The 71,236-nt window shown below is 39.2% G+C and overlaps 3 protein-coding genes across 6 annotated transcripts; 2 read left to right on the top strand and 1 right to left on the bottom strand.

Annotated features, from left to right (window-relative positions):
* The first annotated feature begins 38,822 nt into the window (after positions 1 to 38,822).
* On the top strand, positions 38,823 to 54,157 carry BNIP2 (BCL2 interacting protein 2). 3 transcript variants are annotated; one of them, XM_058033138.1, is made up of 12 exons: positions 38,823 to 38,883; positions 43,073 to 43,207; positions 43,704 to 43,834; positions 44,523 to 44,590; positions 45,459 to 45,632; positions 47,451 to 47,627; positions 48,265 to 48,367; positions 48,485 to 48,616; positions 49,245 to 49,331; positions 49,463 to 49,561; positions 50,941 to 50,976; positions 52,893 to 54,157. In XM_058033138.1, the coding sequence occupies exons 3-12, from the start codon at positions 43,785 to 43,787 to the stop codon at positions 52,939 to 52,941; spliced, it is 975 nt and encodes a 324-aa protein (XP_057889121.1). In that variant the 5' UTR covers positions 38,823 to 38,883; positions 43,073 to 43,207; positions 43,704 to 43,784; the 3' UTR covers positions 52,942 to 54,157. The 3 variants fall into 3 exon arrangements, with proteins under 3 accessions (XP_057889121.1, XP_057889122.1, XP_057889123.1); XM_058033139.1 differs by lacking the exon at positions 50,941 to 50,976; XM_058033140.1 differs by lacking the exons at positions 49,463 to 49,561; positions 50,941 to 50,976.
* Positions 54,158 to 57,700: 3,543 nt separating this feature from the next.
* On the top strand, positions 57,701 to 62,113 carry GTF2A2 (general transcription factor IIA subunit 2). 2 transcript variants are annotated; one of them, XM_058033142.1, is made up of 5 exons: positions 57,701 to 57,736; positions 58,009 to 58,144; positions 58,625 to 58,729; positions 60,033 to 60,159; positions 61,807 to 62,113. In XM_058033142.1, exons 2-5 carry the CDS (start codon positions 58,073 to 58,075, stop codon positions 61,830 to 61,832), a joined length of 330 nt encoding a protein of 109 aa, XP_057889125.1. In that variant the 5' UTR covers positions 57,701 to 57,736; positions 58,009 to 58,072; the 3' UTR covers positions 61,833 to 62,113. The 2 variants fall into 2 exon arrangements, with proteins under 2 accessions (XP_057889125.1, XP_057889124.1); XM_058033141.1 differs by lacking the exon at positions 57,701 to 57,736 and having other exon boundaries at positions 57,895 to 58,144.
* Positions 62,114 to 68,041: 5,928 nt separating this feature from the next.
* On the bottom strand, positions 68,042 to 69,319 carry GCNT3 (glucosaminyl (N-acetyl) transferase 3, mucin type). The gene has a single exon (XM_058033537.1). The coding sequence runs from the start codon at positions 69,317 to 69,319 to the stop codon at positions 68,042 to 68,044; it is 1,278 nt and encodes a 425-aa protein (XP_057889520.1).
* Between the last annotated feature and the right edge of the window lie 1,917 nt (positions 69,320 to 71,236).

The following is a 71,236-nucleotide window of genomic DNA, read 5'->3' as shown; positions in this document are numbered from 1 at the left end:
TTAGCTATACACAGAGACACTTAGATATAGATTTAATTATGGATAAATAGCTATAAATTAATATATGTAATTATTTTTAATTTTTCATTTATTCATTAGAAAGAGGCGTTCTCATTGTCAAAACTTAAAAATAGAACATTTTTGAATAGTGTTCTAGCTGATAGTTGAATACAAATTAGGCAAATAAAAAATATTGATTGGAATTTAATTTAGAAAATGTGGTTCTGAGGATGAGGTTCTGTAGATTATCTGAGTTTTAGAAAATCACTAACAAACATAGACAAGTTATGACAGTATTTACAGTGTAGATGTATATACATCATAATGTAAACAGATATCTTCACTACTTTGCTATCATATGTGCTGAACTGATAATTTTCATTGCTGTTTTAAAAAACCCTCCTAAGTTTGAATAAGGCACTGGAGAAGGTTTTCTTCTTCCTGATGAGCGATTACTAACTCAAAACCTTTTACATCGCTTTAGTATAGCAGGTTAGCAGCAAAAAAATTTTAAAAATAAAAAAAGAAGGAAAGAATCTCACAGAAGCAGGTTCAATATTCTCCTTCCTTCCTTGAGCTACCTATTTGATAATATTTGGATCCCAGTATAAAAACTGCCTGAATCGCAATCAATGTACAGCCAGTAAGGTTTTGTAACATTCAGGGTGGATGTTCTGTGACAGAAAATCAGGCTCAAAAGAAGAGTTAAGAAACCCTAACAGCTTGTTCTAATGGTTTCCTAAAAGGACACATCAGTATTTTTCCTCTCCTAGAGTGCACAGGCCCCCAATGATGGGACTGCCAGGAGTGCCAGGCCCTAATACCCAGGCCTGCTCTCTGTAACTGTTTCCATACCTGTTTGCCCATGGTTTACAACCATTTCATACAAAGCCTTAGTTTGTGCAAGTAGACCTGTTAACCGATGCTGGCTGAAGCTGAGCTTGTCTGATGCTGCCTTACAGCACTGAGTCCTCTTGGAGTGGTATTTTAACAGGCAATTATTGTATTTGATTATGATCAATCAGGATGAAAATTGACTTGACTCCTAAAAGTCTAAATCTCTTTTTATCACTATTAATCTGGCATTTTCTTCCTTGTGCCTCTGTCTCATTGAGCCTCCTCCACACGCATTTGCTGAATAAAGATGGCCCTTTGCAGAAATTAAGGAAAATGTCATATTGTGAACAGTCCTAGATTTCATTTAATATAGAAGATAAAAAAATACTCTTTTTAACTTGTCATTTTTCAGTATGTTTGGAGTTGGTAATATTTCAAAAACTTTTTTAAAGAAGGAGACGTTTGCAGTTATGCTAACTCTCATGGAAGGACCTAAGTCACTGCAGTTGCAATTAATGGTAATCACTGGCAAATCTGTCTTAAATGTCTAATTAATCCTAAGCATGTAAGTAGTGTGACTGTTGTAAATGGAACTGCTCAGACACTCGTGTACTGACATGCACAAAATTAGTCAGGCACTTGGCTCCTCCAGTAGGTCCGGATGGAAATGCAAAACTCTTGTGCTAAATCACTTGGGCTCCAGAGAATGGTGCAGTTTAATCATCTCCAGCCAGGGTTAAAGAGGGCTGGAAGTATCCTTTTGTGCCAGAGAAAACCACCCAGATGTCATTTGCAAGGGCAGAAAGGACCAGCTCCAGGGAGCCAGCACAGGAGAGGTTTTGCTGCGTGGCTGTTACTTGTGAAGGGAAACCACTTTGGGATATTAATGCAAGCCCAGTAATCAGCCTGAGATGAGCCTGAGATGCTTCATTCAAGTTTAGAGATTTCTTTCTGTTGGAAAGTGTTGATGGGAAAATTATCTAGGTCATGTAAATGAGAGTAGGGATCATTTGGGGAGACTTCAAGTACTGCAGTACTAATGGGCAATATTGAAGCAGACTTTTCATTTTTCATGTGTACCGATCACCTGAAGTATCAACTGGCTGCACATTCCTAAAATTAAAGGATGTTGTAAGGGGAAAAGATGGGGGAAAATCCTAGAGCTGTATTAACTAGAACAAATTTAGAACTGTGAAAAATTCAGCATAATTGGTGAACAGGAGGATGAAGAAGTATGGCTGTGAGTTTTGCAGCACTGAGTATCAAAGTTACTTTATCCCACACCTGCTAAAGCTGCACTGTCCCAGACAGAGGCCAACACTCTTCAGTCACTGTAAGTGACAAAAAGGCTTCCAGGAAGAATAGGATCATTAAGATCTTGGGAGGTGTGAGCAGAGTAGAATGTTTGTCAGAATTAAAAATTATTAAGAAAATTGGAATTTGGTGTGGATTTGATATGTGACAACCCAACAGAAATTTGTCCCCAGTTTTAACAGCACTTACATGGCTAAGTAAAACATAAATTTATTGTTTGGTTGTTGTGTTGGACAGTTAAACCTTGAGAATATTTTTGTTTTTAGTACAGACAGTAATATTTCTATATAAATCTATTCCATATAATTTATGATGTAAAAATATAAGTGCATGGCAATCTGCAGTTAAATCAGTGGTTACTGCTTCATAAAGCATCTAATTCTGGTTCAACAGACAGTAGTTCTGGCAAAGGACTGAACCACTGTCATGTGCTGTGCATTTACAAAATAAACAAAAATTGCTGTGATACTGAGCCAAAGATTATTTACAGATTAGTTTTCTTTGAAGGGAAGCTCCATGAAGCTTTGCTGTGCAGAACACCCTTCTCCAAAACATAGTGATTCAGTGATTTACTGTATATACAGCATTTTTTTACTTAATTTCTTTCATATGTGTATTTGCAGATGATGAGTTTGTGTAACCTCCACAAAAGACATTTCAGGACATTTAGATTTTATAGAATTCCAAAGTTCATTGCAGATGTTTTGGATAGTTTTATTTTGTCCTGTTTTGTGTTAACCTTAGGTCCTGGGCCATAAGGATTTTTTGATTCTTTGGAACTTAAAGAAAGGAAATTTTGCAAACCTTGCTAGATTTTAGTGTTCCACTCACAACATCCAGCAGATGACAAACAGCTCCTGGGAGTGCTTGGGTAACCAGTATCTTGTGCATAACCAACACTTGTGCACTTCAGTCCAAATCCAGAAGCGTGTGTACACATGTAAGGAAAACACCCGGCTTTCACAGTCCTCCTGACAATGACCCAGACAATGACCCAAACCAGTTTTGTTTTTAAGTGGCTTTTTTATCCAGTCAGTGCAAGTCTGGTGTTCTGAGGTGCCTCAAGAGCACTGTCTTTCTGACACAATTGCTCTGGGCTGGCTGTTTCTGAGCTGCAGCACAAGGTCTGTGTGCCCAGAAAGAAAAATGGAGACGTGAGCTCAGCTTGGCTCCAGCCTGGTGATGCTTTGTCAATATTGGATTGGCAATCCTGTTATTATAAGAAACAAGGACATCATGTAGCTGTTAGGAGCTAGAAAATAGATTGTTTACTATGCTCCATGCCATCAATCAGTTTTGTGAGAAAACTTGAGCTCTGGCTGACTGGCATAACTTCTTTTAAAAGCCCCAAGTGTCTCTGTTGCTTAATATTTATTGAGATTCAATTAACAGCAAATTAAAACTATTCAATTTTTTATGGAAAAGAGTTTAGAATATTAAAACAGTTTTGTAAATCAAATTATTTTAATTCTAATCACAGTAATAAAATTGACATGTTGTTTAAAAAAACCAGCATAGTTGCTGCAGGAAAGTCATACCAATCAATGTGTATAGATTGCTAATTTACTTCAAACTGGACATTTGGGGAGACTTCAATTATATTGGTAATATAATTAGAGATTACTTCTTTAGTAAGATATTTGTCACTAAAATAATGCAAAAGGCCAAATTTAAGTGATAAAGGTTAGTTTCCTTGAAATATTCCTCTTTTGTATGCAGTGTATCTGCAGACTAAAAGTATTTTGTGTTTTATGTCACTCAGTATTAGACCAAGTCTTCTGCATTCTTAATGTTTGTTTTACTATGCAAATTCAAAGTCTGGAAAGCTGTTGCCTTCCAAGCCTTCCCTATGTAATTATATACATAAGCATATATATAAGAAGGATATAAGGAGTTCCACTTTCCAACAAGAGTCCCTTCTGGTCAGCCACATAGCATAAATTGAAGCCAAAAGATTTAAATTTCACGCTAGAAAGAAAACTTCTTAGAACCTACAAAATACCATTTTAAAAGCTCACTGTGTGGAATGACCTTAGTAATTAAGTGACATCCTCCATTTTAACAACAGAATAATTGCATCATGTATCAAATGTTTGCATTGAAAACCAGAGTATTTTAAGATGGGACCAAGGATCAGCTTGACACATCTCAGTAAGAAAGAAAAATGAGGTGTACAGTAGAGAGGAACAAGTGTGAAGCTGGGCCTTCCTTCCTGCCCACCTCATGCAATCACTCATGTTACTGTTTCAGAGCCTTTGATACTGGCCATGGTCTAATTCAAGCTCTAGTGAAGTTTATCAAGTGCCTCACCTGGAAAATGAAATTTAAAAAAAGGGAGGGGGGGGAGAACCTGAAAACTGGTCAGATTTAGAAGACAATGTGTTATGGATCATCAAACAAAAACAAGGCTAGGAGCTGAGTACTTTACCCTCAGTGAAGTCAGAGTATTTTATCCCTAAGTTGCTCAGTTCTCTGCACATTCACATTCCTGTCCTTCCAAAGAGACACAAGCACAGGTACCTGAGGCAATCTCCAGATATTAAGGACAACCTTTCCTTTCCAAGGTGAGTACATTGTGGAACTTGAAGGTGCCATTTGGTATCTTGGTGTTGGACTGGTGACACTGCACACACCTGTTAGGCAACTTAATGTATCAGATGCAAGCAAACCTCTCCAAGTTAGAGCTGTACAGTGCAATCTTCCTCTTAATTTTAATTCTAATGTGGTAAGTCATGGGCTCTTCTTCAAAGTCTACCCGGCCTAATCCCTTCCTGGGATCTGACAGCACGCAGCCATGCAGGTATTTTTCAGGTGGGTGCACAGGCACAACTGCCTGCTGTTCAGTGTCTGTTCAGAAGTGTTCTTCAAACTACTTGACCTGGAAGTGGATATGAAAACTACCTTCTGAGGGCAGAGTCAAATGTTCCCATGCTCTAAAGCTCTACACACTTCTCTAAACACATCCCTAATTGGTATTCAACCTTAAAAAATGTCTTTCATTAAAAATATAATTGACAAAGTAATTGACTTGCATTTGATTAAGTCAATCTATTGGATGAACATGATTAATAGATAAAATTATAACCAAACAGAGCAGTACAAAAGGTGAATTAAGTCATGGGTCACAATAAAATACTAAATTTAAGAAAGATTGATATAGCAAGAGTATTCATTTCACAGTAGGTACCAGGCTGTTCCCTTACAGACAGTGATGTAATTCAGATGGAATTGGGGTAGTCAGAATCAAGGCTGCTTCTATGGGCTTTGAAGCTGGTGAGAGTTATGCCAGAGATCTGTTTACAGTACATAACACCCACAGTGTAAATATTCACTGCTCCCATATTAATAGCAAAATGTGGGATTACTATTAGAACAATTAGTTCTGAACTGCAGAGGGGAAAAAACAGCTTAATGATCTTAGAATCAAAAAACCACTTAGCCAAAGAACTGCCATAAGACTTTCTGTTCCACAGCACTGGAATACAGTGTAGCATTTCATTGTACATATCTATTAGGAAGAGAACTTAAAATTTGCTATAAATTTTGACCCACCAATACATATGACACTGCAATGACTGAAAAAAGGTTATTCAGAATAAAAATTCTAGTATTAGAACTATTGTTTTTATTTTAAGTGAACAAGTAACAACATAGCAACCACAGCAACCATAGCAAGACAGCAACCACATCGTAAGGTAACTGTAAAACTGCAGGCAAACCATTAAAGCTGCATGCTCCCCACCTGGATGAACTGTCAGCACTAATGTGTTGATCTGGCTTGTACTTTACTTTGAAAAGGCAAATTGAATTAATTTATTTTTGTCTAGCAACTAGAGTACTCCTTTTCTGAAGCTGAATGTTTTCCTTTTGTGCCCACCATGACATGTAATTTTAGTGCTCCCCTTTTAGGAGTGCCAAGCTAACAGAATGGTGTGTGGTGCATTAAAGTAAGTCATGGCTTGAAATTCATGAAATGCCACTGGGTGGGGTGGGCAGCTAGCAGCACCCTGATATTGGAATTATCTAAAGATAATGTTTTCTCTCAACTTCTGTTTTATTTCAAAAGGATAGAGCTACTGGAAATAACTATACCTACAGTCACCTAACCTTCCTAGACTGACAGCTTGTCAGTAATTAGATTAGATTAGTTAGTAATTAGATCAGCACTTGGTCTCCTACTGAAGTTAGTGTGTGTGTGGGATCTGCTAAGTTCTTTGAAACAAAAAATTCATGGCTAAATTGAAAATACTGGTAAAACATAAGCAGAAAATTCCCACTGTTGAATGACAGACTGACTGTTTCAAATTTAATTTGCAATAGTTGTGTTCATTGAGGCACCTGTAAGATAAGGAGAAATAGGTAAATTACAGACTTTATTATAAGCATCTGAGTTCAGGAAGCTATAAAATCATTAAGGTATCTTCAGCATTGTCTCAAGATTCATTAAAACAGAATCTAAGTCCAGTAAATATACTGAGCATCTCAACAAGTTCAAAGTACCCAGGGAGTTGTGGGATCTAGCTGCCTATGGAGCCCATCCAGGGAGTGACTTTGTGTTTAAAATCTTGATTGTTTTAGCCTAGACAAGTGGGGGATGATGATGCCAAAGCAATGTGGAAAAGCTGTCACTGCAAGTAGCTTCTACTGGTTGGCTCCCAGTATCCCAAATACAGAGACAAATGAGAATGTTGTTGCCTAAAGGAGAATTTCTTGTAGTCTAAGTTCACATGCTGTAATAAAAGGGAGTGCAAAAAGACTGCCAGATATTTTCCTGACTGTTCCAGCAGATGCCAAATTATTTAGTAGTGAGACATAGCTGTATTTAACATCCTTTAAATCATTCCGCTAGTAAAAAAGTGCTATTGTACCAGTGACACCACACACCAGAAAACCTGCAGTAGGTTGGAAGTGCTCATTATACCTCCAGAGAGACTCCCTGCTCAGATGGCACAGGTCCCACTGCATTTGTGCCTTTTTTTTTTTTATTTTGCATTTCTTTCTTCTTCTTTTAGTTAGAGTCAACTCAAATGCTGTTATGAGAAGAAATGGGCTTGCTTATTTTTCTTAACTGAGGATTCTGTAATTGCAGCCATTTAGTGGCTGCTGCCTCTGATAGACTGGATTTCTAAAATCAGGAAACTGGAATTACAGAAATGGCACAAATAATGCTCCATTTCTCCACAACAGCTTCTGCTGCCTCAAGAGCCTACTTCCAGCATACTGAAATTTAGGCTTTAAAAGAGCCACCAAAAGCAGAATAGTTACTATTGTTTGGTCATTCTTGTTCAGCATTAGAAAGCATGGCTCAGCCACATGTATATTTGCCTATTAAAAGACAAAAAAAATCTCGTTTCACTTCCAAGTTTACCTGAAATCTCTTGGCACATGATATCACTGTTTTAGTGCCAAAGGTAATACATTTTGTGGGCCTTATGACGCATTTGGGAATAGTTTTAGTATTGGAAATGGAAGGGCTAAGCTGGACTCTTCTCTCTATACTAGGTTGGTCAGTTAACAAAAATTAAGAAATCAATAGAATAATTTAGCAGATTTTTTTTCAGTAATTCACGATTGTTTTCTGGATACCCTGAATTTCAGAATGTATTACCTCTGACCTCACTCATTAAGCATAGTACTTGCCAAGGTAAACTCTAAATTAAAATAAAAATTAAGTTAAAAATCAAAATGAAATTAAATTTAAAGCTACACTTTTGTACAATGCAAAATGGAAGAAAACAAAATAAAGAGGAAGACTGTGCTGTTTCCAATGTCATTAAACTTAGGCAGGACACTGTACATAACTTTAAACTGTTGTTTTGAAACCACTTGGTTTGTTTACTGCAGAAACAGTGTTTTGTTATGGGTGAACTTAGCAATGACCGACTAGGGATCCCTGTATATTGATTTTTTTGTTTTGTTTTATTTAAGAATAAATTTAGATGGATGGATGAATTTGCAGCGCTGTTGCTTCATCTTTATCCCTAATTGAGATACTACCATGGATTGTAAGGCTCTGGAGTATAATGATTTGTCAGCACAGGACACAGAGTGGACCAATTTAATAGTTGCTAGAGGGGTTAGGATTCCTACCGCCTTTGATGAAATCTTTTTTAGGTCAGTAACATTTAGAGATATAGAAAAAAAAATGAAGTAATTGGAGAGAAACCAGATGGTTTGTGGCTAATTTGGAAAAGTACAGATTATTGTTGTGCAGCATCTTATTCATTAAATGAAAAGGCCTTAACATTTTATAAGGGATAGATTAATATTGATATCACGTTATGATTCACACTGTTTAGTGTGCAAACATCAGCCATCCCTTATGTTTTTCTGCCCATGCTCAGTGCTATCACTGAAGCCACTGTATGAGGAATTACCATGGTGAGTCTGTAGGTGACAGCCTTACATATACATTTTTCATTTATGTTTTCCTGCTACAGGAAAAACATTTGCACACTGTAAAACACAAATCCAAGTATTACAGAAGCAGCCAAATATGTGCTTATCATGGAAATAAAATACCATGGGTGAGTGAAGTGTCACAAGCATAAGCTGATATCTGCATTCCCTGCCATTTTTTTCAGAGCATCTTGCTTTACAATTTGCACGGGCTTCTCTTCATTACAATTGCATCATTAAATATATGTTAATTTTAAAGTTTCTTTATGGTTCCATTCTTAAGTAATACAGACACACCAGCTAGGAATTGAGGTGTGCTTATTTTAGGATGGTAAAGGTAAAATGTTTACCCATCTCTAACCAGGTAAATATTATTTTACTCAGATTTATTACAATAATGCCCAGGGACTCTGAATGAAATTGCTGAGCAGTTCATAGGTACTGCAAGGGGCAATTTTTGCCTCACACATTTTGCACCAAAAATAAGCAAGACAGAAAAAAGATGAGTATGCACTCACAGCCTGGGAAGTGACTCTTTTAGAGAGGCTTTATAAGAGAGAGGTGGAATGCTTAGGAACAGTGTCTGCTGACTGAGCTGAGAGATGCTGATCACACACACGAACGGCCCACATGTCCCAACAGATATGCAAGTGAAGTATTTTTAATTGAGGAGCATGTATCATATAATATATATTTAAGACATTAATATATTTTATATTTGTGTGTTGATATATATCTAAGTCTAATTTTGTCATATTTCAAGATGTCATTACAAATTGTTCACAGTATATTACAACTGGTATAGGGGATTTTTTGGTTCCCATTAGCTAACATAGTGTTCTTAAGGCCTTAACCTTCTGTTGAGGGATGAAGAGATTTAAACTTCACAGCCTCTTGCTGTCACTTGCTGGCATAATTAAGAATATTGCCTCAGATTTTTGGAGAATCCTTTCCATTTGGCAGAGATGTGTGGACACGCTTGTTAGGAACTGAACATTACAAAATAGATGGTCAGCTCTGGAGGGGATTCTTCAACAAGGGAATAGCTGTAAGAAAACAGTGCCAAACAAGCAGCATTTTGCTGAGAGGTTTTCAGAATAACATTCTTGACTTAGAGCCCATTATCTAACAGATGTGTATTGATTTAATAAGCCTCCCTACTGTTTCACTGTAAGCACTTAGTTCTCTCATCTTCAGTGGAGGATGAGAAAAAGGAATCTATTAATAAAAAGTCTCTTATTCCAGCAAAACATGTTGGTGCCCATATTTGGCAAGGACAGTTAAGTATTTCAAAGCCAATTAAAACTTCATTTTTTTGATTGGGACACTGTGGGCAAGGCCCTCAGCTGGATATAGCGCCTGATGTATATACACTGATGTCCTTTTGCTTGACCAAAGAATAACATTGCAAACGATTTAATCTACACTATTTTTTTTTACCTCAAAATGATCTTACAAAAAATATGATTTTCTGTATCTACAGAAGAAAGTAGTTCACAACTTGCCACTGTCAAGTTGTTAAATCATTCTCATTTCTTTTTCTAGATGCATTTTAAATTTTTTTCTAGATGATTTTTACTGGCCAAGAGCAAATAAACAGGAAAGATTAAAGTAGGTGTGATTTGGCACAAAATCTGTTGAAAGAATGCATTGGTGTGGGAGGGAAGAGGGAGGGCCAGCTCTACAGCAGATGCAGAGTTCTGTCAGGCTGAGCAACAGATTTGGTTTGTGGGCAAGGCTTTGGTGGTGGGAGGCTCCAGGATGGTGTCTGAGAGGAGGTGCCAGAAGCTTGGCCTGTGTCTGACAGAGCCAATGCCAGCCAGCTCCAGGACAGACCCACTACTGGCCAGGGCTGAGCCCATCAGCAACAGGGGATGGGATACAATTTATTCCAGAAGCAGGGAAAACCTGCACAACAGCCATTGCAGTTGGGGAGATGAGTGAGAATACAGGAGAGAAATTCTGCTGACACCAAGCTCAGTGGAAACGGGGAGTGTGGAGGTGCTCAAGCCACTAGAGCAGATTTTCCTGCAGCCCATGGAAGTCCATGGTGGAGCAGAAATCCACCTGCAGCCCCTGGAGGGAGACCACATCAGAGCAGGGTGCCTGAAGGAGGCCATGACTCCGTGGGAAATCAGGACCAAGCCTGTCAGGACCTATGGAGAACAGCCCACGCTGGAGTAGGTTTGGTGGCAGAACTTGGGACTCTGTGGGGACTCTGAGCAGGATGTGAAGAATTGCAGCCTTGGGGTTGGACTCATGTTAGAGAATTTTGTGCAAGACTGTGTTCTAGTGGAGTGACCCTGTGCTGAAGCAAGGGAGAAGAGTGTGAATGAGGAGTGGTCCCCCTGAGGAGAAGGAGCAGCAGAGACAGATGTCTCTATCTCCTCAGCCTCTTGAAGAGTACTCTTAATGTTTCCCTATGCACATCCCAAAGTAACAAGTCACTTTTGAAAATCTTGTTCAAATGTTATATCCTTTCTTATAGATGCCTCAGTGAAAAACGTTGTATTTCATATTTCTGTCATGCATACAATGGAAAGCACCCTGCATCCAACATAGGAAGCGTTCTATACAACACAGCTTTTTGGAGGTAAGGAAAGCTTTTGTGAGTAGTTCAACAGCTGTTTTGAACATTGGATCTTTCTTTAATAATCTGTTACTACTTTCTATAAAGTTTCAAGTAAAATTGCTTCTCTGAACCAGGCTATAAAGCTTTTAAGTGTAAAACTGATCTCCTCATAAGGTACAAATGTTCTGATGCTGTAATTACCTGAGGCCTGATCTTCCAACCCTTGACAGCCTAAGTTATCTGTACTCATGTGTCTAATCTTTGTGATTGGATACAGGGAGAGTCAAGTGATTCCAGAATATCTACTAGGTCTCTACTAAACTTTCCTAAATCACATTTTGTTTTCACATAGTTAAGTGATCTAAGTGAAGGGTTAACAGTGTTCTGTCTCTCTTAATTTGAGATTTGGAAGACAATTATAATTCAAAATGTTTCTTCTAGTTGAGACTCCTTAGGAAAGACACATACATAGCCTAGAGCTAGAAGTCCAACTTTGCTTTTAAATGCAAATATTTTAACAAGTATAACACACAGAAGCATGAACTATCAATTATTACTACTAGGCATATGTAAAACATCTTGTTTATCACAAAGAGCCCAAATTAGGCTAAAAATAAAATAGAAATTTGTAATTGAAATGTTGCCTGTTCTCCTTTAAAACTGCCCATTGTTGTTATCAGAAGTAGCCTTCAGGTTGTCTTGATGCATCTAAATAGATCTTTCAATAAGAAAAGATGGGAACTGCCAGTGTTGGCAGACTGACTGTCATGCAATGAGACTTCCTGGGAATGTGTTATAACAGTGCATTATTTACAGCACCAGCCTGTCACTTAAGAGTTAAGGCTTTGTTTCCCCTTACTTTCATTCTCTAGAGGTCTCACTGGTACTTACAGAGTGACAGGAGGAAGTTGCAAGTCGGGGAGAGGGCATTTCCCAGCTGACCTACCAACACAGGAATGTAGACAAAAGCCCGTGGAAATTTTGGAAGTGTTAACTTCAGCAGATATTTTGAATCCAAATTAAAGGCATTCAAATGAAGATGAAACAAGTGCAAGTTTCAACACATGTTGGATTTTTCAGTATAGTACTGTTTCAGCCTCAGTCAAGTAAAATTCTACTGTCTATCTCCATCCCCCAGAAGACCTTGTTCCGAGACAGTAATACCTTGGAGGTTTAGTTGATTTGTTTGTTTGTTTTTCTAGGCTACTACTACTTATCTTTTAGGCTTATGGCTGGATTGAGTCCTAAAGGTGATTTAGTTGCATCACTTTGTATACCTGACAGTTTTACCAATACTTTCCCTTTCTGCAGGGTAGTTGGTCAGCTTTGACCAGAAGATAACCGTCTTAATCACCCTCAGTGCACCTTCAGGATGTCCCCTTGAACAGGAATCCCAGGACAGCACCGTGCTGTGACTCTGTGCTCAGGGAACAGGGCCTGAGGAGTTATCCCTGGAACCCTTCTGGGAAGCCAAAGCTGCAGGGCAGCAGGCTCTTATTTCCCCTGTCCCCATGGCTGTGGAGCTCCTCTGGGACCGGAACTCTCTAATCGCTCTTGGTTATTGGACTGCCTTGTTTTGTCCTTTTTAGGTTTTGATACAAATTTTTGTACCAAAAATTGGCCTCACTATGGAGCAAATTCAGAGCTCCCTGTCGCTACTGGGGCTCTGTATATCACACCAGGCCCCCTGATCTGCTTGAGGTATTTATAGAAGTGATTTCTATTATATCAGATACAGTTTCACCTTGGAATTTACAGTGGTCATAATTGAATCTATTTAATATTGACAGGATTGATATTGTTGTTTAATACCTATTTTACAAAACAGTATGTCTAAGTACTATTATTTAAACATGTACTGTCTGCATTGTTTCATAGTGTCTTGTCTGTTACTGATGACTTCTATGCTTTTTCAGGTTCTGAGGGTTCAGATATCAGAACACAAACTTTTTTCCATCCTAGACTTGTTGGAATTAGAGGAAGGCTACCTCTAAACAAGGCTGTCTCAAAAAGTTACATTATTTTTGTTTAGTGTATGACCCTCCCCATAATCAGCTGCTTCTAGTTTCTTTAAGAGCATACAATCATGGAGATTTGAATGAGTTCCAGAGATTTTCAGTTCAACTCATTAACTTGAATGCCCCAATAATATTTACCTCTGTCAAAATAATAGGTCCTCTACTAGGTGGTGTTGCATGTTTCTGGTGGTTTTATATATAAACACAGCTACTTCTGTATTTACCAGACACCTTGTACATGTATATACAGCATCTGATTTTGCATTTTAATACAGTCCAAGAGTAGAAGTCAGGCCATACCCCTTGTGTCACTCCAACTTCAAAAGGACATAAAATAGCCCTTGCATCTCCATATCACTACCCAAAGTCTCTTCTTTTTTGTTTGGTTTCTTGCACCAGAGAGAAAGGAGTGTACCTGAGGCAGTCAGTTGTTTCTTGTCTCTGTATTGTTTGATGTGTGATGAGCTATCAGATCTCAGTGTGCAACCAAATATGGCTTGCTACATAAAGTGCTTATCTACACAAGGAGACAAATATGCCCTCTACTGACTTCGTCTGTGGCTAGAGTTTAAAAGCTGCTGTCAGAGAGTACACAATGGAACTGTTTGCAAATAAAGCAAATTAAAATAAACATCTTTTATCATAAGAAAGCAATTAGTGTTGACTCGCAGCTTCACTTGGTTTTTCTTTCCTGACCTTGACTACATTGTGATGGTTTTGTGCTTCCTCGGACAGTTTCTACTTGCATCTGCATTGATTAAACCTTGATCTCATTTATTATCTCAGGAAATGGTCTCAAGGTCACAGGGCTGGAAATTTAATTATGGTGGCAGTATATTAAGTGGCACATTTAAAGATGCTGAATCGTAGTAATTAATTTTTTGGATGGTGGTCTCTAGGGAACAGGTTTTCTCTACACTGGGTGTTTAGACATCCATCATAGCCATTCAGCTTGGCAGCTGTCTTTTAGCTTTAAACTGCATCATTATTCATCTTTTATGACTGACTTTAAAAACACTAGACAACTATATCCTTTTTTATTGTAATATATGTCAGATGCTTGTATTAAGCTATACTTCACCTTTGCTATAAAACATTAACAGAGGTTGCTAGCAGCTACCTAGGCTGGCCTCTAAATTGAGACAACAATTACCCTTCGCTGACATCTAGTGTCAAGACATGAGATATAGCTGGAGTGCCGAATCCATTGGCCTGGAAATCCTGCACTTCCCCACTGATTCAGGCTCACCCAAGAAGCTGCAGCACTGGACATAATTAGTGGACACGAGGGATTAACTTGGCACACAATGTTGACTTTGTAGCAGCACTAGGTTATAGGATGAAATGCAGCACTGTCAAGGTCTTAAAAAGCTTGTAATGTTTAATGAAGGAATGGTCATTAAACTTGCTGGATCAAATATTAGGCAAGATGGAACTGGGAGGTATTTAATAAAGAGGCCTGAAAATATGAACTAAATCACATATATTCATTTAAACTGCTGGCTAAAGCCCAACATATTTCAAAATAATTCACTGCTGGTTTAAGCTAGATGATATGAACTGGGAAGGAGAAGAGTAAGCAGGTTTTAGCTTTCTGCATAACTTTACAGATTTTTTCTTCTACTGTAGATTTATTTTTGTTAAATGAAATAATTTAAAGTTCACATATTCTGTTGGGACTGCAAAAAAACAAGTTCTCCAGGGAATGGGTGTTAAAGTTCTCAAAGTGAACGAGATTTTCAAGTGAGGCCTTTCATAGCATTTGTCAAGCTGAATCTTATAGGATTGATACCAAAATATTAAGCAGTGGATTTTTAAAATATTGTTACAAGAGTTGGTCCTCATACCAGTACATTAATAACACTATTTTTTACAGGCTGAGGTGAAGATGATCTCTTAAAGCAGTTGGGACAGTCAGAGAACGGAATGAAATTCTAGGTAGAGAATATTGGGTGTAGCATTCCTCCTGCACCTTGTCACCTCCTGAATCTCACTAGACATAGTTCTTCAGCTGTAAAAGCCTTTGAGCTTGCAGTATTTGACCTTCTCTTTAAATTTGTGTTGGGAACCCATCTAGTTCTTTGTGCTATTTGCCCCTTCTAGAACAGTAATCTTCTGGAGAGATGAGCTAGATCTCCTTTTTGTGCTGTGTTTTGTCATTAGAATGATGTGATGGTGGGTGAGTTTAAACGCAATGGAGCTGAGAAAGAATTATCCTCCCAGGTGTATGTGTAATCTGACTGCACCTTACTTCCCTGGGCAGTTCCACATGCTCAGCCCCAGGCTCTTGTTAATTCAGAGGGTTTGTAGGCAGTATTTGTAAATGCTGGGCATGTCATTCCTCCACCTGTGCTCTGTGTTCCTACAGTTTGAGAAGAAAATAGCAGGAAGAACAGCAGGATTACGGGGAGAGAAGTGGATGATGGATCTCTGAAGTGAGATATATAAAGGCACACAGCATTTCTCAGCTTCACTTGGGTTTGATCACAGAGTGACTGCAGAGGACATCTCCCAGCAGTGTCACAACAGCATAGATGGTCTCAAGGCTGGAGAGTGAGCACAGCAGATAATTTGGATCAGGTCAATCAAGTCACAATCAAACCTACTTAGAAATGGAAATGAGTGATACCACAGTGAGTTCTTACTGATACCACAGTGAGTTCTTACAGAGCTGCATATGGAACTTTGGAAGTGTCCACATTTCATGGAATTGAAGAGATGCAGAGAGGTGGGAGATGGCCAATATCTAGTCAAGAGTCAATTTAAACAGGAAATGTTTCCAAGTATAGTGTTCAGTCTGGTTTCCATCTACATGTGGTTAAAAACTCCTTGGTAATTCCCTTATAAAAACAGACTGTAAATTTGTAAATTAGCTCTCTCCTACTTTTAAATATTGCAACAGAACATAGAAATGGGAATAAGGTATCCTGATCACTCCCATGGATCATCATGGTTTTGTTCTAAGTGCCCTAGTCTGTTCTAAATTATTAAAATTGGATAAATTGCATCTATGTATGGTTGCACATCTAGCTGAGCAAATCAGGGCTAGCTACAGCTGCAAAACCAGGGTAGTTAAAATAGCTTTTTCTTCCCCCATGGGTTTCTGAAGAAGCCCCTTGTTCAGAATCCACAGGATTTTGTGAAGAAACAAACAAAACACAATATAAGAAATATGGTGGAATCACAGTATTTGATGGCTATTGGTGGGTACTGATACCTGGAGCATAGTAAGTACCAAAAAAATTCCAGAGGATATATGGTTATTCTTTTTCTCAAGTTTGTTTTCTATCTTCTTGTAGCCCATTTAGCAAAGACATGTAGATATTTGGGTTGTAACTCTATGCTATTGGCCATAATAGTTTGAATTCACAAATGGTTTGAATGTATCTGCATGTAAATATTGCCATCCATATGTACACATGTGAGTATTCACAATGCAGTGCAGACCAGCTCTTTAGAAAGTTTGAATTTTGGAGCATGTAGAAGAGACAAAATCAGTCTAGCTGAGGCAGCAATGTTGGAAGAGTGATAGGTGTATAATAAATAATCCATAGTTTAAGAGAAATTTTTGCAAGTAATTAGATGAGCAGCTTTGAACAACAAATAGAGAAACAAAATTAAAGAAACAGTCATGCTAACTTCAGAAGCGCTCATGATCACATATTCACCATGAACTGCTTCTTCTGCTGCAGTCATGACATACATTCTATTCAGATTAATTTATTGCTGGATTAAGTCACCAGCATTGTTATTGAAATCCAGATAGCAAATGTTTCCATAATTCATTTGCAATTTATGAATAGGAAAATTATTGAGCTTGTTGACATAAACCCCAACAAAACCGGCTAAAATCACTTATTTCTCCTGTCTGGAGACTTTTTAACTTAAAACGCTACAGCAGAAGAGTAGCAGAGATAGAAAATTGTTGCACTTCAGCACCTTTTGCAACAGACTTGCAAATGTTTGGTAAATTAGAACTTCTACTGCTGAAAGGTTGGATTTATAACCAATCGTGAGAGGTTTGGATCCAGTCTGTTGTAAATCACCAGAACTTTCAAATGACATATCAGGTTTTTTCTCTGCTTTTAAAGCCTCTCTTACAAGAATAACATGGATTTTTAATGTACTGACTTTTGCAAATGTCTTGTTGGAGTACACATTTTTTAAAAAACATTTAAAGCCATTGCTCAGTGTACTTGCTTTACTTTTATGGTAGTTCTGAATGCCACAGTTTTAGCCCTTATCAGAGAAAGTTCCTTTCAGATGAGGTAGGCAATAATTGGATTTCTATGTATACAAACTATCTTTCAAAACTGTTTCGGTGCATACTCACATGAGTGATATCCTCATAACCATCCACCCTGAACTACATTCAACTTTCCTAAATGAGATTTTATTGGAACTGATTATGATTAGATAAATGGGTGACTTCACTAATGTATAATACACTTTTCAATTATAGAGTATGTATGATAATTTACATTTCTTGTTTGATAGTATGATATTTATGTGACATATTCTGGATGAGATCTGCTGCTGTTTATATAATGGCCTTACTTTTCTTTTAAATTAAATCTGCTTTCAACTTTTTCAATATATTTAATTTTTTAGGCTAAACAAAGACATTACAAATCCACCTTAATTTACCCTTCAGTGGAATTAAGTCTCTTGGTGGATAAATTCTGGTCTCCAAATTTGTTGCCTGAGAAGATAAATTCTACCATCAGATGAACATAATGTGGCTTGGAAGATCCAGAATCAAGCAGACATTATCAAAGTAACAGTTGAGAGACTGTTAGAGAAAAATGGAATCTGATGGAGAAACAGGGTTTCTTCTTTCTTGCAATAAATCTGATTTATGACTCCTGGGTTAACAGTTTTCTTTACATGTATAATGCATTGCTAATTTTGAGCTGGGTGAGAATTAGAGCATCTTCCCTGCCAAAGAACCTCTGAGCAGGGGAAATAAAAAAAGTATTTAATGTATTTTTTTTTTCTGCTAATACACTTTACAAGTTTTTACATGGTGTGAACGCCCAAAGAAATAGCATTCAGTCAGAAAAGAGACATTGTCTACAGATATATCAATAAATTGTATTGCTAAATAGTTTTAAAACATTATGTTTAAAAAACATTCTGAGATTCTATGATCAACAAGATTGTTTGAAAGAAAATCCCTCAGGATGTAACAGAAGTATAAGAAAGTTCAGGATAGAAGCTGATGTGTCAGAAATCCATGAATGCCCCACAGTAGCCTTCCCAAAAGGAGAAAACCCCAAAAAAACAGATAAGCTGTGCAGTTGTAGTGAGGTGATCCCTCTGTGTTCCATTGCTCAGTACTGGTTTCTTTTGGAAGTGACAGTTTTTCCAATCAGGCACTGTGGTCAGTTGCTTACGTGGGACAATACTGATACTGCAAATCACTTTGTGTATTTGTGTGTGTGTGTATTTGTCTATCTATATATAGCATATATATATATATAGTGTGCATATATTTACATGCACATACAATGTCCTAAAAGCTGACAGTAATTCCAGCATCTCTGTAACATATACAATGAATTTATGTTCAGTCAGTATGGAACTGATACCAATACTTGGCTTTTAATTCCTTAAAGGGTTTTTAAAAAAACAAAACCTGATGCTTTTGCAGAAGCTTTGCTAAGAACTGCAAACTCACATATGTGTCTTTATGAAACTTTGAAGACTCTGACAACATTTTTCTTTTTTTCCCGCTCCCTTCATGGCAACCAACAGAGGCAATTGGTAACAGATCTTTTTCACATTCCAAATTTTCAATTGTTTTGACTGTCCTTCTACTTTAATCATACCTGGCAAAAGTCCATTGGACTTAGAGAAGGAACAAGGCCTTCTCTAAGTAAGAGGTTCTCTCTAAGAGTACCTTCTCTCTGGGGTAAGCTGAACAGGGGGATTTGAATATGAGCACTGAAATTTCTAAGGTTAAGAATTTGTTAATAAAACATGATTGTGTGTATTTTTGCTTCCATAAAATGTTTTATAACTTTATTCCAGTTAATATCCTTGTTGTGAGATTGCTGCCATGGGTCTGTAACTTGTAAAAATATGTGAGTTAATGAACAACTTTCACTTGGCTTTTGCCAAGTCACTGAATTATATTAATAGCTGATTGCAGCCTACTGTTTTATTAGGACAGTATTTTCTTAGCTATTGACAGACACATATATGACAGTGATGAACAACTAGCAGTTTTAGATTGAACTTAGGAACTATTTTTATAGTGGAAATTATTTTTTCCCAATTTAAAGTTTAGTAAGCATAATGGTTTTAAATTAAAAGAGGGTTGATTCAGGCCTGATATATGGAAGAAATTATTTATGATGAGGGTAGTGAAGAACCACAGCACATTTTCCAGAGAGGCAGTAGATGCCCCATTGCTGGAAACATTCAAGGTCAAGTTGGATGGGGCTCTGAGCAAGCTGATCTGGTAGAAGATAACCCAGTTCACTTGGAGGGGTATTGGGCTAGATCTATGAATGTCCTCTCCAACCCAAACTCTTCAATGACTCTAACTCACCATAAGTAATTTGAAGGAAGCTATCCATATCAAGCTTTTTGTTAAAGAGGGAGGGGTAAGATAAATCCTTTGGGGTTTCTGTTTGTTTAACTCGCACAACTCTTTGAGCAGGGGCATCCTCTTCCTTCTGTTTCTTAAAGTTCCCAGAAGTGTGAGGACAAAGCACAGCCAAAGAAGTGTTCTTGTCTCAAAACCAATAAAGCACGCCAGCTATGTAGTCGGTAATCCCTGAAATGTTTCATTATGTAGGACTGGGAAGCAGGAGCTACAAAATGTTAAGCTAGAGGGCAAGCTGTGCTATAAAATGTTGTTTTGGAGCAATCTGCATCTGAGTTAGGGTGACTATTATGTCTGCAAGTCCTTCACTTGAAGGTCAAAAGGAGGAGTGGTGTGACATGGGGATGCTGCCCTCCAGAGAAAAAACAGGAGGTTAACAATCCAGATGGTGGTTTGAGAAGCCCCATGGAAAGCTTACAGAGAAGTCTGGATCCCATCTCTGTTCTCTCACTGTAAGACAAATCAAATGGCAGAAATTATGCCATTTTAGACTTCAGTGAATAAGCACATGCAGGCTGGAAAAAATATAGTTTCATGCATGATGCCATTTGTACCTTTAGAAGGAGGGAAAGCAGACCAGGCTGCTCAGGGTCCCATCCAACTAGGCCTTGAACACTTCCAGGGATGGAGCATCTCTGGGCAACCTGTGCCAGGGCCTCACCACCCTCACAGGCAGAATTTCTTCCTAATATCTACTCTAACCCTGCCCACTTTCAGTTTGAACCCATTTCCCTTTTCCTCTCTCTCTGTGTCTTTGTCTAAAGTCCTTCTCTGGCAGCCCTTTTGTGACCCAAATCTGACTCCTCTCTCTGAATCACTTCTCTGCCTTTCAGTAGCAAACTACTGAAAATGCAGGTAATTTGATGAGGAAAAAATCGACTCTTGTGGAAAAGTAGACTATACACATAAACTTGTATGAGGCAAAGCAGCTATAAACATAATTCTCCTCCTCCTTTAACAGGACACCACCTGCTATTTAAGTCACTAACTATTCTGATTATTTTAGACAAATTTCAGCATGCATTTTCTTGTGTCTCAGTAACAAGGAGTGTGTTTGCTCTAAAATCACCAAACTACAGCTAAATGTGAGAGCATGTGTATTTGATTCATATTGGGCTTTGAGCTTTGTTACTGAAACAGAACAGGAATACTCCCAAGAAGTAAATACTTAAATAAACAATAATGCTGATGCAAACAAGAGGAGTGCTGAGTCTACAGAATGCATTATGAACAGAGTATTTGTACTGAGATGTGTAGATAGCTGTGCATGCTGTAAATAACTCTCTGGTTGTCAAAATGGTAGTGCACAAGACAATTGAGCCTAGCGCAGGCAAAATGGCATGAGCCACTTTATTTTCTCTTAAAATCATGGCTCATTCACGAATCAGCAGACAGCTCTTAGATTTTAACAATCTGTTAAAGCCATTGGGCAAATTCCTTTTCACTGGAAGATTGCTGCTGACCTCTGGTCTTGTTGTTCTTATCTGAACTGGGGAATGTGTATAAACATATATGAGGAGGCCTTTATCATACCTTTACATTTCCTTTTAGAGATTTCAAAGTGTAGTTTCTTTGCCCCATTGACTTTAATATTGTTCTTGTGCTTCTCCACAACAATAACTTTTTAAACCTATTTTGGACTCTATAAGAACTTCCTAAGGAGCAACCAAAAAAAATTGCTTCAAATTAAAATTTTTAAATTCAGGTATGATTCATGCAAACAACAGGCAGAATTTATTTAACATTCAGCCAGCTGCTTAACCAAGTTGAAATTATTGATAGCCCATCAGCAATGATCAAGATGAAGAACCTAAATGAAGAGGTGCCTTTTCTTTTCCAGTCTTCCCTGCATTCCCCTCCCCCTGCTTTCTTTTTTTTTTTTTTTTCTAAATAAGAGAACCATTGAGCTGGTAACAAGACTTGAAATTCCATGTCAGCTCAGCCAGCGTGGTCAAGGAGCTCAGCTGTAGAAGGGAAATAAAACTGTTAAGTTATGACTGCCCTCCAATCAGTCACAAGGGTAATGATGTTTGGCTTTAGTCAGGTTATATGTCAGTAAATATACATCTCTCAGACAGCCTTTAAGACAGCCTTAAGATCATGCTTATTGTTTTATATAGATAGGGGTCGGGTGCTGATATATGGTGGTCATAGGCCACTGAAATAAATTTCACAGCATTCAGCAGGTAAAGTTAATCTCAGTAGAACAGAATGTGGCAGCACTCTTGATAGAATATTCATTCAACAGTGATGGGGCATTTTTTCTCCGTTAGGTTTTGTGCAAATCACTCAAATGCATATTTTTCCTCCTCGCCTTGATTCTAAATTTGCTGCTACCTGAAGTGCCCATTTCTATTTGGTCTTTAGTGTAGAGCTGCGTCAAGATCAAAAATTCCAGTTTATAAACAACACCATGTTCACCCTGTTCACTATATTCTGTTCACCCTGCTCACATATAAATCACTTTCAAAGGTGAGGAAATCTCAGCATTCTACGTTCTGCCAATATCACCCACATATCAGTCTGAAATATCAGTCATGTTTGGGTGATAACAGGAACTTTTGTCTCAAGAGCAAAGGACTGAGACAAGACCTTGCCAAGAGAGACATTCTAGACTTACAGCTCTGTGAACTAAAATTTTACTATAGACTTAGACAAAAAATTTTTACCATAGTCTTTCTGATAATGATATTTAAGTTTTCACTTAAGCTTATTGCTAAGGACTTCATATAATTTGCAAATATTGGATGATACCTTTCATTCCTGTAGCTTGACATTAGACATTAAATTTGCCAAGACTCCCCATAGCATTTTTAATAAATGTTTTATAACGTTTTATTCATGTTATAAAAAGGAGAAGGTTCCCATTATACCAGCTTCTGCTCTCTTAGTATTATTCAGCATTACCACTACACAGGGTAAGAAAATGTAAAAACACAGCCTAGATGCATTTCAATAACAGCAGTGCAATTAGCCCAGAATTTGATAAAGCCATGTGTAGTACTTACACCCTAAGTAAAATGTGCTTTGGGTTTTAGAGTATAATGCAGTGTCCATTTTTAAATTCAACAAAATTATGGCTAGAGGCCTAAGGTTAAACTGAAGCATCAAGCTGTCCTTTGGTGTCAGAGCCTTTAATCCAGGTCTAGAATAACAAAACTGTTTTAGTTTAATTTAGTAGGATTTATCAGAGCAATGGCTTAATCCTAAAGTTTTATTTTGTGTTTAAATTGTCAAATTTAAACACAATTAATTAAGTTAATGGAAAATTGGTCTGGGTAAAGATAAAAGTGGAAAAACAACAGGCAATGTCTATAACTGAAGGCAGATGCTGTTGATATGTTGATTGTATATGTATATCAGGCTTTCAATGAAACATCACCAACAAAGGTTAACATTGTGTAGTGCTGAATGTGTGAGGTTTTTTTGAAGCTGTTGCAGTCAATGAGTAAGTTAAACTCAGAAACTGTAATATTCATACTGTAGTTGTTTATATTTGCTAAATGCTGATCCAGGTCCTGAGAGAAAATTATTATAATGTCAGTATAAACATACCAGATTTTACCTTTTAAATCTGCCAGGAGACTTTTTATGAGACTCCAAAATATTAAAAAGCTCTTTTCTCCTCTTAGATGGTATTAACTAGTCTATATTCACAAATTTTAAAATTTCTTTCCTAATATCTGAATTTCTTTTAAAGTGGATGCTCTAATATTCTGGGCTTGCACAGCTCTTTTTAAACAGATACTGCAGACATCACTGAATGATGCTTCATAAGCTTCTTGATACAAATGTCATCAACTGAAAAATTCCCACTATTACCAGAATCCCATAGTTCAATGAAATCCTTTACATGTGAAAACTGAGTAGGAAATGAGAGTTCATGTTGTCTGAACTATAACTAGGCATGAAATTATTCAGAGACTTTCCATGTGATCATCACAAGTTAACTTTCAGTTCAGGGAAGGCCCTTGCAGGGAAGTGGTCAGGCAGGTATTTCAAGCTATCAGCAACTGTAAGCTGTGAGCTTTCCTTGAGAGTGACTCTAATTATCATTCTCATGTCTTAAATAAGGTGGGCTATGTCTGCAGACCGACTTCATTTGGGGAATAGAGGCTCAGCTTTTCAAATTAACATATTAGAGTTTTGTATTTTCCTCATTTAACATATTAAGTTCCTTCAGAGAAAGAAAATAATTTTAAACTATTTTTGAATTCTTCTTCCTCTCTGAGTCAAGTTTAAAAAACATTAAGTTCCAGGCCTCTGAATATTCTGTTATAGATTTTACTGGCCAGTTCTGACTGTTCTTCTGCTTAAAAATTGATCAGTGTGTGGAAAGGCACTGATCTGAAGGGAACATATGATCAGTAATGAGTTTGCTGCTTCCTCTCTTTATAATGATTTAATGAGAAGTAAAAAGTTTCCTTGATGTGTATAGGGATCAGTACCAATTGTTTTACACTGATAAAACAAATTCTCATGAAGGAAACAGTTTTTAAAAGCACTTTTAAAATCACTGTACTTTCATGTATGCCAATTTTTTTTCTGCCATTATATCAGAAAACAAGCCACAGCCTTTTGTGTAATACCTTGGTGTGACTGGTCAGTATCAATTATTACTTCTTTTCTGTTAAGATTCTGCATTGCAGCCTAGTGATGTGTAGAGAACCATGGAAACAAGTATTTGACTTGTTTCTCACAACTTCTTTTTCAAGAAAAAACCAAAAACTTTTCCAGCTGTTTTCTCAAAGTATAGTCTTTTCCAACCCAAATATATCCTCAAGAACTGCTAACATAATTGTGTAACTACTAATCTAATTGTTAAACCTCCTAATGTAATTTTTTAACATTTCATAATAGGCTACCCAAGAACTACACCGATGCCCAGAAAATTGAAGGCAAATGGTCACATAGTAAATTACTAAGTCTACATAAATGATGTGGAAGTAAAAGTTCAAATCTATGCAAAAATTATTATTGCAGCATTTTAGTTAGGCTGATAAATGATATTTCAGCAATATTGTGTGTGGGATTCTGAATTAGGCTTTTTCTACTTATATCTTCACTGAACAGATTTTCAACACTTGTACATAAAGTATATTTTTCTTATTTTTCTTACCAAGGCTTAACAAACTACAGCTTACTCCCATATGGGAGGTGGGGGGGAAAGAAAAAGTATTTTATTCCTGCACTGCATATCCAGCATTCAGACCCCTTCAAAATGATGTGATTTTTTTTTGTGTTCAGGCAACTAAGGCAGACTTTATGCCAAGATTCCCCCAAAGTACTCTGGGAATAACTTTTCATAGTCTCTACTTCCAAACACACAGCAGACAGGAATTTGTTAGCTAGTTAACACAGAAATTAATCAAATCACAGCTGGCTAGAGGCAAGACAGATATGCCAATGCTCTTTTGCCAAGCTGTCCATTGCAAATGCAGTGGCTGATATATCTTATGCCTATGGAGATCATCAGCTGCAGCATTAAAAGGAGGCATTTCCATGAGTTACTCCACAAATTAAGTGTGATTGGTTTTAATACATTCACTGCACTGAATGCTGTCACTGCTGAAGAATAAATAATGAAGGCTGGTTGATGATTCTCAGCAATCACTTCCTAGGCTATCTTTGCAATGAGAGTCAACTGTATCACAAGACACAATTTCTGATTTTTGCTTTTAATGTCTAGTGGTCCATGGCCATTGCCATAGATTTGGCTTTGAAAAACACTACTAAAACATTTCAAATGGAGAACTGAAAAGTACAAGTAAATGTAAACTGCAGTCTTTAATCACGTGGCCATCACTGTGCACACAAATAATCTGTAGGAATTTAGTGGTTTTCTAGAACTGACCTCTATTTTTCTTGTACTTGGTTACCGAAATATAGAAGTATTTCTCTTAATTAAGACAAATTATTCTGATATTTTCCATAGGCACAATTTCTGAAGGCAATATAGCATTAATTTTTTGAGATATTTGTCTTGTCTTATAGAAGGTGTTTCATCGTTCTCAGAGAAGCTCCCTGTGTAGTTGCCAATGAAGCTTCACATTTAAATCCCCTACTGGGGAGGAGGTGGATTTAACTGTGAGTCAACATACTTTTTAAACCTCACTAAAAAAAAAAAACCACCAAAAAAACCAAACAGAAAAACTCCACCCACAACTGTTTTTAATCAACTCTGCTCCTGAGTATGATTAACAGGAAGATTTCTCTTACAGCATTACAAGGAATAATTAAGCTGTAAATGTTGTCTCTGTATGCCAAATGGGAAACAATATTTTTACCACAGGCTTCCCCAACCTCAACTTTATCTATCTAGATAAACATAATTAAGTAGAAGATGATGGTTTGTTAGCATTTTATTACATATGTTTGCAAGGGCATTAAGAATAATCATAAAATGCACAACAAATGTTATAGGTATTAAGGTTTTCAGCAGTAGAAAACGTGACTTTTTAAAATCTGCACTGGAAACATGTACGCCTCCAAATTAACTATTCCTCTGTGCAGAACAGCCATTGAGATGCTGCTGTCTTAGCTGATTTACATACACTAATTGCTAGTTCCTATTAAGCACTGAGTGGTCACCTGCTCAATAATATAAATAGTTCCTCAGTCTGGGAGATTCAGTTCTGTACCTGACTTCTGAAGATAGTTTTATTTTGGGTTGTTTGTTCTGTTATAACAACACCTGCCACTTTAAAATGTCCTGATTTTTCAAAACTAAAATACCACAACCACCACAGTGAATTTCTTTTATAGAAAATTCTTTATTCTCTACACAGGTAGTTAAATTTTCTAGAAAATGAAAAAAACTAGCAAGGGAAATAGTTTTTTTACCTCTGTTTAACTCTTTGTCTTTTGAGGAGTATGTTCAGAGACAAGAGGACCTTGGTGCTCTTGCTGAAGGTATGAGTATATAACATAGGATGGAAAGTAGCATTAACAGACTGCCATAGGAAGGTGACAAATACCAGACCTTGGAAAATGCTTTTAAAGTCAATCATTACTTCTGTTATGCCATTGAAGAGGAACAGAACTGCCACTACTGGAATTTCAAGTGAAACCTCCATACTTCCATTTACTCCTGGAAGTTACTGATTTTCAGTTTCATGTGCAGCCCAAGGTCCTGAATTCTGCTTGTGTTGTGTTTCTCCTGAGCCCACTGAGGACACACTGGAATCCAAGAGGCCATAATTAAGGAGGAAGTGCAAAGGACCCAAGAGAAACACACCGAATTTAGGACATTATTGTTGAGTATTTCTGCATGGTTTTGATGATAAATATTGTCCTGCATAAAGCAAAATAGTTGATAATTCAATCTGATGGACATAATTAGTTCTTTTTACTTTGTGTGAGTGCCTTTCTAACAGTTATTTGTTCATTACTGTGATACTTCTAATGTTAATTACTAATAATTATTAGCTTGAACTGCACTTCATCCCAAAAAGGTGTGTAAAAGTGCACTGATGTTGTCCTTTTGAAATGCTTATGTGATAGTGTAAAGGATATAAATCATTCCTGTGAGCCAAAATATAATTTGCTGCTGTCAGAAGGCAAGTTAACAGTATTACAACTTTGTGGAAATTTGAATGCATTCCACATTCAATTTTTTTTAATAATAAGAACTGTAAATAACAGGCCATTTTGAAGTATAATAAATGCTCCTTTCCAAAGCTAATGATAGCTTACTTTAGTTATAGCCATTCTTTTATAGCAATAGACAGCTTTAAAAAATCATTCTTGCCACATACACATAATTTTAAGGAGCTGGCATAAAGTTTTGGAGTTAGTCCAATCATTTAATTTACAGAGGTATGGCAAATATTAGCAGTATCTTTGATGACCTAAATCTCATCTTACACAGAAAGCTGCCTTAAATTCTGGGTTTTGCACACAGTACTTTCTTCCCAGGTATTTCATATTCTAGAGATTTCCTTTCTACTTAGGGTATTGCCTATCCTCATTGATCAAACTCATCAATCAGAGGCTAAAGATTTATGTTTAAAAAAATAAAGGAAGTATCTATTAAAAACTTTCCTCTGAATTTGCAATCTCTTAATAATATATTTTCCAGATATTAACTGGAATGCTAAAGAGTAATACCTTTTTTTCTTTTTTTAAATTAAGTAAAGCACCAATTCCAAATTAGTCACTCAGATTTGGAGGTTGCAAATTTAAAAAAAAAACAGCAAGATTTATTATATCATTCAGAGGTCAAAATAATGCAGCATATTATTAGCATTAACTACAGCATTATAGTATTTTTTATGTACAAAATAGCAGATAGCTTTTTCAATTGAACTAAGCTTCAAATGTTCTGGAAAAAAAAACAGAGTGGAAAAACCAAGTTCCCTTCAAAGAAATCCATGTATTTTTCTGGCTGTGATGTGGCTGTGATTTTGTTGCTTGAAAGCAAAAACATAAAAAATACTACACACACATAATAATGCATCATGAAAAGAAATGATAGTATAAACTTCAGTTTGAAACCACAAATATCTGGTGTAGATGAAGAATACAAATGGATTTTTGCTATAATGTTTTGACTGCTTGTTGGTCCTGCTCTTACTACAGATAACAATGCCCCATCACCACTGTATGTGAGCATGTTGTATGGAGGCCATAGCCATGGAAAACTCTCCAGATGGAATTGTGTCTGAGGAAAAAAAGAATGAAAATTATTTGTTTTGAGTGGGTATTTTTTTTCTTCAGATTTTACTGGTGGTCACATTTTTTCTTGAAGAGAAAGATGTGACAATCTTGCTTCCCACCTCTGTTCTAAAGGTCAATCATCAGCTGGCACAGCCTTTATTGTCCTTTTTGCACCACTTTATTTTTTTTACAAAGTGTAAATTTCATGGTAGTTGAAAAGACGAGAAGCTGTTTCTGGAATAAACAGCAACACAAACCAGCCAATTCTGCACAGCATAATGGGATTTTAATGTATTCTTCTGGTTGGCATAGTGTATTTCTGTGATAATTTTATGTGACAGCATAATTAAACTGGAAAACAATTCCCATTTCCTATGTATTTTATCTATTTATCATAATTTATTTCTTTACTTTCTTGCTCTGCTATAAATATTATTGTAAGGAGAGTTAAATAAGTTAAACCAATGCAATTACTTTTACAGATTGAAATTAACTTCATATATCAATTTATACTGGTTTGTATACAGCACCTACTATTTGCCCTGTACAAATAAATGCATTTGTTGCAGTATATTTATAGTGTCACTATGGTTTCCATGTTTGCACTCCTTTTGACTAATGTTCTATATGTTAAAACTTGACACTTTAACAGTATTTTCAAACAATTTCATTCATTATCAAATAACCATTTATTACATTGTGGCAATTTCAAACCATTTACTGGACCCTCTAGACATTGCTAAACAATGATTTATCAAGGAGTGTGCAAATTTTACTGCTTATCACAGCAAATACAAAAAGTAACATTAAATACTGACTTGACAACAGCCCTGACTAAATTATTTTCCTTTTTTAATCTTGATGAGTCATAGTTAGTAATAGCAGTTTGTAAATGCACTGGAAATTGAGGCCAATATTCTAGATTGCTCCATTACATGAGGTTCTTTCTGGTTTGCTCAACTTTTTTGCATGCCTGAGGGATAAACTGAAGATTGTGGTACCCAACAGATGCATCTCTTACTGTCTTTATTTCCTAATGGCACTTATGGTGCCCCAACATTGTCCTGTGTGACAGTGCTTTTCACATTTAATTTGACCATGAATTTAACAAAATTCACGTCTAGCCAAATCTGCATTGATTTTTGCTTCCCTAAAGTGAATAGCAGTGAGGCAAAACATTTTCAGGAAAAATCTCCTTCCAAATATTCTAGCCAATAAGTAGAAGTGATTGACTTTTCTATGTGGACACTGGGCTGCAAAATGCTGCACTTTTAACAGCACTCCTTGTGTCCCATTTCTATAGAATTTGAGATCCATTCTCTGTCTGTGAGAGAACTGATACCCACAAGTGACAGTCAGGTCCCTGCAAGCACTTGAGTGCAAACCTTACAAGAAACAGTATTTGATGGAGACATCCTCATTCTCAGAGATCTCATTAATTGCAGAGCTCACACATTCAGCACTACACAAAGTAAATTGAAAGGCTTAAATATTCCAGAGGATATTCACAGAAGGAGTTTCAAGGACTTGGAAGCATTCCTCATTTGTGGGGTTCATACACAGAGTAAAGCTGAACAAATATTATTAACACTGAATTTAAATGATCCCTATGATCCCTAAATCAATAGTTTGGCATTGTTAGTTGAAGCTACAGTAACATTAAATAGCTCCAGAGAAAGCCAAGGCTTCACTGTGCAAAACTAACAGCTTAACATCATCCTACACAGAAGAATTTATAGCCTACACTGTTTGTTTGTGAATTGAGGTAATAAGGAACCACAGAGTAGACTGTGATCTTCTTGGACCAAAGCCATGAAAGGAGCAGAACTGAAAACTACACTGAGATTTTCTGCATGTCAGTCTCAATTTCAAAGGCATCCAAAAGGTTTTGATTCATTATCTCCAATTCAGGAGTGGTTATGAGGAGCCCTTGTTCTGTTAGTGCTTCCATACTAGAAGCAGCGAAAACAGCTTTTACTCATTAACGTAATAATGTAGTCATTTAATTGAAATTGCCACAGCTGCGAGCTGGTTCTGGTAAGTCAGGCTGGAAACCGTGGTAGAGGAGAAGTAGCCAACTTTCTGCTCTGCACCCCGTGTCACAGGAGGGCAGCCTCTGCCAGAAAGGTGCAGTGGGGCTGGGGCACTGTAGGAGAGTCTGTTGGAGTGACGGGGGTCACGCACGGCCGGGACGGACGGAGACCAGAGATCTCTGCAGCCAGGTCGTGGAACTATCGGTTCATTGCAAAGGGCCTGGGTGCAGGGCCCTGCTGGGAGCTGCCAGCCGCAGCTCGGAGCAGGCCCGAGAGTAGAGAGGCTTAAAGTGTAAGAGAGTCAACGGCAAAGGTTTAAGAGCAGAGAGCATGTAGAAAGGGGGGGGTGAAGAAGTGCAGAGGGAAGACAAAGAGACAAAGAAAGAAAAGGGCGTGAAGAAGAGCGCTAGAGCAAGCAAAGAGATAAGAGAGAAGAGAGATAAGAGAGCATGAAAAGAGAGAAGAGAAACGGAAGAGAGCGAAGTTCCCGTTACAATACAATAAATCATCTTCAGTGCTGAATATTCAGATTCTCATCAACCAATCTACCACAGCATGCATATCCTATAACATTAACATACAACCTATAAGAATCACTACATTACCATACTGTGTTACATTTTAAACCCTAAATCTTACTCTTTGGGCCCCATCTGCCAAGCTGCAGGGTCTGCTCTGACCCTTGGACCTGCCTGCTTGCAGAGGGTGTTGTTTCATCAAGAGGGGATTACCTTCGGCTGGCCACACCATTGTTTTCCAGTTGTTCAGTAACTAAGGGATCTCAAAACTTGCTTTCATTTCAATCTCACTTATAGTTTCTATATTCTCAAAATCTTTTGCCAGGCAATCATATTTATAAGGCTTTCCTGTTCCATCCTCCCCAACAGGGCACTTTGACAGCCAGTGCTGCAACAGCTGAGGTGCAGCATGAACTGGGGCCTTCACAACTGCAGAAAGGTAAAATCTTGTTTGCTTGTTGAAGGTCTTCCAACCCTCAGCATAAATACTTCAGTTCTTTAATTTTACCCACATGTATCTTGTATGTTTAGCCCTAGCACCTCAAAGCTTGGGTGTTTCCTGTGATGTCAGTAAGTAACGTTTGGGCTTTGGGGAAGATGGACTGCTTTCTTGAGGTTTTATGTTTGTTTGGCTTTTGGTCACCAGCTCTACTACTGTTCTCTGGCAATTCTGCTAGACTAGTAGGGTATGACTAAGCCCAAAGTATGTTTACAGAGTACACAAAGAATGTTCATCCAAAAGCAGTAAAAATGATAATTAATTTTACCCCAGCAGAACTGCTTACTTGTCTTCTCAAGTTTAACAGATAATTTCTAAAACTTATTAATCTTTTCCCAATTTTTAGTCATTTTAAACATGCTACTAATTGAAACAAAACAGCCACTGAATTCAGAGAGGACAGATCAGGCACAAAAAGAAGTTTTGACTTTAACCAATCATTTAAGCCAAGCCAGGATAAATGAACCATTACATCAATGTCCCTGCCTATTAAAAAATCCAAAAAAAGTGTCTGAGAACTCTGATCAGCCAGGAGTAAGCATTTAATCATTGGAGAAACTGAAGCTGAGTTCAGTCCCAGGACAGAGCAGAAGGGCTGCTCAGAAACAGATACCACAAGTTACAGCACTTTGGGCACAGATGTATCCATAACCCCACTCCAGTGGCCCTAATGTAAGTACAAGTGTATTTACTTTCTTTCATTTTGGTCAAAGTGACAAACTCCTAGGATTTTCAGGTACTTTTAGATCTAACTCTTGTTGATCCAGAATTGATCCTAAGATGACTGATCTTGTTAATCTATTTCCAGCCTGCTTTTCTCCACTAGTTTGCCTACTGGAGATTACTATTTCTTGCTTTCCACTGGTCAGATTAATCATATGACTTCTTTTCACCTATCCCTATGAAATCAAGCTAGAGGGGGATTTTTGAGTGGGTTTGGTTTTGTGTTTTGTTTTTGTTATATTTTGTGATAGACTTTGTATGTTACAATCTTCAGCAACCATCAGCTCTCAAGTGCCAGAGATAAGGCCTGATTAAGGCAAAAATGGTTTTTAATATAATCAGGGCTAACAGCACTCCTTCTTAGAATGCAGAAATGGAAAAAGAGTTATTCTCTGTGGCCAGCAGTCTGGGCATGAGGAGGGAAGTCATCAAGGCAAGCTCTTTCCTCACTTAAGGAGATATTATACAAAACATTAAACCCAATGAGGGTATCTGTCAAAATCTAAGAGACTTCATCTCTGCTGTTATCTACCTTCCATTATGGATTAATTTGACACTAATTGCAAAAATGATTTAATTTAGCTAATCTTCAAAAAATACTGTTGGAAAATTAAAATTAATGGCCAGGATAAAATCCAGCTATTCTACCTGAATAAAAACTTGGCCACAAAGGGCCTGATGCAGAAAGCTTAGATAGAAATTACCTCAAAAAATTGCATTTAATACATGAAGCAACAGAGAGCTAAAAATTAATTTAAAGAAGAACATGACAGGTATCAGTAGAGGAAAAGTCAAAGTTGTGTATCAATGGAGAAGGATGGCAAAAACCAAATTTGGAGCATTTTAACTCTAAAAAGAACTTTGGTACTATATTTTTTAGACCTAAAAAGTGTCAAGAAATTACACCCTTTTAATTCCATACTTTTAGTTATCCAAACAGCAGAACCTAGTAAATCAAGTACTTATTAACTGTGTATTGGACAAATCTGAGAATGTGATTTTTTAGAAGTAGTTTTGTAGTTCAAGAGTCAAATTTGAACCAGCAAACTAATCACAGCTTTGTGATGTTCTTCCAAATTCCTATTTCTGATAAAGGCGCTATGTAACATGATAAATTCTCGTCTGTACCAGATGGCACAAGTCCCTGAAGAATCATGTGCCAGCTGTTCCCAGGCAGAACACACCACACTCCAAGCACACTTGCTCTTTTCTGGCACAGCCTTGCTGTGCTGGCACTGGGGCTGGGGAGCATTCAGAGCAGAACCTGTGTGTCACAGGCCCTCTGTGTGGCACACGTGTGACAGGTGACAGCTCCATACTTTGTGCTCCTACTACAAGTTTGTTCCCCTGCAATGCTTTCCCCTGTTAAGATTAGCAAGACAGGCCTGCCTTGTCCAGGGGTCAGAAGGGAAATGTTCTCCAGCACACAGAGTGTGATTTCCTTCCTCCTGTTTGCATTAAATGAGAGGGTGCCATTCCAGCATCTTCCCAGTGCCACCAGACTTGCCTTGCTCTACAATGCAGTGGGAAATACAACTGCCCCAGCCTGCTTGCCTTGTGCTCCTGTGTGCCCACTTAATGGGATCAGCAATGTGTACAGCTTGCAAGGGAGAATAAGGTTGATTCTAGCACATGGTTAATTAAGACATTACAGTTAGCTATTTGCTAGGCAGGCCCAGGGGAGTAGTAATAGGATATGGAATCTTTCACCTTAAGTTCAGCCATTCTTCCCCCCAAATTCCCAGGTAGTGATCAGTAATTTCTCATTAACCCTGACACAAGCTGAATCCGACTCCATTCAGGCATGTGGATGAGTTCTGAGCACACGTCTGCCAACAAGGAGCATCAGTATCTCTGGTAATTAAATTTCAAAGTGAAGAACCCCACTGCTGTAAGTAAGCAGCAGAAGTTGATGTTTCCCTGTGGCATTATTTTCACTCTTCTGTTGTTGTTATTGTCTCCAAACTCAACAGCTATCATAAGCTGTCATAATATCAGCAGATACAGATTTAGGTTTTGAAGGCTACAAATTGACTATTGTTCTTAGGCTCCCCAGCAAGACAAACAGTTAATAGTAAGACCACGTAGAAGTTGGGAAAACATCATTTAAAAAATACCCAATGCAACACCTAAATTATAATGAATCTCCAAGAGGCCCCTAATTTCATGATCCTACCTGCTCTGCCAAGAATGTAAAGAATCATTGGCTCTTGACATCATTCTCTTGCCAAAGGGCAATTACCTATTCTGTATGCATTGCCTTAATCATGTCAAGTTGTGTCCCATAAATTTGCATGTCTCCCAAGGAAGCACGGTGCATTGCCAGCAGCCTGATAGGCCAGATCAAAACAATTTCCTGGTGTGTGTTTACATCAGTTTTTGGCTTCTGAGCTGCTTTAGCTGTAGTTGCTCTGCAAAACAGCACAAATTCCCTCTCTCTGAACTGAGCTGCATCAGGGGTAGAGGGGGGAGTAAGCAGAATCTGGATGGATGCATCGTCCTTCCCAGAGCTGAGCAATGCCTTCTAGATTAATGAACTGCAAATCAGCTACACAAATGAAACCACATGCTAGAGATAAACACAGTCCTCTGAGATGGGCTTGTTGTCACAGTCAGAGAGGAGAGAGAGCACACACACATGTGTGACTAGGGGCGTAATGAATGCCAGCTTCCCTCCTGCCTCTCTGGGATATGTGAGAATGACAAACTCTCTGAGGAACAATTCCTTTGACTGGTTCGTTGAGGAAAGGAAACTTGTCATGCTGCCAAGAATAAAACTGCTCCTGGGCTTAGTTTTGAATTTTATAAAGTGAATAAGTGAAAAATGTATACACATTCACTTCAGACCCAAGTCATGAATAATTAAAAGAATATATAATTGTACCCAGCTTTCCCCTCAAGCTCAAGCAGCAGAGATATCTTCTGCCCGTGTAACAGGGCACTTCGTGTGTTTTGTGGTTTTTTGCAGGAGCTGTTGAAGTGAGCTGAACTGAATCCATCCTGCATGCAGGTAGGAATCACAGCCTGACCATCACAGCACACAGAAACACAAACTGAGAACTCAACTGTTTCGTATCAAGGAAGCTGCAGATTTTTTTGATTATGCTTAACATTTTCCTGGTGTGAGTCATTCACAATTGATACTGGATTTAGACCACAATATGATAAAAATTCTATTAACACAGCATTATTGTAGACTTTAATACTGCAAATGGAAAAGATCAGACATTTTTATAAGGCACAGGAAGGTAAGAATGTTTACCATGTCAAAAATAAATATGCAGAAAATAACCTCAGAAAACAAAAGTTATCTGTATTTAACTATTTCCCTTTTCTGAGACAGGCATACTTATCAGTACAAATTTAGGAATGTTGAATTAATGGTATACAATCACACATTGCTCTGCAATTCTACTGCTGTACTGGAATTATCTAGTGGTACCTACCTGGAAGGAGATGCAAGAGATCTATTGCTTTTGTTTTTATGCCTTAGTCCCACAATTAATAGGTTCCCCAATTTTCAGCCAAAATGCAATTCAGGATTAATATTCACTTTTCTTGAGGGGATAGAAGTTAGCAAATATGGTATGAATAGTCATGTATTTAGTACCTTTCACTTGCAACACAGAAATCTTATTTAAAGACATAAACAAATTCTGTAAACAAAACAATCATTATACATCCCCTTCCTTCCAAACACAGACAGAAAGTTTCTCATGCATAGCAAACTGGTTCTTTCTTCTTCTCACACCAGTATGGCTGATTGTAGCCAACACACTATGATGCTCTCTGATAGAGAAAAAGATATAAAACCCTCTGAAAATCATACAGAGAGAGGATCAGTAGGTTGTGTGGAGGTAATAGCTATGGCCTTGAAATAGCAAATGTGGGGGATTTTGTTTGACTCTTAGAAGGATGCACATTCTATTTTTGTACTTCTGCAGCTGAATTCCAATCACAAGTCCTTCATGTAGACCTGGCTTAGAACTTGGCCAGAGATGGAAAATACAAAACACCAGAGGGGTGTGTTAGGGGATGTGAAGTGAACGTGCTTAAAAACGAATCCACTACAGCATTGTGAGCTGCACCTGAAGTAGTTGAGAAAACCTGGGAAGAGAGAACACAGGGACACAGACTGTTGGATCAATAACTTAGCTCATGATATGCAACACTGTGAAACTCAGCTGTCATTGCAGTGGGACAACTGAGTGCAACACAATGGCTTTAAAGAGGAGATGACAGAAATATCAGAAGTGAAGCAGAATATTATACAGCACCTACCTCTTATCCGGGTATCTGAAAGCTGCTAACATGTTGATCTTGTCATTTCATATCACTGTTGTCCAAGGCAGGAGCCAAATTATTTTTATGGACTACAAAAAGGGCAAAAGAAAGCTGCAAAAAAACCCACACTAAAGTATCTGGATTTCCTGTATAGGGAAAATGGCAAGGAGGAATTCTGCACAAATGCAGTCTCCACATCCACCCCCACTGGGACAGACTTTCAAATCAATGTTTTCAAGTTCCAACATTTCTGAGCTGTTGCTTGAACCACTTTAAAGGGAGATATTTCCACCCAGTTGATGGGGTTTTCTTAGATTACTAGAAAATGTTTTTCTTATATGTAAAATGTGAAAGGACTATAAAAAAGGGGAATGTTTTGTATTCTGCTACTTTTGATGACTAATTTCTATTTAAAGGTTAATTGTCAATTATGTCAGACCCCAAAATTGTGTAACAGTTGATTTTCCCTGTGCACAGGACAAAATGCATACAACAGAGCCTTATTCCTTCAAGCCTGTTCTCTTTGGTAATGCTTTCATGTCAGAAACTGCTTATATTTGCAATTATCTTATGTTTAAAAACATAATTATTCAACATTCCCCAGTAGTTGGCTCTGACCTTTTGTTTGCTTGTTTTCTCGGTTCAATTTGAACACTTGATGGATTTCCAGCTATCTTGTGCCACCCCGTGTAAGAGATGGGAAATTACACAACTTTCTGACCACTGTGACCCGAGTTTGGCAGTGGAGTCCTGCAGATGAGTTTTGTGCACTTTGAAGACATTTTGCAGTTTATCAGCAACTGAAGCACATTTTAAAAAGTATTGAAGTTGTTTAATATGAAAACTAATTTTTCTTAAAACGTGATTTCTTTATACTTACGCTAGTTCTTCCTTTACATTTGTAACTTTTACATGATAATGTATACAGCCCTCAGGCCATCTGCTGTGCATGATACTAGTTCTTTATGAATGTGTTTTCAATATTCTAATTAATATACCTTCATAATTGTGCTCTTTCCCGTTATTTGTACTTTTTTTATTTGCTGGTTGGTGGTGCTTGGTTTTTCTTTAGTGGTATTTTTCTTTCTCATGTTTTCCTCCATGCATTTTTTGCACCCTTTTATATCCCTTTTTGATTCCTTTCACACTTCTGCATATCAGTCACATTAATTCCAAGTTCATTTAGTACCCTACAATAAAAGAAACTTTGCTGCTATTGTTGTGTCTATTGGGCAATAGATTAGCTATGACCAAGTCGGTAGCTGTCTATATATTGTTAGTGGAAAGTTCTAAACCTTAGCCAGAGCTTTAATTCTAGTTCTAAACTTAGTGCTATTACAATTTGGAACGTGAAAGGGATAAAATAAAAAAGATTTATCTACCTTTCCGTGATTTTACTGTGATGAAGGTCTGGTGTTTGGGATGTTGTGTTTATACAGGTGAAATTGTTAGCTGCAAATGGCTAACATTCCGAGGTTTTCCTCGGTACTTCGGCTACCGCTGTGTTAGTGCTGATATTACCTGGGCTCTTTTCCCTCATGCAGGAGGTTCCGCTCGTGCTTTTGACGCTCCTCTCACACTTTTTTGGGCTCCTGAAGCATCGGGCACGGCACTCCAGCCCTGCACAAACAACTCCGCGAGTGGATTTGACCTTTTCCATCCCGTGTCCCGCGGGGGGCGACCCAGGACTCGAGCTCTCGGGTCAGTCCGGCGACAAGGGGCACGGGCGGTGGGGGAGGGCGGCACCGAGCCCAGGGACAGCAGCTAATGAGCGTTAATCACGGCCGGCCGAGGGCTGCCCGGTGCACGGCCCGTCCCCGCCGCGCTCCGGGCGGCGCCAGCGCTCCCGGCCCTGTGCCGTCCCTCGGGCACAGCAGGGGCGGCGAAGGGCACTCGGCCAGCTCAGCCTGGAGGAGAATGACGGACGAGCTCACTGCGGGCTGCAGCTCCCGAGGGGCAGCGCAGGGCACGCACTGATCTCTGCCCTGGGGCCGGGGACAGGGCCTGAGGGAACGCCTGGGGCAGGGCAGGGTATCGGGAAAAAACTTTTCACTCGGAGAGTGCACTGAACAGGCTCCCCAAGGCAGTGCTCACAGCAGCAAGGCTAACAGAGGTCCAGGAGCGTTTGGACAACGCTGTGGGGCACGCCGGGTAAGTGTTACGGCGGCGAGGAGCCTCTCTCGGCGTCCCTCCGGTCCCGCCCTCACGGCGGTCGCTCTGCGTCGCCGCACCCCCGCCAGCCCTCACGGCGGCGCGAGCGCCGCCCTCGCTGCTCACGCATGCGCACGAGTGTCCGAACAGCGCGCGGCCCGGGCTGTCACGTGACTCGGGCGGCGGATGCGGTTCCGGGTGAGCGCGGGCGCGCAGCGCAGCGCGGCCCCGAGCGCGGCCCGGCCCCGCCGCCGCTCCCGCCAGGTACGGCCGCGCAGGGGCGGGAGCGCCGGGCCGGGAGCCGCGGAGCCGGGGCCGGGGCCGGGGCCGGGGCCGGGCCGCGCGGGGCGGGCGCGGGGCGAGGTGGGGCGAGGTGGGGCCGCGGCCCGACCGCAGGTGCGCTGGGGGCGGCGGATTCAGCACTGTGGCCTGGCCGGGGCGGCGGCGCTGAGCGGACACCCCGCGGCCGGGCAGCTCCTCGGCCCCGCTCGGCCGCGCCCGCCGCTCCCCCTGCACGGGGAAGGGCTGTGAACGCGTAAATCTGCGAGGGGAAAATGCCTTGCCCTGCTCCGCCCCGCAGGATTCCGCTCAGCGCGGCTGTTCCGCTGCAGGCGTAGCAGTACGGAGCCTGCCACGGAAGTCAGCGTTGCTTTCCAGTGCTTTTGTCTTGGTTCCTCCTGATTTCCTGCTGCTAATGCAATACGCTAAATAGTGGTTGATTATTTCTGGTTGACTTGTATGCGTGTTTAAGTCCAACAAAGGAATATCTGGGCAGGGTGTAAGTTCTTAGAAGTTAGTGTTTACCTTTAAATAGGTTTGAGTGGTGTATAAATACAGACAGACCCTTGTGTTGCTCTGCATGTGGAGTTAAAAGTAGTATCCTCAGGAGAAAAGCAAGAGTTTACAGAAGTTTTCTCTTTTAGCTGTCTGACTTTTCTGTGCTTTGATGCTGAGGGAGAGAGGAAAGGAGACAATTGATCTGTTATTAACTATAGTTCTTGCCTGGTCCCGTTTTGCAAACTTTCACGTTGTAAAGTCTGGAGGGCCATCTTCAGGTTTGAGAAACTTGTCTTGGATTTATGGCCAATCTGGCCACGTTCTAAAGACCATTGAAATTTAGAAATTGCAGCGAGCTGCATCCTTTGGGTTTGTGTACCAAAGGTGTGTCTGTTCTATGCTTGAGGCTTGCTTAAAAATCAAATGTGAAAATTACTCTTAAAAACACCTCTTTAATGCCTTAAACCTGGAATTAATAGTCTGTGAAACCTGGAATTATCTTGACACTCAGTTAATGTTCCTGTTGACACAATAAAGGTGAAATGTGGGGGGTAGAATGTAGGCTAACCTTGATTTGAAGTTGATTTTGACATTTTGAGGTGGAACAGTTTTCTGTTCTTTGCCTATTAGGTACATTGAAAAAATGTAAAAATGTAAATTTTTAGTAAAAATGCATGACATTGAAATTGTCCTGCAAAGTTAAACTTTGTATTCATTCTATTTTAGATGTGAGGTTGCTGATCAAGTACTGAATATAGGTACTGGTATTGGACAGGCAGATGTGACCTTGGAAATGTCTGGCTTGTAGTTATTTGTGCATTTGCTTGAGAACTCAAAGGTGAAAACCTAAATAACAATTTTTGCAAGCAGCCTTTAACTTCATTAATAAAATGATCTCATGCTTTCTGTTGTCCTTCTGTCCCACCTCTGCTGCCACCCTGTTTTTTGGGTATTTGGGAGAGACCCAAGTCTCCGTTTAGCTCTACTGTAAATTTTTATAAATGGTAATTTTTAACAGGCTTCTTAACATTGCTGTACTTGATATTCCAGAACCAACCAGCTAAGGCAGCTTGGTATTAATGAGAGAACTCTGAAAACTACCTATTTTCTAAGAAAAAAGGATGAAAACAGTGATGTTTGACCTCTGGTGCAAGCAGTGACATTCTTCAGATGCAAACTTAAGTAGGTTCGACCTGCTGTTCTGGAATGGAAATGTGTTCATTAGCTGTAGTGAAAGAGCAGTGGGTTTGAGTGATGTGTTCCTTTTTTGTAATACCATAACTTGCCTGTTGAGATACTTTCAAATATAAAAGGCATTGAAGTGTGCTAAAGTCCAGTGGCTCCAGTAAGAGAGCAGAACCTCCTGGCAACCCTACATTCAGATATTGTTTGATGTGTTGAAGTTTCTGACCTTTAGATAACTCTCCATCTTCCATTTCTTCATGTAAAATAGAAAGTAATGAGCAGTGGAAGATAAGATCAGGCTTGCTGTTCTTAGAAACCAAATGTTTTTGAGCTGGCCATGAAGTGTGCTAGGGTCAGGTAGAAATTATTTGCTTTTTTTCTACATGACTGATAAATACTTGCATTATTAAAATTTATGTTTTTTCAAGTTACATTTTTAGATTTTAGATTTACAGCTGAGTTAAAAAGGCTTTGGCATTTTAAAAACATGTTGGCAATGCCACAGCAGGAGTAGAAGGAGTATTCTAAACTCAGCTTTAGTTTGCATAAGCAGAAGTAGATTTTTTTTGCCTGCTAGTAAGCATTTAGATTTGTTGATGTGAAATAACTTTGAAGTCATCACTTGCCTAACTTTCTTGAAAAGGTTGCCCTTCCTTCCTAATTTCTCATTCTTCTAGTTGACAAGTAATAGTGCTTTTATTGGTGAGACTTAAAGTCAAGACATCCAAACCAGCTACTTAGTCTGGGTTGTAAGTAGGATGCTGAAAACCTAAATTCAGTCTTATCTGAAGTTGAACTCCAAGCTTGCCTTGTAATTTGCTTTCAGGTGTTCTGTGTGGTACTTAGCAAATGATTGCTTTGTAGTGTACCTCAATGGGAAGCTGCTGATGAGAATTCTGCAAGTGGTGTGAGGAGTGTTCCATAAGTTTAGATAACAGCACCAGGAGCTTTTAAACTCCTCTTAGTACAACAGGCTTATCCCAGGGTGCTGAAGTGCAGGTAGAAATGCTTCTGCACTGAAAGGCTGTCCATTTGGAATTAACAGGTGTTACTTGGTGTTGGGGATTCTTCAAAAGTGTGGGAAGAAAACTGTTCAAGTCTTGGAGCAAACCCCTGCTTTCAGGTGTCTGAGAACTGGATAGGGAACGCAGTGCAGGTCAAGGGGAGCATCTTACAGCCACCAGCACAGTGACAGGCTTGGGGAGGGTGATATTTGGGTGTGCTGACTGCCAATTTTTTGTCCTTTAAGACTGAAGTCGTGAGTTAAGGTTTTCTTTCAGGTTTATAGTCACCTGCCTGTTTGCACCAGCTGGTTCATTCCATGCTGCTGGTAACCACTGCCTTCTCCTGACTGCTGAGGGCCCTGGGGAAACTCCTTGGGCTTCATCCCAGTGTCCTGAAACAAATGCACAGAGAGCTCTGCACACATTCACTGTTACTGCTGATCCAAATGTGACCTTCCCTCTGAGCAAGTATTTCAAACCCACTGTTGCAGCCAGCAGGTTTGTGGCCAGGAGTATCCACACCTTGTATGCTGAGAACATCATCAGCTTGGTGAGAGGCAGGACAAACAGGGAGAGCTGCTCAAGAAAACAGCTGAGAGGTGCAGGTGCTGAATGTCTCAGACAGGGGGAGTCTGGCCCTGAAGAGGAACTAGGTTCCTACCTTCTAGAAATATTATTTAAATTTTCTGGGTGAGGGGAGCAGGGAAATGTCAGTAAAACAGGCTTAACTTCAGATCATTATTGTTTAATTTGTAGCACTGCAGTTTTACAAATAGATTACTTAATTTTTCTTTATTAATCAACTTGCATAGCGTAGCTTTAAGCATTGCAGGACATTTTAAAATCAGGTCAGGAGATGAAAAATTGGATTTGTCATGAAAGGAAAGCTGTTCCTACAGAACAGTAAGTGTAATTTGGTTTTCACCCATGTAAAAAAAAATTATATCTCTTGTCACAGACACATTTTATGAAAAGTCCTTTCTTTAGGATTTTTTCTCCTGAAAAGCCAAGAGGCCTCAGGAACAAAATGTAAACAGTGGTTTGCTGCTGTGGAATGCAACAGGTGCATCTGTGATTGGTCTCAAGTGGTTGTTTTTAATTAATGGCCAGTCACAGTCAGCTGGCTCAGACTCTGTCCCAGACACAAACCTTTGTTATTCTTTCTTTTTCTATTCTTAGCTAGCCTTCTGATGAAATCCTTTCTCCTATTCTTTTAGTATAGTTTTAATATAATATATATAATAAAATAATAAATCAACTTCTGAAACATGGAGTCAGATCTCTGTCTCTTCCCTCATCCTGTGACCCCTGTGAACACTGCCACAGTCTCTGGGTTAATAAGCAGTAGTGGTTGCATTCAAACTTTGTACTTACTGCTGTTCTGTGTTGATTGGTTCTTTGCAAAATACCATGGTTTCTTATTTTGATGGATGTTGGTTTTCTTAATACCTTAATTGATAATTTTACCTGTTTTTGCCAATCTTTAGCGCCAACACAGCCAAGAGCTTCAGGTTTGGACTTCTATGTCAGCAGAATGGTCTGCCATGTTCTATAACTGGGGATTCCTCGTTGCTGGTGATGGGTGAGCCTGAAAAACGACAGCTATACTTGCACGTCATAGGGTGAGTTCTCCAAAAACACTCTTAAATAGTTATCTTTAAAGTGTTTGGGTTGTTTGTGTTTTTTTTTTCTTTTTAAATGGCTTGTAGTTGAGATCTGACCATCTGGACTTTTTCTCAAAATATACACTTATTATTTATCTCCTATAGAATCTAGAGATACATCTGGTTTCTTCCATTTTGTGTAATCTGAGTGAACTGGTGTAATCATAAATGATAGAACAGGTTGCTCAAGGCCTTAATTTTAACTGAGGGGTTGATCCTCCTCGACTGCATTAAATCCCTTCCAACCTAAATTGTTGTATGATAAACCATTCCCACAAGCAGTTTTGTATGGGGGGAAGAAAAAGGTAAAATGGAAACAAATAAAAAACTTTTCCCTGTGGTGTTTATTTTTTATTCTGCATAATACCTCAACTTGATGATAATTTAAAGAATGTGTTGGAAGTATGAGAATTAGCACAGTATTGAGCTAACACCTTCTGTTATGTTCCTGCAGCTCCTCTTTAGCCCGTTGTGCTGAAGACCAGAGGTTCTGCCTGATCAGGAGTCTCTGTTAGCAATTGAAGTTAGCTGGAGAATGGAAGGGGTTGAGTTTAAGGAAGAGTGGCAAGATGAAGATTTTCCAAGGTTTTGAATTCTTTTTTAAAGTAATTTGGATCAAACACATAACATCAGCAATAAGCTACCTCTTGGTCTTCCTGGTGAACTAATATTCAGTAATAATCTTGCAGTGATTTCCATTAATAGAGCAGTTTTGAAAAGGTTTTGTGGCATATTTCTTCAGGGTTGCCACTATTGACATTTCCAGTGTTTTTAAATGAAGATTTGTAAGCTTGGCTTTGTTTATTTCCTGTGAAAATATTTTGCAACTACATTGTTTGCATATTACTCCCAGTGCCTCATGACCCAAATATTTCATTAAGTAAAATACTGAGGAAAGGCTTTAAAAGTTAATGCTGCTACTGATGCTTGGGCCTACAAAAAAGTTAGCTTTAGATGCTTTCTATGATTAAACTACTTCTGTACTTTATTTCACATCAAATTTTGTCAAGCAAGAATATGACAAGTTTTCTTAAGGATGCCACACTGGTAGTAGTCAGTGTTTTGGTATTTGTCACAGGATGGGACGGTCACTTGAATGCTGTAAAGGAATTTTCTGCTGCCCTGGTGTTTGTTTACTGAAATCTTGCATTTAGGCTATAAGTAAAGTTAATTCAGTACTGACTTTACAGTGGGTAGTAATGTGTAAGTCTTAATATATGGCATTGAAAAAAAGTCAAAGCAGGTTTGTAACAATAATTGCTTGGTGTCCCAGGCCCCTGCCAGAGGATGATCCTGTTGAGTCTGATGCATTGGCTGCAGCTGGAACAGAAAATGAAGCTGGTAAGAACATTCCACTCCAGTCCAGCTGACTGCTTCCTCCTTAAAAGGTTGCTTTAAAGCTCCTTGGTGTGGGGGGATTTTATTGCTTCTTTTGGGTTTTTTGGGTTTTTTTTTTTTTTTTTTTTTTTGGTTGGTTGGTTGGTTTTTTTTTTTTTTTTGTCTTGTTTTTTTTGGGGTTTTTTATTTGTTTTTGTTTGCTTGTTTGTTTTTGGGGTTTTTTTTGTTTTTGTTTCATTGATTGGAGTTTTGGAGGTTTTTGCATGTAAAATTTGTTTGGATTTTGTCTCTCTGCTTTACTTGCAGCATCTCCAGTGCTGGATTGGTAATCTGATTTTATTCCTTGCTTTCAACTCCTGTCTAAATCATGCCAATATTTGCCTTGTACCTCAAAGCATTCTGTGTATTCACAGAACAGATTCTTTAATTTTATGTCCTCACTGTTGTCTGTCAGTCTTTTTTTTTTCAGCTGGTATATAATTTTCCATTTTATCAAAGATAGTTATGATGTCACTGAAGCCTAACAAGAGCAAGTGCTAGGGACATGAATCTGTTGTATTATTTGTGAGATGGATTCTGTGTAATATCTGGAGCAGCTCCTGGGACACCTGGATGCAGCAGGCAGGGGGAGTAGTGTCTGCCACCCTGCTCAGACTGTGTGTGTGTGCAATGGGTAATTTGAGAACTTTTACCTGCTCTTCTTTCCATCCCCTATTAAAGTCTTACTCCAAAGATAGCTTGTTTAAATTATGGGCATCAATTTATAATGCATTATGAGAAAGAACTGTGCTTTTCTGTCTTGGTAATATGCTTGTTTAAAGTTGCTTTAGCAATAAAAATAATAAAAAAAAAAATAATTTGCTTTCTTTAGATACAGAGGGTAATGGAACCAAATTGAGGAAGAAACTAATGGCTCCAGATATTAGCTTAAATTTGGATCCCAGTGAGGAATCTGTTTTTTCTGATGACTTGGATGAAAGTGGAGAGATTGATTTGGATGATTTAGATACTCCTTCAGAAAATAGCAATGAATTTGAATGGGAAGGTAAGTATTTTGGTTCTTTTGTCTGATGCTCTAAAATATTTTCTTGTGTGCAGGTTGACTGTTTCTCTAGTAAGAAATAGCTATGACTCAGTAGTACAAGAAGAGAAATACAAAGGTAGTGATTATATTAGAGATTGAAAATAGATGCAGTGACTTTTTAAAGAGCAAAATCAGACCTCATCTGGTCAATAAACAGGGAAGCAGGTACTAGCTGTAACTGCAGGTAAACTTAGGTGAAGATCATCTACATATGCATCTGTAAGACCTGAGGTTATGGAAAATCCTCTATTGCAGTAAGTTTTTAAGAACCATCCAACAGAAAAAAGTACCCAAGGTATTTTACATGTGTTAGAAATGAGTTTTAAATGTAAAGAGCCAAACAAAAGGGATATAGATTAACTACTCAGAAATTGATGAATTTCAATTTAAGGAGGACTGAATAGTATTTTTAAAAATACTAAGTAACACCTGAACTCAAATCTTCCTGTGGTGACAATGACAAAATCTCAGTAGCCTTAGAATATGCATATTTCCAGACTGACTAGAGGCAGTAAAAGAGTCTCTATTTTATGTCTGGAAATTCTGAAATTACTTCATAGGAATTTAAAGTAGCTATAGCCACACTGGTAATGATCTCAGTTTTAAGACATTAATAGGTGTTATATATATTAGGCAAAACCTGGAGATTCTAACAGTTTTTTTTTTTTCAGATAAGTGTTTTGTGTAGGAGTTAAAGCACAAATTTTAAACTTTGAGTTTAATGATGTCTTAAGGCCCTCTTTATGGAAGCCAAGAGCAGTTGTGTTGGGCAAACTGTTGGAGTCTCTAACATCTGTAAACTTCATGGTTTAGGAATGTCTCTAATAAGTAAACATGTAAACTCAATTATTATTTTCTCATCCTGAAAATAAAATAATTTAAATTCCTGAAGTTCTCTGTTCACTGTTATGTTTGAAACACTACCTGTGGAGAAATAAACACTCTTTAAAATAAGGAGGTGGTTTTGGTTTGTAAATAGCTAAAGGCATATTGCAGTGGAAGTTTTCTTAACAGAGACTATGTGTTTAAATTTCTAAAAGGATTTTCACTGTTTTAAAGAAGAATTGGTGTTTATGGTTGTTTTTGCAGTGATGCAAAGGAAATATTCCGGATGTTTGTGTCTTGTTTTTAAAAGTGGCTGAAAAGGGTTTCTGTCTTTTCTTCCTTTAATGCTGCTGCCTTCATTTTCCTGGAAGGATAGTTTCAATTAACAGCTTTGTTTCGGGAACAGACAACTAACTTGCAGTAGGTTTTTCTCGCTTTGGGTAAGGTCCATGCAACAAAGTCAAGAATCATAATTTCATTGGAGCAAATTGTCTTACAGATTCCTGTCAGCAAAAATTTCATCTATTTTGATTGCACATGTGAATTAGATTTAATTTCCAATAGATTTGTCTGCATGTCTGCTTGCAAGGTACCTCAATGTTTTGAATCATGCTTCATGTAAATCTGTGATCAACCTCTGTAATTCTCATTGGAGTTAACCACTTTGTTTATTTTGGTGAAATTCATTGGGGTCTGTGTTCTGAAAGCCTACAATTAATTAGGCTTCTCCATGAACGGAAATTTTTCACATAGTTGTAATAGAGAAAATTGCAGCAACAGATAACTGCAAACCTGAGTGTGTTAATTCAAATATCCATGATGTCAGTGGGTGTGTCTGACTGGCTGAAGAATACCAAAATAGATTAGATAGCAAAGTGGTTAACTTGTGTTGTAGCTGATTGTCACTATGCATGGTATTCATAATGGGTCTTCAACATGTTCTCATTTTGGCAGATGATCTTCCAAAACCAAAAACTACTGATGTCATTAGGAAGGGCTCCCTGGCTGAGTACACTGTGGCAGAGGAGAAGGATGACGGTCGCCGCTGGCGAATGTTTCGGATCGGAGAGCAGGACCACAGGGTGGACATGAAGGCAATTGAACCGTACAAAAAAGTTATCAGTCATGGTGGTAAGGATCGCTGGTGTGCTCTGGGGAACTGCTGAGCAACTACTCCTTTATCTGAGTTGGAGGGGCACAGGAAGAGCTTTGGCCATGAAGACTTGTAGTAATTAATTTGTTGCAGTGTTAAGACATGGTTGATAAAATATTTTTTTCTCTATTAAACTAAAGTTCCAAAATGTACTCATGGTCACATGTACTGAAATGCACCTATGTAATGAGATATATTTACTCTATCCTACAGTGTCACTGCTACCTATATTTTTGGTTTCTAGACTATTGAAAACATTAACTATCTGTCTAGTAAAGCAGAAATAAATTCATGGCTCTTCCCAACAGTCTGTGAAGTTTAGGTTGGAAGAAAAGTTGATTAAACTTTAAGAACATAAGATACTATTAAATCTACTGAGGTTGTACACTGAAATGTTGGTTATAGATACAGTGTTTGAGTAACATCAGCTTCAGCTGTTGCCTTAGAAGTAGACAAACTTGAAAAAGAGACCTTGATGTTTTCTGTAACTGTATGAATATGTCCATGTGGATGTGTGTACATCTCTTCAAGGTAAATAATGAAAAAGCTTAAGATTGTGTAAATGTAGTCAGTGTATTGTCACCTTTGTCACTACTGCTGCTTATGTCTTTTTAGGTTATTATGGTGATGGGTTAAATGCCATTGTTGTGTTTGCTGTTTGCTTCATGCCTGAGAGCAGCCAGCCTAACTACAGATACCTAATGGACAATCTATTTAAGTAAGTCATCCTCTGCCTTTCTGGGTTTTTATTATTTTTAATATATTTGAGCACTACTAGGAATTACTTTCAGATGAAGATTGTGGATATTGAAATTTTCTTTGCTTGTCTCTCCAGGTATGTAATTGGCACTTTAGAGCTGTTAGTAGCAGAGAACTATATGATAGTTTACCTGAATGGTGCAACAACACGGAGAAAAATGCCAAGTTTAGGCTGGCTTAGGAAATGTTACCAGCAAATTGATAGAAGGTAAGAAACTCTGCAATATTTTCTTACAATATTCACATGCTCAGAGATAGACATATTTAGGAAAAACTGCTTCTTCTGGTTAAGATTTGATGAAGGAAATTGGTGTATTGAAAACCTTTTCCTAAAACCTTTTCCTAAGCTAGGCAATGTGGGATGATGCTACGAACATGCCTGGTAGTGTTGTGTGGTGGATTTTTTTGTTGCTTGGGGGTTTTGTGTATGCTTTTTGTGTCTGTTGTTCTCAGGGTGTTTTTTTTAGTGAAAATAGTACTCTTAGAATACTGAATATTGTTATCCTGTAGAATATCCTTACAACTTACTGTATTACATGTGATTTGTAGGAGAAGTCCTTTGTGAACTACTTTATCATTAGGTCTGCAAAGATATTCAGAGGAGCTTCTCCTTGGGATGTTACTTCCTTGTCAAATTGATACTGAATCTTTAGTTTTTATTTTACAGTTGTATGGTATTTTTTCCTCTGATGGAGGTTGACTTCTAATAATGGGATGTCAGAATACTGTGTTTATGTGACAACTGTGCTTCTAAAAACATACTTCTTACATATTCCAAAACCCCTGGTCATGCTGCCTTTTTGTTCCAGTAATTATCCCTTGTTTAAATCCTTCAGGTTAAGGAAAAACCTGAAATCCTTGATCATAGTTCATCCTTCCTGGTTCATCAGAACTCTCCTGGCCATCACAAAACCTTTTATTAGGTAATGCTCTGGGAGCTTTTCTATAAATAATTCTGACCACTGTTTGCTTTGAACTTAAAAGACTGTTTTAATATTGACCTAATGAAAAATGTGTGGAGTTGTAACTGTGCCCTGCATTTGTTCTTCCACAGCTCAAAATTCAGCCAAAAAATTAGGTATGTCTTTACCCTGGCAGAACTAGCTGAACTCATCCCCATGGAATACGTTGGCATCCCAGAGTGCATAAAACAGTACGTTTCATTATTCCAACATCTTCTACACTGATCATGCTTTAGGGTGTTGTAATCAGTGTTTGGTTTGAATGTAACACTTGGCACATAGTGACTTAACTGAGATTACTGCTCTGTCTAGGAGGAGTGTCCATGCTAGACCTCATTGCTAAAGGCAGTTTGGAATGGAGTAGCATGGACAGCCAAAATGTTCATGTATAGTCATTTTCACAGTGAGCTTTGTGCAATTACTGAGTTGTGTGTAAATTAAGCCTTCTAGAAAAGGTCTCATTCCAGTTGTTCTGCACCTTGGTGGGTATATTAAACTGGCTTGTGAGTGAGAAATTGTGGGCATGTTGATGCTGAAGTTATAAATAAGTCTTCTAAAGTGTTTTAATTAAAATGTGGAACAAGTTAAGTGCTGAAATATCACTTGGATTGGGTTTTCATTTGAAAGAAAAGCAGTGATGGGAAAATGCTGAATCCCTACTCACTACAGTTCTAAACTACTTTGGTAAAGAAATGAAGACAGCATCGGTGCAAGTTTTTTCCCTCCCATCCAGATAAAAATTAGCCATTTTAACATCAGCACAATTCTGCTGTCAAACAAGATGATGATCCTTTTGTCAAAAGCATTTGTGAATGCAGTAATAAAGTAGAAACCATAAACTTGGGTCTTAAGAAAACCAGATGAAAACACTAACAATCCTGATGACAGCCTGCTGGAGGGTGTGACACACAAACCCTGTGTTGTCTGCATTGTAATAGGTGACACAAACTGGGGGAAGGTGGCACTGAGGGCACAGCCGTGCTGGGCAAAGCCTCGTGCCCCCTGCAGATGGCTGCTTGTTTCAGTAGACATCCAGCTGCTGTCAGCTCCACAATTTAACTCTCTGTAAGACAGAAAAACAGTTTTCATGGGGTGGGAGTGAAACATGTGACAAAGCTGAGGCAGCCTTGTGCTGTCTATAGAATTTTTTGTCTGGGGTTTTATGGGTGTCTTATGAATATTCAGACTGTCTTTCTGAGTTTTAAAAGATTTCTCTCTGTATTGATGAACCTTTAACTGTTCTGCAAAGTCTAGACATGGTTAACTTAAAGAGTTAATTCTCAGATTTCTGTGGAGGATTATATCTGGCTTCAAACTGTCATGGCTTTAAATTTTATTGATGAATGCTAACAAGAGGTTGTATTGAATTCATTTGTATGTTGTAGTAAGTAAATCTTAATGGGTTTTGTTTAATGCTAATAAAAGTTGGAGGTACACTGTTTTTTTCTTAATTATATCAGTTTCAAAATTAAGTTTCTGCAGACCATTGACACTAAAACTGGTTTGCAGCTTCTGTTGATTTTGGCTTTTATATGTTACATTTACTGAAATAAAACTTTTCCTCACCAAGGTATGAAGAAGAAAAGTTTAGAAAGAAACAGAAAAGGTATATTCATCTTTTGATTAGGGTTGCATCTATATAAGACAATTTGCACTGCAACTAACTCCCAGTTGATTGGCTTGCATAAAGGAATAAGCATTTGTAAATATAAACATGCACTAGTGCCCAAGTGTTTCTGCATGACAGCAACTATACTGTACTTGCAGGCAGTATGGAATCTGCAAGAACTCAGCCTGGGTGTTCAGACAGCTATTTGTAAATAGTTTCTATTACACTTTTATGTGAGATGCTCACTTTTAAGGAGATACATGGGTTCTCAACTTGAAGAGGCAAAAGTAGTGCTTCTGTGTGAACCCGTTAAAGCAAATGTCATTGTTTCTAACAGGAATTGATCTCTGGAGATGAGCTGTACTTAGTACTAAGCTGTAGCTATGCATTAGCAGAGATGTAACTCTGTAAGAAGTTCTAATACTGAATCTTGTATTTTTGGTATTTGCTACCTTTTTAGTTATTAACTTGCATAGATGCAATCTAAATTAGTATTTTAGTGCTGTTTGTATTTGCAGTGCCTGTGTTCCTTCCTAATAAATACTTTGTTAATTTCCAGTCTCCTGCTAACTATTCAAGCTATTCCACAGCTGATGAATTTTTTGAATGTATATGTTATTTTTTCACTCACTAACAAATTGACTGAAAGATTTTGCTACTAACTTTAGAGTTTTTTTAATTACTTTTCCTTTGTGTGCCTAACTATTAAGGAAGGCTTATTGTCTAAATTGGGTAGAGGAACACTGGGATTGAAGTAAAAGGAATTTAAATTATTTCTGAAAGCTCACATGTAAATCTAGTCATGTGTTGAACATTCTTCAGGAATTACCCCAATGAAGTGATAATGTAAAAAATCTACAGTAGAACAAGCACTTTTTTGTGTCCCTGTTGATAACTTCACCTATACTACCATCACTTTTGTAAAAAGTAATATGTTCTTCAGTGAAAATTAGATATAGAGATCACAAGCAGAAGTGGACACTGAACCTTCAATCAGGTAGAAGGCAGCTCCTTTTTATGGGTTTGTGGCCCAGAGGAGCTTTCACTGTTTCTATCATTTTGAAAAACTGGCTGGTTATAGTTTGAGAGACTGGACAGGTATGTTAGACATTGTTAGAGGTAATCTCTCACTTTAGAACTGCTGTTGGTTTTAAAATTAATTTACCTCCATGCACAACTTATTTGCCAGAAGATGTTATCAAGACTGTAGCTTGTTCTTACTGTAAAGAGGAAAAGTACAATTTGTGCAGGGTTCCAATCCAATCATCCCCTGGCTTCTGCAAAGCAGCATTTTGTTTGCTGGTCCCAAGGCAGATAATAAAAAATAAGGTACAAAATCAAACCCACTTTTATCAGCATGATGGTGAATTTTTCCAGGGTAATTGCAAGAGTCTTAGAACGTAACAGAAAAATTATTGCAGTTAAGGAGCCTCTTCACTTTTGTTAATTCAACTAGTGCTGTTACCTTTAATGTTAGAGTAATTAAGCCAAGAAGGTAATTAATTCAGTGCTTATGAATTCATCAGAGTGGTAGTGCTTGCCAGTATTGTCATGTTATCTGTACTGTATTTCTGTTTGCATTTGTTATTATGAGCACAGGCCATGCTTTTTTCTTCTGTAGTCAAACTTGACTTGCACTTTTCAAATGCTTCCTCTCAAGTGCTGTAGTTACTTAAATGGTTTGCTAACAATTTTAATAAATTTTTAGGGGGTGGTAAGAAAATAGATATTGAAAAGAACCCAAACATCATGACTACATTAAATAAAAACCTTAATTTATTATTTATTTACTAAAACTTTTCCCATATAAAAGCTTTGTGTTTTCCTGTTAAGGTTAATATTTTTTTCTTAATAATATAAGCTGTCAAACTATGTTAACATAGTTTAATCTTACTGCTTTCTTTGCTGAGCAGAGTTGACCAAGAGCTGAATGGAAAAAAAGAGCAGAAAAGTGAACAGTAAGTTTGGAGTCCAAACAAGACTGAAGAATGCCCAGATGGAAGGATGCTGTTTGTGCTCCATTACAGTGCATTCTCTGTGTGTATGTATTATATAATCTGTTGCAAAAGGTGCTTTGGATTAGCACACCATGAACTGCTTACTGCTGTATTGGTTTGTCTTGACTTTACTTGCTGTTTTATGTAATCATTTTGTACTGCTAAATGGCAAAGAACCCTATGTTTTCAGAGGATGTTCTTGCAGCTGTTTATCTAAATGATGCATGTTCTTCAGTAAAATATTTATATACCTAAATGTTAAAGGAAAGAGATAATATATATATTTTTATGACTGAACAGTATATTGTGTATACCTGCTGAAGGAATTCATTTGCAGGTAGACAAGGCCATAAGTTACTTGTTCTTATTGTATAAATCTGTTTTGCTGTAAATGGTCAAGTGCATTTCTTTGTTGTCATGAAAACTTGTTTGGATATTAACAATCATTATTAACTTGGCTTTCACAAATACAGAGATGCTTATTTTTGTTCATTTCCCTTACACAAGCTCACTCCTTTACCTCACCAGAGTGAGCTTCAGCTTTGGTGTCCTTCAGTGCATCATTCAGGATGCAGAACTGCAGTTCTATGGGTGGCACTTTGTTGGCCAGGAGGTTTTAAGCCTAAGCCACAAAAGCTGAACTGACTGGTAAGATACCAGACTTTTTTCAGTTGAAGTTGTGAATTTAGATTCTGCTTCAGTATGTCAAGACTGTCTCAGCTAGCAGTACGAAATGAGTTCATTGCAGTTCTTTGTGGGTGAATCTTGATTGTTACTGATGGGAACTCTGGTCATGCTCAATAGAACCTGGGAGCTACACAGGTATTCTAGCCACAATACCATTTCTTGGGCAGAAATATGAGAAGTTTTATGCTACCTGTGTCATTCTTGTAGATGAAACATGCATTTCTAAAGTCGTTAGGCACATGACACCAGCACTAATTTATCTTTCAAGAAGTGTTTGAAAGGTTGGGGTGTTTTCCCTCCCGGCAGTGGTGGTAAATCTGTGTCTGCAAGAGGTCTTCTTGGACACATAACTAGTGTGTCTAGGCTTACTGGGACAACAGTAATGCACTGGTTGATACATTGTAAAAGTTTGTAGCATCCTTTGATAAACATTGCATTTTCCATGTAAGGGCAGGTGTACGCAAATAAATTCATTCAGGAGTTGAGCAATTTCATGTTGTAGCAAGTATATTAAATCTTTGCTTTTGGTGTTTATTGTGCTCACAATTTTGTCTTAATGCTAAAAAATATCACCTTTTAACTATATTTAATGTTACTCAGTTATCTTATAAAAAAAGAAGTTATGTTCAACCAGATTATTACATGACACTGATAAATAGCAGTTGTGAGATATTCCCTGGTCGAGACTTACCAAGTAACAATTAATCCACTGTCTCCAGTGATACCTGCATAGACTCTGAGAGCATATGGATGTCAGGTGAGGGAAAACTGCTCATGTCTCTGGAGGTTTACTCAAGTCTGCAGTTCAGATACTTTCATCTCAAGATTAAAGTCCTTTTGTTGCAGTAGTTTCTGTATCAGAGTTTCAAGGAGATTGATAGGCAGGATGTATTCACACAACAGAGATAATATCAATGCCAAGTTACCTTGCATCCACGCCATCAGGTTGGCATCTTGCTCTGAAAGCAGAACACAAATGCACTTTCTTTGTGGCTGTCTTATCTCCTGCTTCAGTTTTGATGTTGACAGATTATTGTAAAGTTCAAGTCAGTACATGGAGCTCTGCCAGCCTTGTTTACTTTGGATACTTTCACAGTGGGATCTGTATGACCGTGCAAATCTGATTTTTACTGGGTTTGCACGTGTCCTGAGCTAAACAGGAAGCATTCTGATTGTCCCATTTCTATTTTTTTCTAATTGATAAAAGCATTAGTCTCAGTAAAATTATATTTTTAATGGAGGGATTGTAGTTCTCTGTGTCCTGTGGCTTCCTGTGTATATAGTGAAGTACAGACTAGCCACTCCTCTGTATATGCCACATTTACCAAATGATGGGATTGTTATTGTGTTTCCTGGTGGCCAAGGATTCTACAGTTTCATGCTGCAGTAGTATGGTTTCTGTTGGAAATGTGTATGTGCTTATAAATGGTTTATTTCTCTAGTGTAAGTTGTTGTGAATGAGTATACAGCACAGCAGCTGTTCTGTCTCTAAAGATACGCAGCTTGAGAAAGAAGTGTATTAAAATATTATTCCCCTCTGCCTCCTTGCAGCTCATCATTTAGTGGTGAGGTGGATGTTTACAAAAAGCAAAGTGGTCCCAAAGCTATGGATAATGTTTTGTCAAACTTAACTTTTTTGAAATTTATAATATAATGTAATATATTTTAATATTTAAAAATCTGAAAAGTTGGAATGTCATGCTTAAATAAAAATTATTTCAAAACTTGAATCACTTTGTGATAAGATACAGTTTTGGAGGGAATTCACCTTTCAATGGCACTTCCTTCTAAAAGTAAGAGTAATTTTGCTAGAATTTGGTGACCCCTGTCAAGAAAAAATTTCCTGAGTCACTGATTTACCTCTGATTTGGAGGTCATTAGTTGATATATATTTATATATGTAGTAATAAGTCATTACCTATCTCATTATTGCTGTGCACAGCTGAAATAGGGATATTGGGGCCAGTGGCCTCGATGTGACATTTCCTGATGATTTCTGCAACGGGGTAAATTCAGAAGTGGCAAAGAGATTCTGGAGAAAGTGTCATTAAAAACTGGTGTGAGTAGACTCTGGATTTGCTTGAATGTTCTTGCTCGGTGTAATATGGCAGAGCCACGTTCTGTTGGAGGGTAATGGGAAAGGATTTAGAGCTGAAGCAGACTGAAGAACTTTTATTCCAAAAAGGGTAGAACTAGCTAGAATAATATGTAACCTTGTTCATAACAACACATTTGGTATATTTTTTTCCTTTACCTTCAGTAAACAAATGAAGAACGGCCCCAGTTGCTGAGAGGAACGTTGTACAGAGAGACAGCAGCTACACTCCAGACTGCAGCCCACTAGGATATTAGAGCCTGTGTCTGTTTCAGCAGCTTTGTTGCATCATACCCTGAATGCTCTAACGAGAGTTTAAAACTTCCAGCAGTTAATTGTGTCACACCTCGAGGTTAGATTACACGCGGTAGTAATGGAATCTTTTATGAAGGAGCTGCAGGTGTGTCATGGGCCAGGAGAAGGTGGTGTTGCCTGGTCATGTCAGCTTCACTGATGCTGTCTGCTGAAATGTCTGTATTGACTGAAAAATACTGAAGTACACTGTGAATAGGCACTTCATCAACTAAAACTGTCACAAGGTAGAAAGTTTCTTGGTTAAAAGCGTATTTATTTCAGTGTCAAATTTTTGTCAGTGTATCCTACAGATTTAGACAGTATTTAGTATCTAGAAAGGTGGTTTAAATTCATGTCTTCTCAAAAGCTGTTGTCTTTGGAAATGAATTCTCAAGTCATTCCAGTCTCCTTCCAAAACCCCCTATGAGGAATGGAGAGGAGAGGGATAACAGCTTGCAAGCTTATTGTAACCACAGAAGCCTTACAAATCTTGCAGTCGAAATTCTCACTCAGTCCTTGTGGATACAGGTCATTCTCAAGAGGATTTGTTTCACTCAATGCTTGTCAGAGACACTTGAAACAAGTGCTTTAATTATACTTCTTAAGGACACCTTCTTTTAGTCAGAGTAACACTCTGAAATGTAAGGAATATTTAAATATTAATCTTCTGAAAGACATCTTGCAGCTTTCCTAGCTTCAAAATTCTATGTTGAACTAGCCAGTTTCTTTTATCACATCTCATTACCCATATTAAACTAACAGGAAAAAAGAGCATTTCTGAGGAGGCTGCAGTCATGTTAGTTTTTCATCATTCCCTTCAAGCATGACTGAAATCAGTGAAATTAAAGCCTTTCTTTGCTCAAACTAGATTTTTTTTTTTCAGTTTTGCAATTTGAACTGCCCAGATTACTCTGATTTACATGAATTTTTTTAGTATTGAAAATGATCTGCAGAGAAGCTTTCAGAGTGTTTTCCAAACGTCCTTATCTTACCATATTCCTTACTCTAGCTTGCTCAACTGCTAGTTAATACTGGTAGGATGGAATTGCAGATTAATAATTACAAAATAACATTCATGGACAATAGATGCTTAGTGTACCACTGGTTCTGCAGTTCTGCAATGTTTCTTTTCATTAACAAAAGTTTTTATTCACAAGAAAGACCTGAGCTGTAGGTGCTCCAATGATTGAACGGTACATTAGAATGATTACACTGTCAATTAGTGTCTGTAAACTTTATTGTGGGCGATAATGGGAACCGTGCAGTGTTTAACAAAGTGAAGCTGTAGTAATCATGCAAAAGCACAGATTTTGCGTCACGGATAATAGAACTGGCTTCATTGGGCTAGTAGCCCCACTCTTCACATATGTGACTATTTTCCTTTGTCCCTCTAATAGAAAAAATGTAAGTAGAAGACTTCACCTACCTCTTTAACAATATTACCACCTCTTAACAATATTGCCATCCTTTCTTTTTAAATGAGCTTGTTTGCTGCGTTCCGAGGCGTGTCGGGGTGGCGTGGTGAGCCCGTGTGTGGATGCGGGTCGTTACCGCCGGCTGTGCTTACGGAGCCGCAGCCGAGCCCTTGCGGGCCTCGGCCGGAGCCCTGAGGGCGCCGCTGGCCCCGCCCCGTTCCGCTTCCGGCCCGCGCCGCCGGGCGGGGCCGCGCTTCCGGCCGCGCGCGGTGAGGGCCGATGGCGGCGCGGGGCCGGGGCCGCTTCCCGGGGGCGGCGGCGGGGCCGGGGCCGGGTGGGGCTCGGCGGGGCTCGGCTCCCGGCCGGAATGGCTCCGGCCGGGCTGGCTCCCGGAGCCGGGCCGGGCTCTCGGTTGTGCGGCCCCGGAGCGCAGCCGAGGGCCGGGCGGTTCTGCGGGGCGCTCTCTGTACTGTGCGTGCCCGGCGGGCTGGGCCGTGGGGCGGGCAGGGATTTATTGTTACCTTTGTTTGTTTTCGATGAGAGCGAGGACAGCCTAGGCGCGCAGCCGTGGATGAGCAGGACGTGTGCAGCCCTCGCAGGGAACCATGGCGTACCAGCTGTATAGGAACACCACACTGGGCAACAGCCTTCAGGAGAGTCTGGATGAGCTCATACAGGTCGGGGCCTGGCGTCTGGGCCAGTAGCTTAATAAAGACAGAAATTTTTATCCAAACGGCTTTGTTGTTCCTGTGTCAGGGTACTTAGGGCCAAGGTTTGGGAAGCTTCCTGACTGAGATCGTAAGGGTTTGGTGCTACATTCACTTGTGATGTTTTTTGCTTTGTATTCTAGGTAAAGGAAAGTGTTTTCTGTAAGTGGCATAGTCTTATGTAAATTAACAGCCAGATTGACTGGAACATTGGAGTCAATTTGCTGTTCCTCTAGTTATTTCCACTAAATATTTATTATAAGAGATCTTTGTGTAATACAGGATTGAAATATAAAAATAAATACAGGAACATAATTTTTGTAGAGTGTTCTTCTAGAGATCTGTGTCATTGAAGTGAACTTTGTTTTGATGTTTTTAACTTCTACTGCGTGTTTGAGCTTACTTTGAAACAACTCAAAACTTGTTTTGTTTTCTTTTCAACTTCTTCAGTCACAGCAAATCACACCTCAGTTGGCCCTTCAGGTGCTACTTCAGTTTGATAAAGCTATAAATTCAGCACTGGCACAGCGAGTCAGGAACAGAGTCAATTTCAGGGTAAGGAAATGATATCTTAAATTTTTACATGAGATACAGCAGCTAAGTGTTGATGCAGAATGGCATTTAAAGCTATGTGCTCTAAGCAAGAACTTAAGAGGGTTTATTTTGGCTCTAATAATGACTGTTTACGTGTGTATTCTGTATGCAGCTGTAAGGCTTGTTACCTTGTTCTGCCAGGGATCTTTTGAATGAATGCAGAAATCAGATGATGAAAACAGGGAAGAGGGAATTGCTTTTTTGGTGGATAACATTGCCATCCTCAGTGTCTTGCAGATGAGGAGGGAGACTTCTGCTTCTCACAGCTGTCCCTAGCAAAAGTGGGATGAGGCCAGATTTTCAGCCACATGAGTAATGTGAAGAGAGACTAGAGAGTTTTAGATCCACCCTTTCACTGGATCATTTTGTAGCTATTTTCTGTAGGTATCGTAGAAAAATAAGTTGGGGGGTGTTCCCAGTCAGCCACCCTAATTAATGTTAGATAGCCAGCAAGTTGTTAAACATCAACTTGAATGTAATGTTAAGGAAAAAAAAAACCCACAAAACCCAGCTTTGTGTTAACTTGTTGTGATACTACTCTGCAGTCTATGTAGAACACATTCACAATGTGGATTCCTAAAAGACTAGAGTTTTAAACAATATAGAGGTGTTAAAAATGCATAATTTCTCTAGCACACTTAAATTGCTTTGCATATGTAGCATGGTATAAAAAACAGTTTAGGATGTGTTTAGTGGGTAAATTTAAAAAATGTTACCTGGAGCTGAAGTTCTAAGTTCAAGAATGTCAATTTAAAATATGTAAAAGTGAAGGTCAGAAGTTTTCCATATTGACATCCTCAGTAATACATCAAATAGGAGGGATACCCCTTTATGTCACGTATATGAGTTTTGTAGTGATTTTTAATTTAAGCTACCACTTTGTTTAAGCAGTTGCAGAATTCATATATTGTTGTGATCACTGCTGTATCTGATTTTTCTAATGGCCCAATGTTTTAAGAAATGTTTCCTGCTACTGATCCTTTGTATACGTTGAAAATACTGTAAAACTTCTTTGCCTACCTGAGGACCCTCCCCTTGGATATCCTGTAATGTCACTCTGTGGTCTTGAGAATTTCAGCCACTGGAGGGCATTTAAACTCCAGTTTTCCTCAGGATTGCTTGCTTGCCAGTTTGTATGCATTCAGGTCCACTGTTGGCTTTGTAGCGCTCTGTCCTAGAAGGGACAGGGTTCAGTAGATACTCATCATATTTTCTGTTGCTTTTGAGATGTGTCCTATAGCTAATGTCTCATGTCTTTTTCTAGGGGTCTCTGAACACATACAGGTTCTGTGACAATGTATGGACATTTGTACTGAATGACGTGGAATTTAGGGAGGTCACCGAACTTGTGAAAGTGGATAAAGTGAAAATTGTAGCATGTGATGGAAAAAGTAAGTATGAAATATGATACAAATAGGTTGAGACACGAGTCTTGGTTGCTTTTAGAGAGCTTTGACCCGAGTGTCTTGCTAAAGCCAGGCCGACTGCATGACTTAGACGGAAGTAGGGCTCTGTATTCCCTTTACAACATCTAATGGGACATGAAACAAAGGCCAGCTAAATGCTTCCCTGACTCATAGGCACTGAGGCAGAGCCGTGTTAGGGACTGCTGTGCACCTGTGCCTGGGAAGTACATAATACTAGAGCAATTAGAAAGTCAGAAGTAATCTTTTTTTTCTGTCTGGTGAGTTTTCTAGTACTAACCTATTTGTTGGGATAGCACCATGTTTTACTGAATCTGAAGAGTGCTTCAACTGTCTGAGCAAGGAATTGTCTGAGAAAAGTGTCTGAGCAGTCATTCTCTGGCAATGCTAACCCATGGAAAGCTTTTGCCTGCATTTGCAAGTCATGAGACTTATTTGTTGCCTAGCAGACCCTCTGTTTGTACACTGCTTGTGGGAGTTTGCAATCCATATCTGCTTGACTGGATTACTTTTGTCCATGTCCCTTGAGATTCTTTACTGGAAAAAGTAAAACTTTTGTGGCAAGCTGCTTTATAACTTTTAAAACCATCAATGTGGCAAAGTATTGCTAAAGCTGTGTGAAATGGTGCTGGTTGTTTCATCCTCAGAGAGTGATGTTAAAAGCAGGAACTGAGCATGGAAAAGCCTTTATTTAAATGCACCATAGACCTCTGAAACAGGTTCTTCATGGCTTCCTGACCCTGGCATGCTTACAATAGTCCCTTCAAGTTGTAGTTCTAAAGATTTGACAGAATTTATTGTTTTCTCAACTTCTGGTATTAGCCAAGCATATAATCTTACTGCTTGGTTTTTGTGTGCTTATTATAGCTAGTGGAGGAAACCTTACATTCCAAGTATTAATCATTTTCATTCCTGATAAATTGTGCAGATAAGATTTAAACAACTGGCTGACTTGAAGTTGCTATTAACATTACAAGCTTTTTTTTTTTTTTCCCACGAGAAGCTGACTTGCTGAAGGAACAGTGCTAAACACTGGCTTGTTGTTCTCCATATTTGAGTTACATACTTTTTCCACAACTCTAAAAACAAGAAGGTAGTAATGGTAGTGTATCAAAAACTGCACTGGCATTAATTGGTGATTCTGACAAAAGGTCAGAGCAGAGAATTGGTCTGAGTTGCTTTATGAAGATCATGCTCATTCTGGTACCTCTTTCAAAATACGTGATATGCTGCACCCCACACTCCACCAGAGCTTATGGTGCTGGATTTGAAGAAACATTTTTCCTTAGTAGATGATAGCCAGATGTGCTTGTGGGTGACTGCAGTAAAGGGTTTGTGTATTGTTACATGCTGGAGCAAAGCTTTTAGTATTTTTAATATTAATACATCTCTGGAGTTTTGTGCTGGCTCTTCTCAGTGTTGCTAAGTGAGGTGAAACAGCACAAGCAGTTCATGCATGGCATTGAGAGCAGTAGAGACAATAGGTAGGTACAGAACATGTTCTAAAATGCTTGGGGAACGCTTTAGAACTTGGGGAAGATACCAGAGAAAGTTGTTGGTTCTCTGTTTTCAGTGGGGGTGCATATTTGTCTCACTTTTTCTTTTCTTTCCTAGACACTGGTTCCAATACTGCAGAATGAATAGACCTGTGGTTTGTCTGCAATATTTTCTGTTAGTATGCAGCACTTTCTGGAGAGAAGCATGGAAAGGGACTGATCATACTCAATTCCTGTGATGCAGATGTGAGTTAATCCATACTAGAAAGCATCACAGAATGACAGCAGAAGAAATATCTGTAGCATTTCTTCATTTCACCTTATAGGGCATGAATATAATGTTACCTTTTTTTAATTACAAGAGATACTGTTGTCTTTTTTTTTGTTCAAAATAATTTCTGTAATAAACTTTTATTTAAAAACTTTTGAAAGAGTGATCATTGGAAAACTTTGGTTAAAACTAGCATCAACATACCATATTCCCCAACATTTTCTAAGTGTGTTTAGAGAAATGTTGCAAATTAAAAAGTCTTTCAGTTGCAGGGTAACTGGTTGCACTGCTAGGTGTTGCAAGAAATGTCTGTTACAGAGTGGTGGAGGAGGACATCAGCAAAAGCTTAGCAGCTCCTGCTGGGCAGCATGTTTGTGTGTTTGTGACTGCAGTTTTCTTTCTATAAGTAGTTCTGCTGCGTGCCCTTGGCTGCACACTGCAGACTGGTAAGTAACCATTTTTGAAACTAAAAGAGCAGACAACGTGCTCTTATTTCAATTGCACAATAAATATCTGTTTCTAACTTAAGAGATGCAAATGTGTATCTGTCTTCTCTTGTTCTACATCACGGTCAATCTCCTAGGTTTAAACTTTTTTTGTTCCCTAATAATCATGTGGTAACTGAATTTCAACCCATACAAGTATAAAAATTTGTTCTTCTGACCTCCAACTGCTTGTAATCTTTTCCTGTCTCTAGACAGACTTTTCCATTTTGAGTTCTCTGTAGCCTTTTGACTCTCCTAATGCAAATAATTTTATCTTTTATTTTGTTCCATCTAAGTGTGCATTAGAATCATAGAATGTTCAGGGTTGGAAAGGACCTTAAGGATGATCTCGTTCCAGTCCCCTGCCATGGGCAGGGACACTTTCTGCTATCTCAGGTTGCTCCAAGCCCTGTCCACTTTGGCCTTGAGCAATTCCAGCAATGGGACAGCCACAGCTTCTCTTGGCAACCTCTTCTGTCTCATCACCCTCACAAGGAAGAATTTCTTCCTATTATCTAAACCTACCTTCTCTCAGTTTGAAGGCATTCCCCCTTGTCCTGTTGCTCCAGACTTTAACCATTTTTTCTGGGATGGTGTTTGTCCAGGTGCTGGATCTACTCCTTCTGTGGAGGTTGTTTCAGTTCATGGAAGGAGCAAGGAGCAAAGGGAAGTTAAGGTAGTCTGGTGCCAATGTTCTTCCTGCTTTTTGTTGCTTTTCTTCATAACTTTCTTTTCTTTTTCTTTTTCTTTTTCTTTTTCTTTTTCTTTTTCTTTTTCTTTTTCTTTTTCTTTTTCTTTTTCTTTTTCTTTTTCTTTTTCTTTTTCTTTTTCTTTTTCTTTTTCTTTTTCTTTTTCTTTTTCTTTTTCTTTTTCTTTTCTTTCTTTTCTTCCTTTTTTTTTGGGTTTGAATTTCAGATAATCCTGCAAAGTTCATGTGATTAATGTACTTTGTGGTCTTGGAAGATTGAATTTACAACTAAAAGTATCAACTGCACTTCTTTTGTACTAAACTTGTAATATCCAGTGGAAGGCACATAATTTCACTTGCCAGAGCATCAGCACACTTTCTGCTGCCTATTTGGTTCTTCTTTGCCTGTAGTATTCTGTTTATTTATTTATTTGTTGATTTTATTTAGAAAGATCCCAATTGCTTCCACATCTCAGCAGCTGAGAGAAAGTAAAATATATCTTTGCACCTTGACATTGAACTGGAATAGATGTTTCTATTTAGAAAGTAGATTAACTTAAAGAAATTGAAGGGAAGAATAAATACCAGTGCTGAACTGGCTGTGGATGACTGCCTGTTTAAACATGGTTTCCAAGAAAAAGGATTTTGTCAATTCCATAGGTGTGCAAACCAGGATGTTATCTGATGTAAGCTGTTTGCTCAGTCAAGGCTGTCAATACCTGACTTTAAATGTTATCAGAGAGGCACAAATTTAAAGTGCAGAGGAGGAAGAATTTATGATGAATTTCCAGAAGACAAGTTTAATCAGGATCATCGTGTACCTCTGCACGATGACTGGGCACAGTGAGTTAGAGGAGAGTGTTACAGATACTTGGGTTTAAGGATCTTGGCAGCTTAGGGGGTAGGATTTCAGTCAAAGTCCTACTGACCTGGGATTGCTTTTCTGTACTCAGAAATTTTGGGGTGGGGAGGAAAGTAGGAGAAGGCTACTTTAGTAAGCGTGTACTGGGAGACGTGAACTTTGTCTTTGCTGTAACCTAGAGTGGTTTTTGTTAGGATTAGCCATTGTGGACTAGGAGGTAGTAATTTACAGATATATTAACGTTTTGATTTGCATTTTGTGCTAAGAGAACCTGCATCATTCAAGGAAGTGGAATATTGTTCACAGAGGCTAGTTAACATTTAATGGTCACTTCTGTTGCAGTCAGAAGAAAAGGGACACCCTAACCCTGCTCTCTGAATCACTTTTACTCTTGACTGCAGATACCTTTATTGTGTTCATATTGTTCATGTCTACTTTTTGTTTCTTTAGAATTTATTACCTGTTTTCCTCCAAATTCATTTTCATTGGCCCATCTCTTTGTTATAGGGCATCTCAGAGGTGATCATATAAACTATCAAATGTGAAGCAAGAAGGAAATAAACCCTCCTAACTAAAGCTAAAAAGAGCTGTTATGGACCTGTTGTGTAGGTATGTAATAAGCCACATTATTCTTGCAAAAATAAAGTAAAAAGCAATTGGAAATAAAATATAAAGACAGGTTTAAACCAGAAAAAGAAATCTGTTATTAAATCCCAGAACTATAGTTTCATCAGCCTCCTGTGCACTTCTTGAAAGGTAGATTTGCAGCATATTACCTCCTTAAACAACTGGTGGTTTATCTAGTTCAAGTTTTTAGTTAACAATTGTAGACAGAAGTGTCAGAAGTAGATTTTTGACTACACAAAACTAATATTTCTGATACATCTTCCAATTGGACAGCCCATGATTTTACTGATTAATTTCATATGGGGTTTAACCTGTTTTTGGAGGTGGTTCTATAATCTGATGTGATTGTATTACTTTGGGCTGGTCCTACTCTATTCCAAATTCATTCTTTTTTCAGTTTTACAACTAACTGGCAAGTTACAGGATTTCTCTGTGCTCTGTTGCCAACTTTCTAAGATGCCAGCTATCTGATTTCTAACATCCTTTGAGATCTCTGCAAGGCAAAGTTCTGTATTAGAGTTGAGTGGTGATTTTTCCTGCCATTTCTAATGGCAGAGACATATCACTGTTTTGATGTATGACTGCACTCATAAATATGACATTTCTAATGTCTTTGAAAGGGGATATGCTGAGAACATGCCTTTGTAAGAATCCTTTTGTCTTAGTTCACCTTAAGCATTTGGGAGTAGGCTCATTCTTTCAGAAGAAATTAGGTCGCTACTAAAAGAAGTGATTTGAAAATAAATTTGCACAAGATAGCCTTTGTTAATGCAACCAAATCATTGAGAGGAATTCTAGATAGTAACACCATTAGAAACAGGAAATTTCCTTTGGATCAAGCAAATTGGATGTTGAGGTTTACAAGTTGTTTGCCTCTGCAGGTAATAATGCCGAAACAGTAATTTTCATCCAAAGCAGTGATCTCTGAGCAGGAGAGCTGCCTAGGCTGTGATAGATAACTGCTGTCCCTCCTACTGAGTCACCAAGCTGGCTTTATGGCATGCTGACTTCTCTTGATGTCTTCACATTCTGTGAGCAAACTCTTTCAACTCTGGATAAATGCTTAGATTCTCGTCTAACCAGGAAGGGCAAAGATTGCAGTGAGTAACATTAAAAGACAAAATACTTTGACAAAAGGCTTACCATGGAACAGATTTGAAGAGGCACTTTGCACCCTCAGTTTAAATTCTTGTCTCTGTCTCTCAATTTGTAACATTTTTGTGTCTGGCAACAAATGAAACCCTGTTATTGCAGTGTGTGCCAGCAATACTTCATGTTTCTGAGAGAAGGAGCAGCTGAAGAAGTTAAACATATTTACAAAGTAAAGGGGATAAAAATTCCTGTTGACAGGTCTGTAAGTAACTTGTAAGTATGTCTCTTTCTCTACAGGTATATTTGCAAAATACTAGAGAATGCCCTCATTCAATAATCTTTCACTATTTCAAGCTGGGATTCCTTCCAGCCCCCCAAACACCTTTGTTCTTTAAAAAATAAATAATTTATTTTTTACAAACATCCATTTCCTGGCTGGATTTGGGTTTTATGCAATTTCTTAAAACTAATAGGTATGGGGATTTTTTTATCTCCAGGAATATGCACATTTTCCCTCCATTTTGTAAGGGAAAAAGACAACACTTTGCCATAGCTGGAAACATGATGACCCTTCTCTGCCTGCTTCAGTCCAGAAACCTGAATGTATTGCAACACCCCAATGAACCCCTTGGCACTAGTTTGCCATTTTGAACTAACATGTATTCATTTAAAGTAAGCAAAAGAGTTCTAAGAAGCAAAATCAGGTTAGGCAGCAGTGGTTTGATGCAGTCTTCTATGGTGGGAGACTGGAGTTCTTACCCTAAGTCACCAGAGAAGTTCTGTTTGTTCTAAAAGAATGTTCTAGACATGGAGATAATTTCTGTTTAATGTTCAATTTGCTGCTGAAACCATTTCAAAAACTTGTATGTTACCATCAGGTTAGCATAAAGCTTTAATCTCTTTAGCAAATGCCTGCTTACATAAGTTAGAAACAGCTGCCCCCTGGATCCATAATTCTATTCATTTGCTCTTTTTTCTTAAACAAATGCCCAATGATACAGTGGGTATTTATGTTTGAGACGTTTTCTTCCCCGTACCTGCTGTTGTTGTCTGTGAAATCACCATGGCATTTAAAAAATCACTATTTTACAACCAAGTTCACTTTAAAATGTCTAACAAAATTGCAATGACACCTTTTCCAGTCAGTTACTTCATCTTCTCATCCTATTTTAATCAATGTTTCAAAGATCTGTGTGACTGCAGTCATAAGTTTATCTAAATGTAGCCTGGTGTTGCGGGATTGCTTCAGGTGTTCTTTGTATAATGCTAATTCTCCACTGTAGACCTTAAATTTGTAAAGGTGAGCGTTTACTTACAAGAAAGTTACTTGAATAGATTTTTTAAAAAAATAAAGAGAAGGGCATTAATCTCTTAGCATTACAGGTAGTGAAAAGGTGTTGGATCCATGGAAAGTGGTAAGCTTTAATATGAGAAGGTGAGAAAAACAGAAGTTTGCAAATCTTCCTTTCAGCTATTAGAAACTTAAAAAAAACAATGTATTAAGTGATTGGTTTGTCCATTGTCCATTACTGGATGTGGTAATCACCGTATTGAAATATCACCAAAATATCTCTTTTTGGGGGGGGTTGGGGGGGACTGGGAAGAGAGATGTGGATTTTAGAAAATGTAGGTTTGCATACCATTGTGTGCATCCCTCTGCCTGTGTTTCAGGCAGAGAAATGGATGCACAAAGGGTTTAACTGGTTTAATGCTGCCTGGTTTTCTGCCAGGAGCACAAACCATCCTCCTCAGAGAACATAGAACACCGAAGCGCTATGGATTTTAATATCTTGGATTTTATTGAAGGTTGGCTTTTAACGATTAACGAGTTTTGATAGAGTCAAAGTTTAAAGAGAGGCAAAAGTAGCAGCCAGATGTTCAGCTGAGCAGCGCTGAACGGGCGGCGGCTGCCGGGTGCTCTGTGGAAAAGCAAATTAATCATTGTTTCGGCTCTGCCCCTAGCCGGACCTGGGGGCACCGTGGCTGGGGCTGCCCGTGTGCAGGCGGCAGCCCGGGGCTGCCTTTGCCCATGGGCTCGGGAAGGGGCTGCGCAACGCCCCGCCCGCCTCCTCCAGCGGCTCCGGGCGAGAGCGGGGACCCCGCGGGCTGAGCCTCCCCTCCCGCCCTTCCACCGGCCCTTCCCTCCGCCGGGCCACCCCGTCCGTCTGTCCGTTCGTCCGACCCGCGGCGGGGCTTCTCCTCGGGGCCGCGCCCAGGCGTGGGCCCCTCAGGGCCCGGGGGATCCTCTCCCGCCGTCCCCGAGGCGCCGTCGGCTGGAGTCGCCCACGGAAGGCAGCAGTCGCTGGCCAGAGTCTCCGCGGCTCCCCCTCAGAGCCCCCGGCCGTACAGGGCCTTGTGGCGCAGGTGCTCCTCGAGACACTGGACGGCCGCATCGTCCACCTCGGGGTCGAACTTGTTGGCCAGGAGATGGTGTTGCTGCAGCATCCAGGGCACGTCGCCCACCCCGTAGATGCAGATGGAGCGCTGGTGGCGGCCGGTGCAGGGCGGGTAGGGCGCGCCCTTGCTCATGTCCCCCTCCAGGTACTCCCACTTGACCAGGCGGGGAAGGGCGTTCATGTCCGAGAGCTGGAACTTATCGCTGAGGGGCGTACTCCCCGGCACGCCCGGCATGCGGTTCAGGGTGGCCCACACGTGCTCGTCAGGGCTGTAGCTGTCCTTGGACCACTCGAGGAACTTTCGTGCGGTGGGGTTCTCGAAGATGTACCGCACGAAGTCCCGTGTGACGGCGGTGTAGGCGCTGCCCGTGAACATGGGGTAGCTGTGGGGTGGGGGCAGTTTCTTCTGGGAAGTGCGAGAGATGGTCTTCCCCACCTCGTGGTGATACTCCCAGCGCTGCTTCTTGGCGGCCGAGGGCCTCTCGGACTCCATGGCGTTCTGGCCCTGCAGCAGCTGCAGCGCCCGGACTATCTCGGCGTTGGTCTTGATGGGGAAGTCGGTGCCGCAGGTGTTGATGAGGTAGCGCCATGGCACAGGGCTCTGCAGGAGGTCCTGCATGCAGTTGAGGTCGGCCTGCACCCGGGACCAGGAGGCATAGACCACGCTTTCCAGGCGGCTGGCCACGAAGACATTGGGGAAGCAGGCAGCAATGGCCCTCACGGCCTCCTGGAAGGCGGCCGGGGATTTGCTGTCTACGTGGACGCAGTAAACGTTCTGGGGCGCGTAGACGGACCGCAGGAGCCGCTCAAACATGTCGATTTTGTGGTGGATGATCATGGAGTAGGCGATGGGGAACTCCTCCTCCTCCTGGCTGAGCGGGAACTCGATGTAGCGCCGGGTCTCCTTGAAGGCTCTGCAGTCCCTCGTGATGTTCAGGTACTCGCCGGGCGTCGGTGAAGCCCTTCTGTTCGCCACTTCCAGGTTGCTGAGCTGCGCCTCCCGGATGGCCGTCTGGTCCCCGCGGACGACCCCCGAGCAGTTGATGCTGCGGCTGGGCGAGAGCTCCAGCGCCCGGTAGAGCTGCGGGCGCTCGGCGGGGCCGGGGCGGGCGGTGCCGCGCAGCGCCAGGGCGGCGGCGAGCAGCGCCAGCGGCCCGAGCAGCAGCGCCCAGCGCCGCCGCGCCGCCGGGGCCCGCTGCCACCACGGCATCCCGCTCCGGGCCGCCCTGCCCTGAGGGAGCGGGCACCCGCTGCCTCCGGGAGGTGGGGAAGCAGTGCCGGGCGATCCCGGTGTGACCGCAGGTGAACAGCAGTCCCCTCCCTCCCCGTGGCGTGGCTCTCTTGGGTTTTATCAACACTGGGGGTGGTTCTATATCTTCTGGGTCTGTTTAAAAGATGATATTTCACCTTACCCCTGTCCAGCACGTAACACAAGGAAAATTCCTCTGGAATTCGACCCTCTGTAATGCACTTTTAGAAAAGATTTACTAGAGTACCTTGGTGTCTAACCTGCTTTTCCAGTGTTCTGATTGATAGGGAGGATGTGTGCTAATATCTTTACGAAAACTTCAATGGGAGAAGGTGTGGGTGTTATCGGCTCTACTAACTTCAAGCGGCAGGTTTGTTACAAAGTCCAGACAGTTCGACTCCTGAAACAGACAAGGGTCTGCGCAACCTGAACTTCTGTGCTATAAGTGAGGTGTCAGAGACATGTAGATATCCAGGTTTATAGGTAATAGGTAACATAAACCCATGGTGAATCAGCCTGCTGCCTCTCCCCACAGTTATTTGGATTATTTGGATTAGTTATGTGAGAAATACCTAACCCTGCACGAGGCCTGTACAATTAGTTTGTAGGTCCACACCTAAAAGTACTTGGGGCTGGCTCTGATCTTCCTTTAATTTTTGGTTATGTAATAAAGTATGATTAAGCAAAATTAGTGATAGTGTCACTGGCTGCTATTTAAGCAAAATTTTTCCTAGATATACTTTGTTTGTAATTTTCTGTCAAGTACACATCTTTTAGTAAGATACAGTATCCTCTTGTGAAACACTGTATTCCACTTTTTTCATTTGTGTTCACATAAGGAATGTTATTTGTGTTAGTAGTAATGGCTCTTTTCAAAAGAACTGTTCTTTTTAAAATCAGTATTTCCTTTGAACTATGTCAGAAATGGAGAATAAATTACATTTTCATCTTCTTGGCTGCTCAGATTTTTTTTTTTAACTGTCTCTGCTGGTATTGTGATACTTATCTAAAACTCATGGGATTGTGTTTGGCTTATAGTTTTGAGATTTATAGTTTTAAAATTACCAATAAACATTTGGAAAATTTCATGATAGCTTTCTCATTATGAATCTTCCGACACCAGAAGGTCAGTGCTCTTTTTATATGGAGTATTTGGCACATACTCCAGAGTGGGAAAGTGAACAAAGCAAAGATGGGAAGTGAACAAGGAAGTATTGAGGTTTCAAAAAAAATAAACCTTATGCAAATATAAGTATATTGTATATGTACACTTTATCAGTAAGACTTTAACGTGATGAACCTTGTGCAGGTTCTGCTTTTTGAAACTTGTAACTGTCTGATTGCAGACTTCCCCTTCTGTTTGCTTCCATTTATTTTCAACTGAATTATGTGTCAAAGTCCTGTACTGTCTAACAGTTCAAACTGTCTTTACAAGCTGCTGAGATTGCATGCCCACAAGCAGAGTCTTGGGTCAGTTTGATGACAAAATAGAGGTCAAGTTCATCTTTGAAGAAACTGTTGGATGTTAATTTTCCTTTCAGAGTTCTACTTCATTGCTGATTTGTGAAAAATGGTTTGAAAGCACTACATGAAGTACCTCTAAACCTGATTCAGAAAGAGGACATGAAAAGGTACCAGAAAAAAGCAGTAAGTAAAATACCAAGCCGCAATATTTTTTGTAGCATGCATACCAGTTCCTGTTATTTACTGAGCACTGCCTAATGCTATTCATCTTACAGCTGCAGACTCATTGCTTTGCTCTTTCTCGACCTCTGGTGCACTTTTACTGAAGTCAGACCATTTCTGCTTTGATCCAAGACAAAATTGCTGGACTGAAGAGCACAAGTGAGTGTGGCTTAGAAAAAAGCCAAAGCAGAC

The sequence above is a fragment of the Melospiza georgiana genome, chromosome 13 (assembly GCF_028018845.1).
Source record: "Melospiza georgiana isolate bMelGeo1 chromosome 13, bMelGeo1.pri, whole genome shotgun sequence".
In the NCBI taxonomy this organism is placed as follows: domain Eukaryota; kingdom Metazoa; phylum Chordata; class Aves; order Passeriformes; family Passerellidae; genus Melospiza; species Melospiza georgiana.
Note: the sequence above shows the minus strand (reverse complement) of the source record. Positions and strands in the feature narration are given on the sequence as shown.

What these genes read in the sequence shown, in the direction of transcription:
- BNIP2 (XM_058033138.1), top strand. Translation starts at nt 43,785, where the DNA reads ATGGAAGGGGTTGAGTTTAAGGAAGAGTGGCAAGATGAAGATTTTCCA. An exon ending in CAAGATGAAGATTTTCCAAG is followed by an intron (nt 43,835 to 44,522) that starts GTTTTGAATTCT and finishes TTGGTGTCCCAG; the next exon opens with GCCCCTGCCAGAGGATGATC. An exon ending in TACCAGCAAATTGATAGAAG is followed by an intron (nt 48,617 to 49,244) that starts GTAAGAAACTCT and finishes TAAATCCTTCAG; the next exon opens with GTTAAGGAAAAACCTGAAAT.
- GTF2A2 (XM_058033142.1), top strand. Translation starts at nt 58,073, where the DNA reads ATGGCGTACCAGCTGTATAGGAACACCACACTGGGCAACAGCCTTCAG. An exon ending in GTCTGGATGAGCTCATACAG is followed by an intron (nt 58,145 to 58,624) that starts GTCGGGGCCTGG and finishes CAACTTCTTCAG; the next exon opens with TCACAGCAAATCACACCTCA. An exon ending in TGTAGCATGTGATGGAAAAA is followed by an intron (nt 60,160 to 61,806) that starts GTAAGTATGAAA and finishes TTTCTTTCCTAG; the next exon opens with ACACTGGTTCCAATACTGCA.
- GCNT3 (XM_058033537.1), bottom strand. Translation starts at nt 69,319, where the DNA reads ATGCCGTGGTGGCAGCGGGCCCCGGCGGCGCGGCGGCGCTGGGCGCTG.